Raw genomic sequence first — 69928 nt, forward strand, 5'->3', positions numbered from 1 at the left:
GATCAAAAATCAGAGATTGGTAGGGTGGATAAACTGTCATATCCAATTATATTTGGTCCACAGAAGACAGATTTTCTATTAAAAAATGCAAATTTGGGGCACCTGGGTGGTTCAGTGGGTTAAGCCTCTGCCTTCGGTCTTGATCTCAGGGTCCTGGGATGGAGCCCCGCATCAGGCTCTCTGCTCAGCGGGGAGCCTGCTTTACCCTCTCTCTCTGCCTGCCTCTCTGCCTGCTTGTGATTTTTTTCTTTCTCTCTCTGTCAAATAAATAAATAAAATCTTAAAATGCAAACTGGTTGAGCGTAAAAGCATGGAAAAAGAGACACTATGTAAACTAACTGAAAGAGAGCCAGAGTGACTATACTAATGTTAGATGAAACAGACTGATACAAATTGTTACCAGATACAAAAATACATTTTATAATGCTAAAGGGTCAGTTCTTTAGGATAACAATTAGAAACCTATATGCCCCTAACAGCAGAGACTCAAAATACATGAAGCAAAAACTGATGGAATTGAAGGGAGAAATAGACAATTCAACTATAACAGTTGGAGATTTCAGCTCCCCACTTTTAATAGTGCGTAGACAAACTAAACATATCTGTGAGGGAATAAGAGTTGAACAACAGTACAAACCGTGATATCTAATGGATAGCTATAAAACACTCCACTACCAACATCAGAATACACAGTCCTCTCAAGGGCACATAGAATATTCTCCAGGATAAAACATACATTAAGGCATAAAACAAGTCTGAAATAAGTTTATAAGGCTTGATATCATAAAAATTATGTTCTCTCACCATAAGGGAATGAAAGTAGAAATCAGTAACAGCAGGAAATTTGAAAAATTCACAAATATGTGAAAATTAAATAATGTGTTCTAAATCACCAGTGGATAAAAAAGGAAATCACAAAGGAAGTTAGAACAAAATTGGAATTAAGACAAATTGACCCAAGAGCTTTACAGATACGACCCTTGGAGACCATAGTCCCCAGGAAACCCTGCTGGTAGAGTCAAAGAGCAGGAGCCTTGTTGACGGGAATAACACTTACCTTTTCAACTCCAGACCTGAGTCTGACAAGGAGGTTTCCTCTTCTCATTTTGATCATGAGATTTTCTAGGCAGGACTCCAATGTTGGGGCCACACACCGCAGTACGTGCCCGCGGCTCACCCCTGTCAACCAGCTAAGTGGAGGTTGATTTCCTCTTTCGCTGTTCATGAATCTCACCCACCCTGGCTCATTTGCCAAATGTAAATGGTGTATCGACTCCATCTTCCAGAGGCCCTGCCTATTGTGCAGGGTGGAAATGGGACTGGGAAGCACACCCAGAAGTCACTGAGCTCTGGGAAGAAAGGGGGCTGGACTAGGTGTCCAGTGTTTTTTCTCGGCTGCAGTGCAGACTGAGTGTCTCTGAAATCCTAACTGCAAATATCCCATGTTCATGGTTCCTTTGATGATGATGGTGGTGGTGGTGGTTTGTATGTGTTTCACATGAGCTTTCTCAGCTCTAGAAATGAAAGAATTTCAAGATTTTTCTTTATTTAGGTATTAAAAAAATACAGTACATCCCATGCACCAGTGTGGCCTACATATAATCATTATTACTACAGTAAGTACTACAATGATAAGAAAAAGAAGGTTACAGGAATTTGTTCATCCAACTAAAAAACCTGAATTAAAGTTGTTAACCTACATAGCAACCCGCTTATTATGCAAAAACCCTTATTCTATATGTTTGTGAGAGCTAGAAATATGTAAGTATTATTAGTAAACAAAAAAGTACAAAAGCTAGATATTGGTTTTAAAAAAAAAAAGTCAGTGTTCTCTATAATCTCCTGAATTGTTAGGGCCCTTGTCCAGAGGGGAACTTCAGTTCATGACCAAGGGTGAGCTGGAATTTCCCTCCTGCCCTGCCCCCTCCTGTTGAGTGATGCCATTTCCCCAGGACATGTTTGCAATCGAATGGTCTATATTTGGCTGAAAGTGGGAGATGCACAGATGACCACAGGACGTGGGCAGGGCAGGGCAGGGTGCCTTCTGCAGGGTGTGCCTGAGAGATGGGACCCTGCAGGGGTTTCCTGAGATGTGACAACAATGAGGTGTGTAAAATCAAATGGCACAGTTTTGTAGTGCAGTCATGTTTGGGTTTGGACTTCAGCCAGAACTGTTGAGGGTCAGATCTGGAGGGCCTTCAAGTCAAGAGATTAAAAAGGAGATAGAAAAAGAGAAAGAGCATGAATGAGTGACTAGGCAAGGCGTATACAGGGAGAGGTCTTCTGTTCTGGGAACGTCTGCTCCACTTCCCAGGAAAAACTGGAGGGGTTGTCGATGAGTCTCAAAATGGGGTCACAGCTATTGCAGGCTCTTTCCAAAGGGTGTGGGTGTGGAGGTGTCCCTCACCATATGATCTGTCACACTTGGTCTTCACTGTCCCTCCAGGATGGATTCACAGTTGCTTCAGAATTCAACAAGCCATTTTCCTGACTTTGGTTGAATTTTCAGTGCTTAGTACAGCAGTTAGGGGCGTGGCAGGCCAGTGAGGTCCCTTTAGGACCCACCTTCCATAGCTGTCAAGGGGCCCTCTCCTCCTTCTTGACAGACCTGGGAAGAGGCTGGGAGTGGAGAGGAACTTGGGAGAGTGGAGGAAGTTGAAGCAGGGTAGGCTGATGGATGGTTCTAGTCTCCCACAGGACTGGGCTGCAAAGAGTTTTGCCCCACAGGCCATGCTGTGCAGCCCTTTGCGTCCAGGCAGAGAGGCACCAGGACCTCCCTGACCTCACCACCCTCACCAGGGGTTTCAACGATTTCAAGGGAAGATCTCCCCCCTGGCAGTTGAACATAAGCTGCTTTGAGGAGCCACAGAAAGGCTTTGAGTTGGACCCGTGGTTCCAGGCAACAGGGTTATGGGTATCCGAGTCCAGACAGAACCCCAGTCTGGATCTTCCAGCATTTAGGGCGTAGCTGTCACTGAAATATGTTCCTGGACCTTTCAGGGACCTGGAGTTTGCTACCCAAGGTGGTGAAGTCTCTGGGACCCACGAGGAAGGGCTGCTGGACTGGGGTGTCCGTGCTACAGTTTGCGGGCTCAGTGGCTGGTGGCCGGCTGGCCCGAACTGCAGTGGTTTGTGTCCCCAGACCTAGAGGCCCACGGCCCCCTTAGTACATCAGCTCCTCCTGGGGGTCTGAGCGGTACAGCTCGGCCAGCATCTTGAACCTGGGCCCCCAGTCGTTGAGGAAGTCATAATCGATGTCCGAGTCGGATGAATCGGTGCCCAGGGAGCTGAGGGACTCGGCGATGGACTCGGCGCCCTCGTAGCCGTAGATGTGCAGCGTGTCGTAGGGCGGGCCGCCGCCGTCATGGTCCGCCTCGTCCTTCTTGACCTCGATCATGGCGGCCATCTCCCCGGGTCCGCCGTGCACCGCGGGCGCGTGGCGCGGCGGCTTCTGCACCTGCACGTACACGGACGGCCGCGCGTCCAGCGCGGGGCGCGGGGGCTTGGCGCCGCCGTGCCGCACGGAGTTGAGCACCGACACGTCGTAGCTGGTGGTGTCCATCTCGCCGCCGCCCTCCTCGTCGTAGGTGACCAGCTGCTCGTGGATCTCGGGCACGCTCTTGCCGTGTGCGCGGGCCTGCTTCCGGAGCCGCCGCCGCAGGAAGATGAGGAGGGTGATCACTGCGGCCGGGCAGAGCCAGTCAGACCCGGCCCTGGCCAGGTGCGCCCCGTCTCGGCGGCTCCCCGGCGCCCTCCCCTCCCCTCCTCCCAGGAGATTCCCGGGCCCCCCAGCCTTGCAGCTGCACCTGGGCCAACGGGCCAACGCAGAGGCTGGTTCTGTCCAGACACCTGGTGGGTACGCGCGTGCCCCCTCCTCCACCCTCCGTGGGTCAAGGCCAGCCGCCCTCCCCCCACCTCCGTGGGACAGACCCAGGATGACTTCAGTGCTTCGTTTATATTGGGTAAGGTAGTTGGGAGGTTAAGTGTAATTGTGGTGGTGATGTCATTGTCATTGTTATCACTAATTATTATTAAAAAGGGGGTCTGAGTCTGGACTCTCCACCAGGGAAACGCCAGGATGGTGGCACACCCGGGGGGTGTCTCAGGGGGGAGCCACTGGCAGGAAAAAGCCTGGAGCAGATAATGCAGGTGCTCCCATAGTATCCCTCAGGGCTGGTCATTTCAGTCCCCAGGGCAATCTTTAACCTTCCTCTGAGGGCGGGTCCCTGCTCCATTTCAGGGCTGGTGAAGTGCAGGAGAATTTATTGCCCTGGGAGAAGCCCTCACAGGTCAGCTGAGGGGAGCTCATGTTTGGATAAACATCTGCTGTGAGTGCCCCACTGCTTCCCTGTCCCAGGAGGCAGAAGGCTCCCCTGGCCCACACTGACAACTTGTATTGACAACTCTCCCCTCGTCAGCTGCCTCCCTTCCCCGTTTCACTCCCCTCTTCCTTCTAGAGCTTTCTGGGAGCACTTCTAACGTAAATCACTGGTACCCCAATCCTTGTCCCAGGGTCTGCTCCCTGGGTAACTCAAAACAAGGCAAGGACTAAAATACTCCTAAAATTTTTGAGGCCCTCCCAAAAAAAGAAAAAAAAAAAAAAGAAAAAAGAAATCAAGGTTGGAGGGATTCAGAAAAGGAAAGCAAGCCACTGGAGGTGAGGTAAGCTAGAATTTTAAAAACTTTCCTTTTTCTTGTTCCCCCAAAAGAAATATATATACGTATTTTTTTTCAGAATGGGTTTCATGTCAATAAATGCCTAGAATGGTGTCTGGAATGTAGTTAAGTGCTCAAAATCTATAAACTGAATGAAGGAATGTCATAAATGTTGAGTATTTTAAAGTCGGGGAAGGGCCTTGAACTCTCCCTTTCCCCACATCTACCCCCACCCTTAGGCATCCCAGCGGGGCAGAGCTTCTATCCCTGTGTTCTACTATGGAACCCTGAGACCCAGGGTAGGATATGGGCAGGAGGCAGGGTTGGTTCTTGGATCCCTGGTCTCTTCCTCCTCCTCTGAATCCCAGCTCCCCTTCCCCACCGGTCCCTTCCCCATTCTCCTGGGCACTGACCTGTGATGGTGAGGATGCAGAGGAAGATGGCTACCAGCGCCTGGATGCTGACGCCGGCCTGGCCTGCCATCTCCTCACAGTAGGTGAACTCGCCGTGCTCATTGCACTTGCAAATGGTCACGACCAGCGTGTTGGTGCCTGTAAGGCTTGGCCTCCCGTTGTCTGAGATGAGCACAGGCAGGTGGTGGACCTTGGCACGCTCCCGGTCAAACTGTCCATACTTGACTGTGATGTTGGCCGTGTTATCTGGAAACACCAGGGCTGCAGAGTCAGGCTCAATTCTCCAGAGTGCCTGTTTGCTCATTCACACTCACGTGTGGCCTGCCTCCTCCAGGGAGGCCTCCATGACCATACCAGTCCGGATGCAGTCTGGGGGGCTTCTCTGTTCTTCGCATCCCTGCCTCATGTTTCAGCCATTTGAGTATGGGTCTGTTTCTCCAGAGAGGGGACATTTGGGGCAGCTGTTTCGACCTAGCCCCTAAGAATGGTTTGGCCAAAACATAAAATCCTCACTTTCTGTTTCTGTGAGCAACCCGTACGTCTGGCTCCCACCTCCTCTTCCTTAACCCCATTGTAATAACAGGTGTTTCTCTTTTGGCTCAATTAATGCATTATTTCAAGCTTTGATGATGGGGGAAAAGAAAGTGTTTAAATGTTTTTTAGCACTGGGCTAACTTTGATGGCAGTTTCTGCTATTCCTAAAAGTCCACCAGAAAGTGAAAACAATGCACATGTTCCCTGAGGCACTGAGGGAGTGAGGAAATGTGTAACTGAGGATTTCCTGGGCAGGTTGGAACTGGGAATGTGCTTTGGCCTAAATTTTGGCTCTTTCTCCCAGCTTCAATGAGTGGTTCCACATACAGAAGAATCCCCTGTAGAGCTATTTAAACATGCTGATTTTCAGAACCCTACTCTCCCTTCCCCTCCAGATCCCTTTCCTCTCCTCACCCGCGCCCTCCCCCCCCATTTCAGATTTACTGGCTCTGGGCAGAGGCCAGATAGTGTCTACGTTTGCAGGCTCCTGGGGAGTTACAGTGCCTGTGGTCAGAGGGTTGAGGGATCCCTGCTCCAGGATTTATCTAGCCCTGCAGGATCAGCTCATTCGGGAAGCTGGCCAAAAGCACAGGAGCCCATCATTTACATTTCAAATGAAAGCTAATTACATTTTGTTATTAAGCAACCATGTCTATTATAATAAAAAATAATAGCTATCTGGCCATTGATATTTTATGAGAGAAATGAGAGTTTTCTCACTATACTCATTTACTTTCATAATAGAACATTCAGGTTGTAAGTGAATGTGGCACCCACAGGCTTGCCTCCTGGTTGTACAAGGGGTGCCTCTGAGGTGGCTCGTAAGCATTCTGTCCCAGTGCAGACCCCCTCTGAGGTGGGACTGAGGTGAACGTGGGGCATGGGGTGACAGGTATTTTGCCACATAGTTCACTGCGAAAAGACAGCTGAGCATTTGAATGGTCTGTCATTGACTGCCGGCACATCATGGCCACCTTTCCAGTTCCACAGAAGGCTCCTTAAGGATGGGTCTGTGGCTTATCCCCTGGGTTCGCCTCACACTCTCAGGGCCCTGACTCTCCTCACAGGTGACAATGGCTTTTCAGCACTGGGATCCTCATGCACCACAGTTTGGCCCACCAGAGATAGGCAGCTAGCTCTACCTCGTGCTGGGGGAAGGATGACTCTCTTGAGACCCAGGAGGGATTTTTCTCTGTTTTTCTCAGGAAGCAGCTGAAGCCATGGTAGCCTGTCTACTTTTCGGAACTCAGCCACCTCAGCATCATTGCTTCTGTAAGCACATCCTCATCAGAAGCTCTCCTCAGCCACTACTGGCATCACAGACCCTGGGCTGCGAGGTGTGGACCAGATGCTGTCCTGGGGCCACCTGGTGGTAAGTAGTCATTGTGGCTGAATCAAGACAAAGTTCACTGTATTCTTGGCATTTGGGATTTCACATTTCTAATTTAGATTCTTTGGTAGTGACCTCAGAGCTCATAGAGAATTTGCATTTGTGCTGAGCATAGAGATCCACTGTGGGAAGGAATCTGTTGGGTCGTTAGTGAATCGAGCAAGTGTCTGCACTCTGTATCTGTCCTATGTTCCTTGCTGACCTGAACGTCTTCTGGGGAGTATGGACTTGGCAATTAGGCCTGGGTAGCTCTGACTGTAGCACAGACCAGTAAGGAGTTGTGCAAAATATCCCGTAACTGCCCCCTCCCCACTGCCGATTTTTGGCTTGGTCTTTGGCACTGGTGCTTCCAGACTGGAATCAACCTGCCTCTGCCCCAGCCAGTAGCCAAGGCTGACTACCTTGATGCCTACCGTGATTATCTATGAGGGTGAAGTTGCTGTCCTCGGTGCTCAGGGAGAATTTGAACTTCACGTCTCGTGGTGTAATGTCCTTGTCTATTGCCGAGATTTGCACGACCAGCTGGAGTATGGAAAATGGGGGGTAGTCAGTGGTGGTGTTAGGGTGGTCAGGAGTTTAGTGGTGGTGACTGTGGGTTTAGACCTGATCATGGCTGCATCTCGCCTGTAACATTAAGCTAAATGGTCTCCACAAAGCCACTCTTTGGACCACCCTCCTCTTCAGTCTATTTTCCACACAGCCCCTGTGAGCCTCAGTTTCTCTGTCTGTAAAGTGGGGCTGTGGGAATCATGACACCTTTCCTCAAGGCTGTTGTGCCTTTTACATTAAGCTCAGTGAAATGCCGGCTGGCCGTGGGTGGAAGAAGGTGCTGCCCCTCAGCCTGTCCTCATGGGGTATGCGCTGCCCTCCCACCTGAGCCAGACTCACCTTGCCCTGGGGAGCATTCTCACACACTCTGGGCTCGTAGGGCTGGGCGAACTCTGGAGAGTTGTCGTTCTCATCCAAAATTTCAATGTGGACTTGCACAATGGATTCTTTGCCTGTGGAGTACCCTACAGGGAGGAAAGAGCTCATGAAGCCAACTGCAAAGATAGAAGGTATGTGGGTGGGGAATCCTGGAGGGGTGCCCTTTTTACACAAAGAGGGGCCTCTGGAAGAGAGTCTGGGGAATGACATTCTGGATGAAAAGGGTGAAAGAGGAAGGGGGTGGACATCAAGATTCATGTAGAGGGATGTTTACTAAACAGTTACTTGTAAGAATAAAAAAAGTAAACAAAGCAAGCCAGTTAAAGAAGGTTTTAATTAATTTGACAAATTATCAAATTGATCCAATAGTTTAAGTAATTATCAATAAAATTCATTAATCACAAAATAATTAAAAGGTAAACAACCTAAGTGAGATGGGGTTAACAAATTAAACCACTTTAAAAGAATGGAATGTGTGGCCATTTACAATGCCAGAGGAAATCACATTTTAAAAATGTAATAAAGAAAAGATATTTTAGCACCATGAGAAAATGGTTCTGGAATAAGGTTAAGTAAAAATGCAGGGTATGATTTTTATATAAATATTATGATCTCAGTTATATAAAAATATGTATAGGAAAAAAGACCAGAAAAAGTACACTGTTGTTAACAGTAATTATCTGTGTGGTGGGATTATGAGGGGATGATTTTCTTCTCTTTTTCCATATTTTCTCTCATATTTTAAAATGAACAACAAACTATTACTTTTAAAGTTTAAAAATTGTGTGAATGAGATTAGACGAGCAAGAAAGTGGCAAAGACGATTTGGAAACCACACGGGAGTGCATCACAGTCAGGGCTTGGCTGCCATGCGAGGGGGTTGATAAGTCTCAGAGACTCAGCAGGAGGCAGGGCCCCTCTAGGGTAGCACCAGTAGGGCCTTGGTCAAGTCATCCACCCACCCTGGGCCCTGGTGGCCTCCTGGGTAAGGGAGGAATATTAATCTGTCTCCTGGATGGCAGCTGCGATTTTTCTCATGTCAAGTTTTGTAAGGATGCAAAAGTCCAATACTTGCCTTTCCCTCTGGCAAAAGTTATACTAAGCTGGAGAACCTAATGATCTTGAAGCTGGAAAGTGCTTCAGATTTTGAATTCAACCCACTGACCATCATATAAATCATCACCTCCCTTCCCAGCAAACAGTCTTTTCCAAATATCCATGATAATGAGAACCACATAGTACTTGAGTGATGCCCACTCCTTGTCCCCATTTCTGGAACACTGGGCCAGAACCTCCAGGGAAGGCTTTATGTTTAAAAGGTGCCTTAGGTGATTCTTATCACAGAAATGTCTAGCAGGCTGTTTTATGATGGTGCTTCTTAAACTGGAATGTGCATGAGATTCCGATTCGGTCTGGGAGTGACCCAAGATTCTACCCTCTCCACAAAGTCTCAGGTGACGTGAATGCTGCTGGCCCATGCCCAGTGTAGGGATGGAGGCTCTATAGTATTGCAGCCAAGTAGGGCTTCAGCGGGCGCTTATAATACCTCTAGAGATTGAGATGACACATTGTGCCTATTTTGAAGGAATTAGGAAAAGTTAGAAGAATGAGAAGAAGAAAAGCCCAGGGCTCCTGGCATATGGGGCTACTCACCACTAGAGTCCAGTTCCTTGGCCTCCACTGTCAGGTTATACCAGGGGTAGATTTCTCTGTCCAGTTCTTTCTCATTGTAAATGTTCCCTTGCTTGGTTATTCGGAAGAACTGGCCCTTGTCACTGGTCTTGCGGATGGAATATCTGCCAGAGGAGAGAAATCAGGGTTTTCCATTGTTCTTTGCTGAGTGCAAATTTCTTAGCATGACTGATGAGGCTCTTCCGCATCTATCCTTTGCAGCCCCTCCATCCTCCTCTCCCCACTCATTGTGTTCTGCCTCCCAGAGGGATTCAGAGTTGGGGGATAATCCCTTTGATTTTAGCAGGGCTACTCTGGCTGAGCTGAAGGTGGGGCCTTGAGACTCTGTCAGAGCACTTTGAAAGCTGAGGCAGGAGGCTCTGTAATCCAGTGCGCCAGAGCTGGGTTTGGTTTTTGTGATTGATGGAAAATAGCAGTAGGTAATATATGTAACTAATGAATCATTGAACACTATATCAAAAACTAATAATGTATTATATGTTGGCTAATTGAACATAGTAAAAAAAAGAAAAAAGTAAAAAAAAGAAAGAAAGAAAGAAAGAAAGAAAAGAAAAGATAGCTAGAAGGGAGCCAGGAAGAAATAAAAAAGGAGCTGGAATAGATAGGAAATAATAGAAAATAAATTTATGAAGTAAAAATTTGAGAAGTTCTTCCAAAACTCAAGAAAAAGGTGTAAAGAAATGAGACATGAATATGTAAGAGATATAGAACATGTAATAAATATCATACATATTTGCTGCTAATGAGGAAAATCCCAGAACCAATAGAACAGAAGAAATAACAAAAGATACACTAAAAGAAAACTTTCTTAAGAAAGGCTCAACTGTACAGATTAAGAGAGATCATTAATATAAGGTGTAATTTTCAAAAGAGATCAACGTTTACATATATCCTGATGACACTTTTGAATTTCAAGGTTGTGTGAGGCAATGAACAGAGTCCAGATAGAAAAATATGTTCTTGTGAAGAAAATTAGATTCACCCCAGATGTCCCCACAATATTAAATGCTAGAAACATTGATAGTATTTTTGAAGTGAAGTGCCTCTGCTCTGAGGGTTATAGGAGCACATGTGGTGTTACTAACATAAGAAGGCAAAGGAACTAAGGTATTTGTAAACATACCAGAACTCAGGAAGTATGTCACCGATAGAGATGGGTTCTGATTTTTATGAAAACTTAACTTCATCCAACTAAGAAATGTAGAGATATAAAGAAAAAGCCTTCCTTGGGAGGCATTAATGTAAAATGAGTTATTTCCTTATCATACATAGGAAAGCAATTGTGTTTGTGTGTGTGTATGTTATTTTAAAGTAGAAAATGTCCAAGAAAACATTTTTAATTTTACAGGTAGAAGTAAGTCTCATTAGTAGAAGTAAAAATCAAGGTATTCCTTTCAAACATCCAGGAGAAAAAAAATGGAAAAAAGATAGACTCTATGGCAAACATGGGGGAAAAGAAAAAAAATCATTAAGTTTGAGAAATGAGAAATGTATAACAAGATAAAAAAAAGCAAGATCAAATGTATCATTTATGATGATAAATGTGAATAGGTTAGACCCAAAGCATCTCAGTTTAGATTAAAAAGCAAAACCAACTGCCTTCTTTTCTTTGAGAGACAACTTAATGCCAGGTGAAAAGCAGAAGTTAAGAAAGTTCAAAGTAAAGATTGGAAAACTTCTTTTTTTTTAAAAAAGATTTATTTATTTATTTAACAGACAGAGATCACAAGTAGGCAGAGAGGCAGGCAGAGAAAGAGGTGGAAGCAGGCTCCCCGCTGAGCAGAGAGCCAGATGTGGGGCTCAATCCCAGGATCCTGAAATCATGACCTGAGCTGAAGGCAGAGGCTTCAACCCACTGAGCCACCCAGGCGCCCCAAGATTGGAAAACTTCTATCATGCAAAGACAAATAATATGAAAACAGGACCAGCAGACTTAACATCAGGCAGTATTGAGCTTAAGGCAAAATGTTTAACAGAGCAAATATAATTTCATAGGGATAAAAGTTACAAGTCATAATGAAGGTAAAATAGTTGTCAACCCTTGTGAATAGAAAAATTAAAATATATAATGCAAAATCTTAGGGATTCTGGAAAAAATGAATGCAAACGCAGTTGTATTATATCCCAGAACAGGTTAAAGCAAAAACAAAAAATACCCTACCACTGGTAAAGGAAAGTAAAAACATGAGTTTCTAAAATAAATTCTCGGATCAGTAAAGAAATAAAAATTATTGTTACAGTCTGTTTACAATAGAGTGGTCATGAGAACTGTAATAGTCCCAGAGCTCCTGTGATGTGGCCCAGCTCTCCATTTTTGGGGACACGTTTTTTGACTTTAATAAGAAAACATGATACCCTAGAAATATCAGTTCTCCCTGAACTGGTATAACATAATTCTCATTTTCATTAGAATTCTAATGTTAAAAAAAGAAAACAGAAGAATTTTATAGCTCGTATGAAGGGGTGAATGTTTGAGAATGCGTAAAAGCTATAGAAAGTAAAAAAACAGTGGGGGAGGGACTTGGCTTGTACCTACAAAGTTCTAGTATAAAGCCCCTGCAATGGAACAGAATGGCTTTGCCACACAACAGTGGACAGAACAGAGGATTCAGAAATAGATTCAGTATAGTATATAACAAAGGCGGGAAAATGAGGACTTATTTAATAAATGGTGCACAATTCCTCTGCAATAAAATGAGATTGGGTTAGAATCAACCGTTAGATGGCTCTAATGTATGAGGTGGAACTATATTTTTCATCCCTGAGGGCAGAGACGAGGAGTTTACTGGAGATAGAACAGGTGGTGAAGAAGTGGGCGTGGTGTGATCCACAAAACTGTGAAAGCATTTAAAACCCCCAAACAGAGACAGACAGACAGACAGACAGACAGACATCAAATCCACCATAAATGTACATCCGTGTTTGTGTGGTCATGAAGAAAAGGCAGGACAGGACCGCCTCAAATTGTGAACATGAGTTGCCTGGGAGTGGGGGTTACTGATGTTTTTCTTTGTAGTTCTTTGTGTAGTTTCACTGTGAAATGAACACCTTTTTCTTTTGCGGTTTTGGGAAGGCCAGCTTATAAAACATGCTTAGTGAAGGGCTTTCCCGTGTATCCTCAGTTGCTTTCTCTCTTGGCCATCAGCTCTCCCTAGATGGACCCGTGGAGACCATTGCCGCTGGAGCAGCTATGGGGAGCTCTTAGGGCCAGGGCCACGCTGGCTGGGGTTGCCTGGGCAGTACAGGATCCCACCCGAGCTCTAGTCCTGCCTCTGCCACGTCCCGTGTATGTGCCAGGAGAAGCCCTTTGCCGCATTTGGGTCATGGTGTCAGTGCAGCCGGTGTGGAGGACCTCATGCAGGGGTCGTCATGGTCATCGTCACCCTTACGCCCTCTACGCCCTTACCCAATGCTCCGCCGAGCTGCGTCAGGGTCTATGGCCAGCACAGAGCCGATCAGAGGTTTCTTCTGGTTCTCCCGCAGCTGGAAGTGGTAGAAGGGCTGCTTGAAGGCGGGGGGCTCGTCCACATCTGTGACGTTGATGATGACGCGGGCGGTTTTTCGGACGGAGATGCTGCTCAGGTAGTGGAGGTTGATGGTGGGGTCTGTTGCCTCGATGGTGAAGACGTACTGCTGAATGTCCTCGTAGTTCAGAGGCTACAGAAGGGATGAATATGGCGAGTACCTGCTCTGAGCCAAGCCCGTGTGATGTGATCATCACAGCAACCCTGCACGTTTGCCCTAGGATGACACCCATTTTACAGCCATTTTACATTTTACCCATTTATAGCTTGTGGCCTGGACAAGAGATATTTCTAGGGTCGTCAAGAGAATGTCAGGGGCTGGCTGACTGTCTTCGGCTGCCCCCCAACCTTACTCTGTGACTGGCCCTGTGCTGAGTATTGAGGACACACAGTGGGTGAGCCACAGTCCTCTCTAGGGATCATAGCTGGTAGTTCAGTCCACAGCTCCTTAAGCATGGGCCCTTTCCTTATGTCTTTGCTCAAGATGCTTCTCCTGCCTTTGCCCGCTTAGCACACTCCTACTCACCTCCCAAGAAGGCAGATCTGAAGGTCATCACATCTTCTCAGATCCCATCCTGCCCCCCGACACAGGCAGCTGCTCCCCACTTGGGTAGCTGGAGCACTTACTCAAGGCTGCCCTGTTTGTCTCTGTGCATCTCCCCACTCGCTGCGAGAGCTTCGGTGCTGGGGAGGCTGTGTGACCCCCCTGGGGGCCTCCAGGTCCCAGTGCAGGGCTGGACCAGGGACAGCCTCAGGAGAGTGCTCCTGGGGGAATGGCCTTACTCAGGCTCTCAGGGGTTCTGGAATGTCCCATTTGAGTTGGGTCGTCCCTGGCCCAGGTAGCCCAGTACTTGGCATGGGTATTCTAGAGGCATTTTGTGTCCCTTGCTTCCTCTTCCAGATTCAGTTGCTCTGACTGCTCTGTCTGTCTGCAGTAGCCACTGCCAGTGACCACCCGCATCCTCCCGCACTCTCTGCTGCAAGTGACCGTAACACTACTAGGGCTGGGCGGGAGTCAGGGCAGGCCAGAAAGTGCAAGAGTGGACACCCCCTGGAGCCCTCAGCTGACCCTGCAGCTCCCCCCAAGCCCAGCTCCTGCAGCTCTGAGGCTTCTTCCACACTGTTCGGCAGATGTCCCCAGTGGGACTGTGTCCCCCTTGCCCGCAGTGACAACCTGATAGTTAAAGAACCTGTGTTCTTCCTTTTATGTGGCCCTGCCCCTAGGCCTTCCTGGCGTCACTTCTCAAGTAAATTATTTACATCCCAAATCCTTGCCTTAAGGTCTGCTGCTGGGGTAACCCGGCCTAAGGGCTTCTGTCTTGGCTCCCCTTTCCCAGCTCTAGGGTCATGAGCTCTAAGAGCACATGGCCAGTTCTGAGCTGACCCAGAATGTACATCTTTGATGGCCTCCAAACTTGGAGCAGCCCCTGGGTGAGTCCTGGGAATGCAGGGAGCCCCAAACCCCACATCTGATGTCACAGCTGCATGCACACAAACCTTCATGGGTTTGATGATGCCCTCGTTGTGGTTGGGGTCCGTCTCAATGGTGAAGGTGTCCCTGTATTCACCCTGTACGATGCTGTACTTGGTCATCCGGTTCTGGGGCTCGTCTGGGTCCTCAACGAACAGAGAGCCCAAGGAGCTGCCTACGCGGATGTCTTCAGGCACGGCAAATGTGTACTTGGCTGATGTGAATAGGGCGCCCCCAAGGGCATTGAGTTAATGAGATAGACAAGGTAAATGTCCCTTATACTCTCCTAATACATTTTATACAAGAATTGTACACGATAAAATAATAATAATAGTAATTATTATTTTACATATAAAATAATTTGTGCTAAAAATAGCACCTCTGGAATTTGGGGTCCCAGGGCAGAGAGGTTCAGTTCTATCTGTCCAGCAATTTAACAAATAGTAATTGAGCACCTACTGTATGCTAGGTACTCTACTAGGGGCGTGTCATTTTTTTTTTAATTTTTAAAAAAGATTTTATTTATTTGACAGAGAGATCACAAGTAGGCAGAGAGGCAGGCAGAGAGAGAGTGGGAAGCATGCTTCCTGCTGAGCAGAGAGCCCGACACAAGGTTCGATCCCAGGACCCTGAGATCATGACCTGAGCCAAAGGCAGAGGCTCTAACCCACTGAGCCACCCAGGTGCCCCAGGGCCTGTCATTTGACAAGAGAGACAAGTCATATCGTTAGCAAGCATTTCTCGTGTACACTGAGGCCACTTCAGGCTATCCTTGGGATGGCTGAGCCCCTGAATTACACCTCAGCATTGCAGGGTATAAGTGATGAACCGTCTGACTTTCCTCCCCAGCCCTAACCAGGACATTGGAAAAGCTCTTGTCAGGCTCTTTTTGGGGGGGAGAGAATCAGTCTGTGGGTGGGCTCAGGGCTCAGCCTCAGCTCTGGATATGGAACTTTGCTGTACCCCTGTTCACCAGCTCCCAGGGATTCTCTAGCTAGGGCCTGGACTTTTCTAAGCCCATAGAAACTGGGTGAAACAGTTTCACTCTCGTAGTGGGGCTCAGCGCACGGCTTGGGGGGGCACAGCAGAGAGTGTGATTTCCCTGGGGCCTGTGAGGGCACTGTGGCAGATGGCATTTGGATAGCCTTGGGAATGTGCACAGGGGTACAGAGCAGAGCCTCTCCCAGCACCAAAGTCACTTGACTGGGCTTGGGCATGCCCTGGGGTCAAGGGAGAGGTAGATGGACTCTGGGCTTCTCCACAAGACACCGTGGTCACTGAGTCTGGATTCTCCCAGCCCTCATCCTCCCTAGGGTCCCTGGGGGAAGAGCTCACCCTGGGTGAAGATGGGGAAATTGTCATTGATGTCCTGCAGAGTGACCAGTACCGTAGCTGTGCCTGACTCCCCACGGAGGCCCTGGGCATCTCGCGCTTCGACCACGATCTCGTACTTGGCCTGCATCTCTCGGTCCAGGGTTTTGGTTGTTGTGAAAATGAGTCCTGCAAAAAGTGTCCCAGCAGGAGCCATGTTACTTGGAAGGTTTTTAGAAACTACTGGTGCGTGGGCCCTCTCCGGAGAGCACCCCTGACTTAAAATCTCCCAGGTGATTCCACTGTGCAGCCAGGGCTGCGAACCACTGGCTGACCCCCCACCCCAACCCTTCACACCCGGCACTGCTGGACCAAAGCTGCCCAAGGAGTCCGAGCTATGTGGACCGTGGTGTTGAGAAAGTGTGAGGGCACGGCTGGGCTTCGAGGGGGAGGAGTGCCGTGATGGACTAGTGGGGCCTGCCGTGATCATCGGTTGTGGTGTTCTCTGTGCTGTGTTGTACTGGCCGTCCTTCCGAAAGATAGTGTGCCCCGGCCTGACCACCTGGACTTAAGTCTTGCCCCCCAAATTCAGTCCTCACGGTTTTTAAGTTACCCTGAGTGGATACTTACTATGGGCCATGTGTTCTCTATACTTTATTTCATTCAAACTTCACAGCTGCTGTGCAAAATGGATATACATTTCCTGTCTTCAGGATGAGGGAACTAAGGCTCATGGAGGTTAGTTGACTTGCCGAGGTTTCCTTAGAGGGTGTGAGCTGCAGTAGCAGGACTGGGTTGGGAAACTGGATTGGTCCTTCCCTACACACAGAGCTGCTAACTAGCATTCTCTCTGCTTCTTGTGTCATGTCTGGGTCCTGGGTTTGCTTCCTGGCCAGGAGTCCGTGTTTGGGCAGTGGTCTGCTTCCTTCTGCCCTCACCAGCCACCTTGTCTAAATGGGTATAAGCAACCGTTTCCGTAGGATAGTGTGCTTGGGTGGTAGGTGACACCTCTGTGACTAGATCCCTCAGCGGCTGCACCCGGAGTATCCACCCCTACCCCGCCCCAAGCCAGTGCCCGCCCCGGAGGGTTAGTAACACAGACCAGAACCATCGATAGCAAAATGTTCTTCTCCCTTCAGGATTTGGTACATGACAGAGGCATGGTCTGCCACAGTGGGGTCATCTGCGTCAACGGCTGTCACACGGATGACAGAGGTCCCTGAGGAAAGAGCATCCAGGGGTTATTGCCTTGGGACTGCTAGCCCCTCGCCCCCCTGTTCCCAGATGAAGACAGTTAGTGGCCCAGGCTGTTCCCTGAACCCACCTCCCCCAGAGTCCTGGCTGGGAGAAAAGGCTGCTTTGTGTTCTTAGGAGCCTGCATGGGCACTGAGTGCTTGATAGTGCTGGAGGTCCAGCTTGGTCGTCTTTGAAGGAGGCAGAGAGCAGGTGGATTTTAGTCATGGGAGAAATGAGGGAGGGGACAGACAGGTGGGTTCATGAGGAGAAGTAGAGGAGAGTGGCGGTGGAGAACAAAGGAATGGGAGGGTGTCCCTCAGGGGTGAGTGCCATGTCTCTGTTTCTCTTGAACTCCAAGATCCCCGTACTTTACCAGAAGATCTGTTAAGATCTCCCAGGTTCTTGGCTGGGAACCTTGGACCAAGCAGTGGGGAAGGGAGCCCTTTTCTGGTACCTACTAGAGGCTGAGAGTAGAATTGAGGACGTAGTAACTTGGAGAGGCCTGGGGTACAGGCTGGTGCTGCACTTGGGGTGAGGGCTGCAGTCCCCCCCCCACTCCTGTGTGGCTCCTAGAGGTGACTTCTTACTGTGGTGGCCAAGTTGGTATTCTTCCTGGGTGAAGTCTGTGCTTTTAGAGTGCTAGTCCTGAGCCAGAGCAGTGGGTGGGCTTTTCTCCGAAGAGTAGTGAAACATGTGTCTCTGATGGTCAAGGCTCAGTCATGATCAGGATCAGGACTCAGTCCATGATCTGGACTCAGTCCATGATCAGGATCAGGACTCAGTCCATGATCAGGATCAGGGCTCAGTCCATGACTAGGGGCCAGGCCAGTGTTTCTTTCAAGCCACATAAAATAGCAGCTTCACTGAACTCACTAAATCCTGACTCCAGGCAGTGAAGTTGCGGATGGGAGAAGTGCCTTCAGGCCGCGGATGAGCGGGAGAGGAGGGGACAGTAAAAACAGGGCACATACCCACAGCGGACATCTCCGGCACAGACGCGTTGAATAGCCGGTGCGTGAATACAGGCCAGTTGTCATTCACGTCGTGAACTTTGATGGTGAAGCTGGAAGGAGACTCGAGGTTCTTGTTGGTGTTCTTGTCTACCACCAGGGCAGTGAGGTGGTACTCAGGGATCTTCTCCCTGTCCAGCCTCTCGAAGGCATACACGTCCCCTGTGTCCTCCCTGACCCGGAAGACCTTGCCCACAGACTCTCCTTTGAGCACATACTTGGCATTCTTGCGGTTAACACTCGATTTGATCTAGGAAAAAAAGAGTTGCCATGAGCGGAGGATGGGCGGGGTGGCTATGCGCACGCGTCGATGCACGTAGGTACGTCGGTGTGTACACGCGCACCTGCATGGTTGTGCCTGTGCGTGTACACGTGTGTGGTGCTGTCCAGGGAGCCTAAGTGTGGAACCTGCAGCTTTCACAAGTGTCTCCAACTGGTCTTTAGTGCGTGTTCTCAGCCAGGTCCCTGCAAACACTACACCCGCGGGTCTTGTCCAGCCTGCTGCCCTCCTACGCCCAGAACAGCACTCGGAACGTCGTAGGCGCTTACAAAAAGATTTTCGAGGGAAAGAGTGTTGCCAGTGGAAGGCCAGGGATATGCTGCCCCTTACTAGTCACTTAAGCTCTCTGAGTCATGGTAACCTCATTGTAAAGTGGAGATAATATCGCGTCTATATGTTGAGCTCCTCTGTTGAGCAGAACGGTGCTTTCAGAAGTGAATTCCAGGAAGCACTGATGTCTTTTGCTGTTCCACACAAAAATTCCGTTCCAGTGAGCTGGGAGATGGCTGGCATCGACTAGCCAACTTACACCTCTCGGAAGGTTTGTGAGCTAGTGTTAAACACAGCCGTTCTTAAAAGTTCAGTTATATAAACTTATCAATTAAATGAATCCTATTAAAAGCAAAGACAGCCTACTCAAAATTCATTGCTTTCTCATGATTGTACTACATTTTACTATGGTCTTGAGGTTATGTCTGTGTTGAATGATGGAAATACCACACAGTGCGGTGTTAATACGTATCTTTTCACAACTCTGTCTTTGGTGCCATTAAGTTAGGACCTTGAAACAGACAGAGTGAAAGTATTTACACATGGAAATGAGCAAATGCTGTGAATCAGGACTTTTTTTTTTTCCCTGGAGAACCAGTTGTCAGACATTTATCAGCAAACCACCGATTCCAGTCAATTTAGTTTTGGAACGGTACATCAAGTGTTCTCTTCTTGGAGATTTACAATGCATAGTCCTATAGAAGAAAACTAATGAGCTTTAACTCAGGATTTCCCATTGCAATAAGAACATTTGTCCTTTGTAACACGTAGTATTAGTGCCCTAGGGACTAAAATTTATTTTTTAAAATAATTTTTTGAAGATTTTATTTGTTTATTTGAGAGAGAGAGAGAGAGAGAGCAAGCGCACAAGATAGGGGAGGGTCAGAGGGGGAAGCAGACTTCCCACTGAACATGGAGCCCAGCATGGGGTTTGATTTCAGGACCCTGAGAACATGACCTGAGCTAAAGGCAGACGCTTAACTGACTGGAGCCCCCCAGACGCCCCAAGAACAAGATTTTGAAAAAGATTTGGAAGCTAATGTACGTAAAGCCATTTGCACAGGCTCTCAATAAATACATGTTATTATTTATGGTATATCCATATGTTAAAAGATATTAGGGTAGAAGTGTGAAACATGTCATTTATAGAATCTAAGAAACAGAGACTTTAAGGAACATAAGAGAATCATATTTCATGCATGTAAAGTGGTACTCTCATAGATGGTTAGAATATTTAAGAAAATGCAGTTCAATTCAATTAAAAATGTATAAATCAGTTGCCTAAAAGTTGCTAGGCAGGACGCTGGAAGCACAGGGGTAATCCAGACCCCGTTCCTGCTCCCAGGGCTGAGACTCCGAGACAGGGCCTTATGGGTCCAGGGAGCAAGAGCCTTGAGTAAGGTGTCTGATGAGGAGAACCAAGAAAGAGTGGGTGTCAAGAAGGGTGTGGTCAAATCCCATGAGCCTAGAAGGCATCCCTAGGATTGAGCAGCAGTGTAACCCTGGAGCCCTGGTTGAGAGCAGCATCAGGGCGGGGGGTGGGGGGGGGAGCCAGAGGACAGCTTGGAAAAGAGTCTGCAAGGTTGGGAAGTGGAGACAGGTGTAAGGGCCTCCACCTTGGGTGGAGCAGGGCCTGGAGTGCCTTGGTGTACTGGGTGGTGGGTTCATGGGGGGGTCCCAAGACCCAGGGGCCAGGATGTATGATGAACAGTGGGTCAGGAGGCAAGAAGAAAACACCCCAGCTCTGCAGCCTGTGGCTCAGGGGAACAGCGGGGATTCAAGGAGAAGGGATAGTCTGGGACTCTGTGTGAGTTGTTTAGGGTTAGCTGGTAGTTCCAAACTTGGTTCGGGGCGGGGGGTGCGTTAGGACCCACATGGGCAGGGTTAGTGGTGGGGAGAGATTGAGCTTTGACCTATTTTATTGGAATTCTGCACAAGATTCCTTTGGAATATAAGCTCCTTCCCTCCAACACTTTATTTTTTAGAACAGTTTTAGATTTATAAGAAAACTGAGAAGATAAGACAGAGAGTTCTCATGCATCCTGCTCCCAGTTTCCATGATTATCAACGTTTTATGGTGATGTTATGTTAGTATGGTGCCTTTGTTCTCATTAGTGGACCAGGACCAATACATTTGTAGTGACTGGGGTCCATCATTCATACAGATGCCCTCAGTTTTTGCTTCATGTCCTTTCTCCGCTCTAGGAATCTATCCAGGACACCTCATTACATCTAGTCATCATGTTTCTTTGGGTTCCTCTTGGCTATGACAGTTTCTCAGTCTTCCAGTGTTTTTGATGACCTTGACAGTTCTGACGGGTACTGGTCAGGTATTTTGTGGGATGCTTCTCTACTGGAATTTATCTGATATTTTCCTCATAGTCAGACTGAGAGTATGGGTTTCTGGGAGTGGTCTCTCTCTCGCTCTCACTTTTTAAATTATCAGTATATTTGGATATAACGTCTTAATGCTGAAAGCCATGCTGACCCATATTTATGGATTCAGAAAGCTGCTCAGGGCTCACTCCCATTGTCCAACCAGTCTGTAAACAAAGGCTCCGGACTGTGGCCTTGATAAACAGGGATTTCCTTCCCTCAGATTACGTCTTTGGGAGCCAGGAGACGATCCTTGGAAACTTGTCCTTGCCTCTCCCAGGCACCCTGTTCCTTCCCAGGGTGGGGACTGCTTGTGGCTTCTCTGTCCCCTGGCCCAATGCCAGGTGCCAAGTGAACGCTCTTGGCAGATGATGGCAGGCCTGACGCTCTTCCTGCTGCTCGAAGACCCTTGGGAGAGGAGAGCCTTCTGAAGGCTTCCAAGTCAGGGCTATGCATGAGCCAGGTGGCTTCCGCTTTCTGCGGGCTCTCCCTTCCTCGCGCCGCAGATTTTCCTCGGGGCTGGCCGTCCTCATCAGTGGCTGATTCATGGCACAGTTATCCCATTGGGAAAGATGTAGGTGGGTTGATGACATTTTCCTCTGTGACGCAGAGTTCACGTTTGTGTTGGAAGTCAGGAACCCTGCGCTTTCCTGGGGTTTGTTCTCCTTGGGCTCTGTCCGAGTCTTCTCATGTGACCCTGATCAAGCATCTTTCTCTCTGAGAGGCCATCCTGAGGCATTGTCATTTCCCAGCCATTCTAGGGAGCCCGAGGAGCCCGTGGGCACAGTCAGCCTGCTGGTCTGGGCAGGCTGTGCGTGGAGCTTCCCTGACTGGCCCCGCCCCCAGCTGCTGGGGCACCACCTTCCCTTCCCTGTCACCACCACCACCTTTCCCTTCAGTGTCATGACCCCTTCCACCAGCTCTGTCTGCTCTACCACCATTACCTTCACAGCCACCGGCCGCCCCCTGGCAGCCAGGACAGTGTGTCACCAGCTGTCCCGCTGCCACCATCATTGCGGGCCACCTGCTGCTGATGCCGCACCTGCTCTGGGGCCCGAGCCTTACCTTGCCCACATAATGGGGCAGTGAGGTGTTTTTCTCTTCATCGATGTGCATCTGGTTCCAAATCCAGTCTCTCTTCTGGCGCTGGTGGGTGCGCAGCATGCCGGGGGAGTCTGGTCGGACAGGGCCGGGGCCTGTTGCCGCCACCACCAGCGGGTCCAGGCAGGTGCCCACCGAGGCGAGCAGCAGCACGAGCGTCTGCATCTTCCCGAGAGGCGCCGAGCTGGGGAAAGAGGGGGGACGCCACCAAGGCGTGGCGGTCATACTCCGGCGTGTGAGCAGCTGCCTGCTGCCGAGGGAACTTCCCTTATGTTCACTCTGCGGTCCTTTCCTCTCTGCTCCTACCCGCACAACCAGACGCTGTTCCTGCCCCGCCCCCACTCGCTCCCGGTCTCGAGGAGGGAGGCAGACGCAGAAACCCCTTCTCCTGAAGTTCATGTGCGCTCATCTGGAGGCGAGTGCCGGTGACCGAGGGACCCCCGGGAAGGGCTGGACGGAAGGTTTCTCTGGAGGAGAGGGTGATGTGGTTGCTGATGGGAGCTTCCAAAGCCCTGTGCTGTGACACCCCATAACCCTCCTTTTACACACAAGACGTTAAGATTCCCCCCACCCCCCGGAGCGAATGGTGGGGCTGGGGATGGAGCCTTGGTGTCTGACCTCAACAGCTACCACTTATCAAGTACTTATTACAAGCCCGACACTGTGCAGCAGCGCTTTACGTGTGTCATCTCATTTAATTTTCCTGGTTACTCTCGAAGTGGATTAATTATAATCCTCACGTGACCAACAAGCTGAGGAGCAGAGGGGTTTAGTTAACATTCCTGAGATCCCAGACTGTGAGCCGCAGAGCGAGATTCGAACCAAGTCTGCCTGGCCCCAAAGGTCGTGTTTTCTCCCACTGCCCTCTCTTGTCCACACAGCTGCTGTGGGGTGGGACTTCAAGACGCCTCTGAGCAAACATGCCCTCCCCACCCCCGCCAGCAGGAGAGCCCCTGTGGCACTCTTGCTTTGATGCTGTATTCAGAAAGTCCTTAGGAGACCCCAGTGTCTTAACCTGGAGGGTCAGGCCCTCACCAGGCCCGGAACTCACAGTTGGTGATCAGTTTAGTAACTATTACAAGAACAGGAGTGGGGAAAGGCGGGGGATTGAGAGGCTGGGCTCACAGGACCGGCTTCATAGTTTGTGGGGCCCAGTGTAAAATGGAAGTGTGGGGCCCTTTGTTCAAAAAGTATTAAGAATTTCAAGATAGAGACAGAAGAACACGAAAACAGGCCTTAAGCACAGGGCCCAGTGTGCTTGCAGACCCTAAATGGCACCTCTTGGGACAGGAAATCAGCCTGGACCAGAATCTTGGGTCACCCAGAAATCACAGCCTGGTTTCATCCTGAATTCCAGGAAAGGGGGTTTTTCCCCACTCCCCTATGGTAGGTGAAGGCTGTGATTCTGGTTATCATTGTGCTCTCTCAACCCTGACCCCATTAGTCTACTCATGCTGGGTCCCTGCATCACTCATCTGTGGCTCCTGGGTAAGTTCAGGGTCAGAGGACATATGGGTGGGAGTGGGAACCAGGGTTCCTGCTTGGAGAGAGACAAGGACCACAGGATCCTGGATAGGAGGCTGCCACCTGGCTTGTCCCCCATCTTGGCCTGAGGGAGAGCCTGGATTTTGCACATTACAGGAGTTTTGTAAACTCTAGTAACATTTCCTCTAAGACGCTGGCGCCAGGCTGTCCTCAGTGAGAGCCCGGGATGTCTGCGCTGCGCTAGCCTCGCCTCTGGGTCTGCTGATCTTAGCATCTGAGGCCCCCACCCTGTGGTCCCTGCTGCTGGCCCAGGAGAAAGCGGGCTCCCAGGCTTGGGTGGGACAGAACACTGGAGCTTGTCAGTGAACGAATGTGCCATGTGCCTGGGGAGAGGTTCTGGGTCTCATGTTCCTCAGTTATGAGGTGGTGGAACTGAAGGAGGCTTGGTGTCTTTTGAGGGTAGGACATGGAGAGGGTAGTCCCTCTAGGTGGGAGGAAGGCAGTGAATAAGGATTTGGGGATGTTGGGAGTGCTGGCCAGGAAGCTGGTCCGGACTCAGGGGATGTGGCCGGCATGCCCCTGCCCCAACATTGCCAGACTCAGGCCTAGCGGGTCATTTCCTTTTCTGCCTACAAAGGGACTTCGAGTCTTGGATCTTCCTCCCCAGTGAGAAGTGACTCAAATATGAAAAAGTAAAACAAACAGAAGTGAAACTGAGAAACGGAGAGAGAATCCTCAGGCCTTTAGATAAGGTGGAGTGCAAACCGATGCACTGAGCCACGTGGGTACTGGGTACCTACTATACGTGGGTTCCATAATGGGCACTGGGGTACAGCAGTAAGAAAGGCACATGGGATTGACCTCAGGGAGTGCACGCTGTAGTGGGAACACCAGGAAAATAAGCAAGTTAAGAAAACGCCAGCTAGTGTTACACTGGGGGGTGCAACTCAGAGAGAGGGTGGCTGGCTGAGGTCAGGGGAGGCCTCTCAGAGAGATGACACTTAAGCCAGCACCTTAGTGTTAGTCTTAGGAGTACCAGGGGAAGGAAAGTCTTTCTAGGCAGGACTAACATGTGCAAAGGCCCTGAGGTAGAAAAATGGGTGGGGGGTGCTTGAAGAACCAAAAGAAGCCCTGGGTCAGATAGAAATGAGCAACAAGGGGTGAGACATAGGAAGAGGTGAGGAGATCAGTGTGGTAGGCTGAGGGAAAGCCCCCCAAAGAGGTCCATGTCTGAATCCCTTGGAATCTGTGAATATGTTACTTTCTATGGCAAAAGGACTTTGAGCAGATATGATGAAGTGTATATGTGCTGCCGAAGCGAGCACCAGATATGATGAAGTGAAGGATCTTGAGAGAGGGTGGTGGTCCTGGATTATGTGCATCATGTTATGCATAATATAATTAGAGTGTCTTTAAAAGATGAAGGCAAGAAGGTCAGAACCAGGTAAAAGGAGATGTGACAGTGGAGACAGAAATTGGTGTGATATGTGGCCACGGGCCAAGGAATGTGAGCGGCCTCTTGAAGCCAGAAGAGGCGAGGAAACAGATTCTCCCCTAGATCTCCAGAGGAACGCAGCCCCGATTTTTAGCCCACTGAACCCCGTGTCAGACCTGGCCCCTCCAGAACTGTAAGAGGAAAAGGAAATAACTTGTGTTGTTTTAAGTCACCCATGTTTGGGGTAGTTTGTTGGCTCAGCCATTGGAAATGGGTACCATCAGGTTGTGTGGGGGCAGCCTGGGGAGAGAGCTCTTCCTTAAGAGGGTGGGAGAGTGACATGGTCTGATTTGCAGAGGTCGTAGCTGCGGTGAGGAGGCAGGCTGGGAGAGGGGAGACCCAGAGGAGGCGGTCACTGTCACCCAGACTGGGGTGAGGAGGGGAGGGCCCTGGAGTATGCTTCTGAGGTGGAATAACTGGGACCTGCTGGAGCACGGGATAGAGGGGGGAGAGATGAAAAGGGTCCCTGGGCTGGTCCCCCATCCTGGCCTCTCCCAGCGCACCCCCATTGCAGCACAAGCTTGGGCCTGGTCCCAGTGTTGATGGCCAGCCCCGCTGCAGTCTCGAATCACAGCTCCCTCTCTTTCCTGGAGAACATCGAGCCCCCTCTCTGTCTTCCCTCCTCCCCAAGGCCAGCCACAAGTCACACATGGATCTTTCCTCTTCAGGCTCAGGCAGCGCAGGGTGGTGGTCGCGGGCTCAGTGGGCTTCCTGCACCTCAGGTGCCCTGTCTCACCACTGCATGACTGTGCACAAGACGCTCTACTGCCCGGAGCCTTGCTTTCACCACCTGTACAATGGGAGCACAGCATCTACCTGTCAGGGTGGCTTTCAGGCCTGAATTCCGAAGTAGTTGCAAAAAACACTCGCTAACAGTGAACCCAAACGTGGACGAATGCTCTGTGACAGGAGTCTGCTTCACCGAGTTGTCGAGTTACCACTTTTATTCCTTAACACCCAGTCATCCCAGCTCATAGGGCGGTGAGAGATGGAGCCAGGACGTGAACGGAGGCTGCCTTTCACCCCAAATACTGCTCCCCTGCATTGTGCCGCCTCCCTCTCGCTGGGGACACTCACGTGTAATGATGATAAGCAGCTGTCCATGCTTAGCTTTCGGAGATGCTGTCTCATTTGGTTTTCATATTATTCCCAGGACGTAGGAATTACTGCCCCCATTTCCCAGAGGGAGAAACTGAGGCACAGAGACAAACAACTCAGAAGTGGTAGGTCTAGAACTCTTACCCAGCTCTCTTTCTGAATCCTGGGCTCCTTCCTCACCCAAACTCAGAGGGGCCTGAGGGATTTTTCTATCTGAAAAGCCACATTTATTTGGTCTTTCATCTTTTGTGTTAGAAATTTGGCCTCCAAGTTGCAGGCCAAGAGGAAGGGTTTCTGTCGATGATTGTTTCTCCCCCTACTGCTATTGGAGAGGCAGTCAGCCGCGCCCACAGCTGGAAGCAGAATTGCCCTTGGCCACACCCTCTGGAGGTGGGGTCTGAGCTGCAGCCGGGGTCAGGCTTCCTTGAGCTCTTCACCTTGCTATAAGCTGTTTATCTTCACCAAGTTTTCGGAGGGATCAGAATGCTGCCAGGTGGATTTGGGGTATGACTGATGAGCAGAGGGTCCAAGGAGTTTGGAAGTGACTTCTCTGATCAGAAAGTCCCAGCTGAGGAGCCCCGGGAACCAGCCTTCAGGAGCAAGGGGACCTGCTTGGCAGCTCCACGCAGAGGCCCGATGCCCGGCCTGGTCCCTGTCATGCAGGGTTTGTGATGCGGCCCCACCCCTGGAGCCCTGCTAGAGGCTTTTGAGGGCAGCTCCGAATGCATTCCTGGAGGAGGATGGACCCTCTGTGCCCTCAGTCAATCTGGGAAGGTCTGGGGGGCCCAGAATGAGAGGACGGGGTGTGTGGTCCAGAGTGAGCAGGCGTGGAACCCAGGAGAAGGGGCCGAGGAGCCTCAGAGAGTCTGGGGGAGAGCGGGGCTCACCTATGCCCAGATGGGAGGTCGGGGCCGGGGAAAGCTCTGGCTCCACATTTTTGCCCACAGCGGGTGGGGCCCTTCATCCAGATGCCCGGGCTGAGCCTGAGGACTGAGGGGTGCTCCGAAGGTTGAGCCAAGTGTGGGGACCTGTGCCTCGTCTGCTCCTCTCACTTGTCTCCTCTGTGGGTCTGGGGGTGCTTGGTGGGCTTCTGGCAGCAGCCCAGCCTGCAGGACGTTAACACCCACCAGGCTTGGTCACTGCCTCCTGGCCTCTGCACTTGGCATTCTCTCTCTTCGGCCTGGACTTTGGTCCCATGTTCCCACTTTTTGGAAGCCTTCTCTAGCGCTCTGGGCTTACATAGGCACTCAACAAACATTCATTGAGCACCTGCTATGGGCCCCACACCAAACTACATGTGGGGAGCCAATGCAGTCTGTACCCCCATGGGGAAGGATACTAACCGTTTGATAAAAAATACCCCGTTTTAAGTTGTGTGGTGTGCTGATGGAGGAGAGTGAGAAACTGGAGGTGGGGGCCGGCAGACCCTAGACTGTTCTGAGGGTCTCAGTCCAAGTGGGAGTCTTACTTTTCTCTGACCTGCTGTGGGACATCAGGCAAACATCCCTTTGGTCCCTTTCTATTTGTGGCCTCCATCTGTCACTGAGGTTTGGTCTCGAAGGCGCTGTGAAGTCTACTCAGCTCTGTGAGTTTAAAAAAGACTCGGGGGACACAGAGGGAGACAAAGGGAGGGGAAAGAGCCGCAAGAGCTGCTCCTTTTGTAGCTACAAAGACCCTAGGAAGTCTGGACCCCGCTGGGAGCCTCTCAGTGGGATGGCCTGGCAGGTGACCCTGGGCTAGCCCTGTCCCCAGTACCAGCAGCCCCCTGCTCCTTGACCTGACCAGAGCAATGCTCAAGCCTGAGGCTTTAGGGGCTGAGTCTAGGCCTGAAGGGGTTATCAGGCAGGGTGGAGGGCCCTTTGGGGTGGGGCAGAGAAGGCTTGCGGGTCAGGGATACACACATGACAGGGATACCACACGGACGCACAACACCATCAACAGAGTCTTCGTAAATACACACCCCTGTCCCCACTCACCCACGCTCCCCGAAGAGTGGCCCCTCTGCTCTCATGCAGTACACCCCCTCCAGCCGGGACAAGATCGGGCTGAACCCAGCCCCAGGCAAAGCATCAGAGGGCGGACAGGACGATCATTCCTAGCCCAACCTCCCACAGGCTCTGGACTCTAGCCCAGAGGCCCTGGGTCAGGGATTTGGGGCTAGGCTCTGGGAGGAAAGGCCCAGAACATGTGGGGGCTGTGCCTATGGGAAGGGCAAGTGCTGGAGCCCCTGCTCCCTGTGTGGCCCTGCATGGCTCTCCTCACTGCTTTCCACGCCACCACCTTGAGCCTCAGTCTGGGACAGAGATTGGGGCCAGTGATCCCCGGATTCCCATATTGTCCACTGGATGCCCAGCATTTACAGCTGGGCCTTGGCAGCTGTTAGGTACTGGGAGCATGAAGGGTGAAGCCCTAGGAGCCTCGGGATGGGGTGTGTTGGGGGACAGGATTGAGCAGCTGTGAACTGACCCCTTTGGGCTTTCTCCTTGTTTGTGGCTTAATTCAGGCTAGGGACCTGCTCCTGTGGGTCCCAGACCTAATCTCCTTCCTCTAGGGTTTTGCTGACAGCTTCCCTCTCTTGACTCCCCTTCATGCTGACTGTGCCATTCCCCTGCTGACCACTCCTCCCTGGCTCCCCCACCCCACACCTTGCAGGATGAAGCCTAGGTCCTGAGCCTGGTTTCAGGGCTCAGGCATAGCCCCTGCCCATCCTGCTGGCTCTCCTCTCCCCTGTCTCCCTGCCCCTTCCAGCCACGGGGAGAGCTAGACATTTCTGGAACACATGTGGCTCTTCCTCTCTCCAGCAGGCCCTTTGCACAGGCTGTTCCCTCTGTATGGAATGCTCTTTGCTGTGTCCCCTGGGTGAATGCTCTACTTCTTTCCAAGCCCCAGGCTGCCTCTTTGATGAGGTCTCTTTGACTCCTGCCCCTAACACAGCCTCTGCCTCCTGGCCTGAGTGTCTCCGACCCCGTGGGTTCTGGACTGGTCTCCACTTTGACCCAGCATCATGCTACATGAACTCGAGGCCCTGGACGTTGAGGTGTCAGTGTCCCCACTGCTCCCTGTCAGCCTGCCTCGGTCTCCAGTTCTGGTCTTGTCACTGCTTCCCTCCTCACTTACAGGATTTAAAACACAAATCCGCATACTTAAAGGCAAGACCTTGGGTGGTCAGAGCAAGTGCAACCCTTGGTATAGCTCAAAAGAATCTCCTCCCCAAATAGCATTGCTAGTGGCCCATCCTATTAGACATACCACCAGTAGGATTCTGATTCTTTGAGGACAAGTTTCTTGGTGTCCTCTGATGAACATACTCCTGTCCCTATGCAAGAAACCTTTTATGTAGACCTGGCCAGACAGAGCTCACAGGCTGTCACCCCTTTCCATACCCATGGCACACATCACTGATTACAGTATTACAGTATGTATTCTTACTGAACTTGAACTCAGTCCCTGAATCTTCGGTACAATCTTATAAGTAGATACTAGCAATTCACCAGACTTAGTTTGTGATTTCAAACAATTTTGTGCTGGGTTTCTGGGCTCTAGGATTATCCAGTCTCTCCCCGTCTTCTAATGGGGGCAGCTCCAAGTTTCAAGGAGACAACACCCCTCACCCCCCAGCAGGGAGGTTTTTCCAGTCATCTTTGGGCTTCCTGACTTTGACTGAGGCTCTGAGACAATCATTGGGAGCAACAGAATGAGCCCCACATGCTTGCCTATTTGTACTGGCCAAGCTGCCCAAGAGCTGTGTAACCTTAGGCCCATTCCTTGCCTCTCTGAGCCCCAGATCTCTCATCTGTAAAGGAGGCACAGTAGCTGCCTCCTTGGTCAGGAGGATTAAATGAGATCATCGGTGTGAAACCTGGTATACAGTAGGTGCTAGGTAGGTATGCAGTTGTCTTGACTCTTTCCTACCCACCCACTCCAGCCTGATGGCAGTGGGCCTGGCTGGCCAACTCACACTGACTTCACTTCCTGGTTCTTCCCTGGGCCCACCTCCCATACCCCTCTGTTCCTCTCCAGAAGGAAATCTCATTCACTGCCTGCCTGGCCCTGGGGTCCACGTTTCCCCTCCTCCCAATATCTGTGCCTGCCAGGATCTGACGGTTACTGTGACCCAAGACAGATAATCTGGAAGTCCCTGAATGAGTTTAGGGACCATTTAGTCCATCCCCTGCCCTAGAGAGAATAGAAGACTGAAGGTCAGAGAGCAGACCTAAGACATCTCAGTATTCTTCCTCTAGGAAGCCTTCTGGGATTTTTCCACCCAGTCTCTGTTTGGACTTGGGTTAGGATGGACTTTTTAGAATCTCTAGCCAGAACCCAAGCTCCCCAGGGCAGGACCTGGCTCCTAGAACATTCCTTCCAGCATCCTTTGGCTCCTGACTTATTCTCATGGCCTCTTCTGTGGCTTAAACGGTCAGGTTCAACCCTCCCTGACTTTTCCCCTCTCCGAGCTTCACTATGGAGTGTGGTGAGGCTACAAGGTCAGAAAGAGGTGGCCTCACTCCTAGTTTGCTTCCGTCTCATGCTCACTGTGTAACCTGGGACTGCCTGCTTGGTCTCTTTCGGCATCCGCGGTCCCCTCTGTCAAACGGGAATTCTTTTCGTAGCTTCAGGAATGGTGGGGAGGGGGCTGGTGGGGAGAGGTGCTGGGAGTAACTGGGATGGATCCCCGTAGGCAAGAAGCCCAAGATTTTTCTAGAGTGGCCGCCGTGTTCACCTTATGTCCCCAAGGCAGCAGCAGAGCTGTGAGTCAGCCAGCTTTGGAAGAAAATACATGTGGCCCCTCTGGTTTCCTGCCCCCACGTCCGGCCCTTGTTTCGCAGCACAATTGGTCAGGTTGAAACTGCAGGGTGGGCAGCTTAACCCCTGCCAGGCCAGCAGATGCCTCCTCTACTGCCTTACCATGGTAAGCAGCAATCGGCAGGGCTGCCTGGGCCCCTTGGAGATCACCGGCTGCCCCCCAGACTGGGGCCCAAAGATGGCAGGTCTCTGCTACTCCCCACCACCTGAAGGGGAGCCAGAGTCCCTGGTCCTGGCATTCATGGCCATCACTGTCGCCAGCCCTCCTGGCACTTCCTGCTCTAAAAAACCCTATGGCCACGGCAGCCTTCCTAAACCCGCTGAGTTGCCCAGGCTTCCTGCCTCCCCCAGAGTGCCCTTCTTCTCTTGTGGGGTCCTGTCTGTCCCCTTCACACAGCAGCATCGTCCACAGGCTGGGGCACAAGCTCGGCCGGAGAGCTTGCCAGGGGAAGAGCGGAGCCCACAGCCTCTCATGTGCACTGAAGCCTCACCCCCCCACCTGCTGGGGACTGACTGACCTCAGGGATCAAAAACTCCATGACATTCACAGCTCTGGGGTAACGGCTACATTCAGCTGTGATTTCCTGATGACCCCCTTCCGTGAGCCATTCCTGGGTGTGGACATGTCCTCCTATAATTGACTCATGAAAAGGCTGCTTTCCTCTGGTTTATAGATGAGAAACCTGAGACATGGAAGAAATCCTTGGTGCTAGAAAGAGTCTGGGCTTTGGGGTGCCGGTCCTGGTTCAGATCCTAACTCCCGATCTTACTTTGCCCTGAGTGGCCTCCCCTAGGAGCAGAGAAAGGATGCATCTAAACTTATGGGTTCGTTGGCAGTGGTAGAATCACGAGTTCCGTCTTTAGAACCTTTTAACCTTACCACCTCCAGTTCCCGTAATGGCTGGCGCAATGAGTCCGTCTCCATTGTTCCAACGAGAACATGGAGGTTTAGAGGTGCTGAGTAATTTTCCCAAAGCAACATGGGAAGGAAGGGTAGATCTGGGGATCTCACCTTAAACTGCCTGCCTTTAAGTCTTTTGGGGGGCTTCCCTGAAATATGAGGGCTGTGGGATCCCAACCTTGGGGCATATGACTGAGGCTCCCATGGCTCTAACCTGGCCCCCGCGGTGTCCAAGGCAGGGAGGGGAGGGGAGGGATCCATAGGCAGGGCCTCAGGTGCTGAGGGCCGGTCCTCAGCATGCCTATTCTAAAAATGGGGGCAGGGGCTGACAGAGCCCTGGGCTCAGGGCTCCCCTTCTGGGGCTCCTCTCCTAAGGCCAGCACAGAACTTGGGCAGGAGGGACGATGTCAGGCCTTGGTAAGCCCTCTCCCATGGCGGAGGGCCTCACAAGGGGAGGCTAGGCCTGGTGCCCGTCCTCTGCCTCTGATGGCAACTCAGACAGACTCCCGCCCTCTCCGATCATGGCGCCGTGGAAGCCAGTGGGCCTTCAAGTCACACGGAGTTGGAGAGTCTCCCTGTGGGAGAGCGCGTCCTTCTCCCCAGCCCTGAGAAGGCCCATTTGTGCCTGTGCCGCCAACACGAGGCGCACTCTCCCGGCCCTGCTCTGAGCCTGGAGGAGACCTGGTCTGTCCCGAGGGAATGGCTCTCCCCTGGGACCCCGACAATAGCCGCACTATACACGGGGAAGCCGAGCACCCTCTCTCAGTTTGGTTTAGGGTGAAGTGGGGTACGGGCTTCCGTCACTCACCGCGCTCGTGGGCTGAGAGGTGTCCTCGTTCCGTCCGACCGTCCTTCTGGGGCTGAGCTGCTGTGGAGTGTGTGAAGCTCTGCCGATAGCCTTTGGAGGAGAGCCACACCCCGCCGACTAGGGAGGCCTGGCTGCCGCCCCTTCAGGTTTTCCAGCTGGCCCTGGCCCACTTCCCCCTGGGATGGTTTCCTGTTATTGTTCCTTTGTGAGGGCCGGGCTGGCTGCAGATAGGCAGGCTCTGTGGTGGGCGGTTGCCTCGGCCCGGCCCGGCTCTCCCCACAGAGGACTAGGCCTGGATCTGGCCCGGGATGCTCACCTCAGACCCTGGCCCCAGGCCTCAGCTCTGCGGCCGGAGGCAAGATCTTTAGTTCATCCTCCTCGTAACCCTCAGGGCAGGTGTCATCACCCCATTCTATAGCTCAGGGCACTGAGACTCTGAGTTTAAGGGGCTTATCTCCCCAGCTGGGGTGTCCAGAGCCAAAAATCCAGCCTGGGTCAGCTCGGGCTTAGACCCAGATCGTCCCAAGTGGCCCCCTGACTTGCTGAGAGGGGTCGACTTGCGGGCGATGGGGAGGCTTCAGGGGCCTCGGGGGTGGGCTGGGTGGGAGATGGGAAGCAGGCAGCAGCCCTTGGCTCTGGAGGGCCAGACTGCCTTTTCCCTGGAGGCGGCGGGCATGGGTTCTAGATCTAAGGTAGCAGCTGGGGTTTGTGGGGGGCATTTGGGCGTGGGAGTATCTAGTGCAGTCAGGTGCCCTAGCTCTGCTTCTGACGTGACTGTGGAGCCAGTGGTGTCCTCCGATGTTCCGTTTCCGCAGCCGGAGATGGCGATAATCAGAGCCTCAGCCTCGCGTGGCTGTTGAGAGAGCCACAGGAGCCAAGTGAGTCCGAACGTGGGATCCGTCCATCAGAACCAAGCAGCTGGGGGCGGGAGGGGCTCAGTTTCTGTGAACCCTCAGAGACACAGGAGGATCTTTCGTAACCTGCGGGTACCCGGGCCCCGCTCCAGCGCAGCGGATTGGGATTCTCCCCGGGTGAGCAGTGGGAGTCCGTCCTCTCAGTGGTTGCCTCTGTTTCCCATGGGTGAGTGGCTGGGATCCTTTATCGGACGGGGCAGACAGACACCTGAGAGGGGAGCGTCTTGCTCAGAAGGGCCCTGGGACAGTCTGCGGACGTGAGTAGGGAGGTGGGGAACGGGGTGAAAAAATGTTTTCTGGGAATGGGAGGTACATGTTTCTCTGTTTTGGGCACAGTGAGCTTGACATGGCTTTTAGACACCCGGGTGGGGAGGCCAGGCTGGCAGTTGGAAAGGGGTGGTTACGGGTGACCTAGCGATGAGGTTCGGAAGCCCCGAGCTGATTTGTGGCTTATTTACCTGAGGCCCTGGGAGTGGGTGGACCTACCAGGAGGGAGATCCCAGCCTCCGTAGATCTTCCAGGAGAGCCCATCCAGGGAGGGGGAAGGCTGGGAGAGAGCAGGGCTGTGGACAGTCGGCGAGGATGAGGAGAGGGTCTCGTCGGGTCAGCCTGGGTGAGGGGAGGGCAGATTAGGAAGCTGGACGTCATGGGCCATTGTGGGCAGAGCAGGTAAAATGGAACGGAGTATACAAGGCCGATTAGAGGGGCCAGCAGAGGGGGATGAAGGGGGGAGATGTGTGTGATCACAGCTCCTTCCTAAGACTTAGAGTGAACAGGAGCAAGAAATGGTGTGTGTGTGTGTGTTCAAAGCTATGTTTGTGCTGAGGGAACGTCCAGCAGATGGGGAGGACAAACGATGCTGGAGAGGGCAGAGCGACCTGTGGAAGGGGGACGGTCCTGAGGTGGGCCTCTGCACAGGATCCAGCACATTCCATCACTTTTGGCAGAATGAAAAAACAAAGGCGCAGCGTTTTCTTGTTTTCTTCTCCAACAGGCTTAACTCTGCCTTCCCCTCCTGGAGGGTGGGGGTGGCCCCAGAGGAGCCAGGATAGGCCAACACTCCATCTCTGGTCCCTCGGCCCGATTCTCCTGGCCCCGCACCCCTTCAGCCTGTGCCAACTGCCGGCTGTGTGGTCTACGTGCCCATGGGGCCGGGCGGGGCCATGCATCACTTCCTGCTGGGTCTCGGATTTGGCGCTGGTGGCAGATGGGGACAGGGTCTGTCTTGGCACCATCTGCTGGTTCCCTTTGTGGTCCCAGTCCACGGGGAAGTCAACCCTGCCCTGAAGGCTGCTGTTCCCGTCATCTGTGTATAAGGGGATGGCCATCCAGGCACGTGCCCCGGGGCCGGGGTGTGTCACTGTGCAGAGGTAGTCCAGGCCACAGGATGAGGACTAGTGCTACTTGGGGTCCCTGGGGATCTCATGCCCAATGTCTGCCACCACCCAGCCCCTGCTCCAACCACTCCGTAGGCAGGGGAGGTCCTGGGAGGGCACAAGGCCAGGAAGTGCCATTGGGAGCAAAGGAGACAGCCGGTGGTCCGGCAGGAAACGGGATGGTCTGTGAGACCTGATTAGCAGTGGAGGAGGAAGCGACAGTGGGGGTGATGGGGCAGACTGGGGAGTGTAGCAGGGAGGCCTCGGGACACCTACCTAGCGTCTGCCAGGACCAAAGATGATGGGCGGCTTGGCGCGTGATGCTCTGCTTGGAGAGTTACAGACCTGGTTCAGAACCGACCTTGGCTTCTCACTGGCTGCGTGACCTGGAGCAGCCGACATGCCTCTCTGAGCCTTTCCTCACCCATGGAAAAGGTTACCTGTCCACACTTTGCAGGGCTGTCCAAAGATAAGTGAAGACAGCACCATTGCATGAGCACAACAGCAGATCACCAGGGGAGGGTTTGCTAAGAATACAGATTCCTGGGCCTCAGCCTAGGTGGGTGGAGTCAAATGGCTGGCAGAGGCACCCGAAGGCCTGGAACACCCCCGCAGCCCTCCCGGTGCTCAGGTCTGGGGAGCACAGCCTGTGTGTGCGGGCAGTAGGTCGGCTGTCTCTCAGGAGCTCCTGTTTCAGTCCTCAGCGCCCCTGGGGGTGGGGCTGTCACCTCTCCACCGTCTCCACCTCCACTGTGGGCTGGGGGAACAGAGGCTGGGGATTGCGTGCTTTCCCACATCAGAGCTTGTCAGGGATACAGTGGCTCCCCTAGCCAGGCCTGCTTCTAGACGCTGCGTCCTTGCCCCTGACGCTCTCCTGCCCCGCTGGGGCTGGCACTCAGTAGGGGCTCCTCAGTAGGAGCACTGTGCCTTCCTCCCCTCAGTGCTGGAGGCCCAAGCCCTGCACAGAGATGCAGGCAGCCTCTCACCTCTGGGCCTTTGCTCATACTCTCCCACGTCTGGCGTTGCCTTCTTTCTGCCCTGTGGCCTGCTTACAGAGCCTCTATCATCGCCTTGTCCACCCAGACCTCTGGCCTCTCTGCCACCCCGCTATCTCCCTGGGCTCCTGGAGCACCCTCCAAGACCCCCTTCATGGCCCGCCGCCTTGCTCATCTGGCCTCCCAGCACCACGATCAGGATCGTGTCCCCTTTGTGTGTCCGTGGCGAGTTCCTGTCCCAGGGCCAGTGCTGCACACACGTGGATTTGAGACCGTGGCTTGCAGCCCCGGAAGCAGGGAACGCACGGGTGCGCAGGGCTCTTCAGCCCTGCACCGAGTGACCTGGGTGGTGTGCAGAGCCCTCGCGGGGTGCCGTGAGCACGCACATAGGGTCACGTGGGCAGGGGACACAGTGAGGATTTGCGGCGAGGACGCTCCTGGGTTGTACTGCATGGATTCTGTCGGTAGCCTGCTCTGGTTGCTGAAGTATTTCTCATTTCCTTCCTCTCTTCTCCAGATAATTGCTCCAGACACCCACAGCAGCTAAGGAGCGTGGGTACCCATGGGTCAGACTTTCCCTGGATGGGGGTGGGGTGGGGACAAAGGGGACAGTCAAGCGTGTTGGCCTCCCAGGCTGCCTCTGGGCTCCTGGCTGCAGGGGAGACAGGGCAGTGTGGCTCGTGAGCGATGAGCACAGAGGGCTCGCGGGCCAGCCCGCTTGGTGGCACGCAAAGGAAGAACCCTGTCACTTAGCAGGGGTTTGGGGAAGGCTCCCTGGCTGTGGCGGGGGGTGAAGGTGGACACAGCCTTCAGGGGAAATAGCATGGGGGTCAGTGTGGGGTAGGCTTCCGGAGCCCATGGGGGTAGCGGAGCAGGAAGCAGGAGCAGGGGAGTGGTCTTTCCCTCAGCCTGTGCCACAGGGAACAAGGAGAGCTCTTCGGGCAGGGACAGGGCTGAGTTCAACATTGGGTGCCCAGGGTGGGCACAGAGCAGGGCTCACTGAGTGAAAGAATGCATGAGTGAGGGACTAAATGGGTTGCCAGCCACTGGCATGTGGCAGACCCGTGGCGGGGGGCCGGGTGTGCCCCTGGGTTCTGCAGTGTATTCCTGCGCATAGTGGGCCCTGTTCCCAAAGGCTTCAGGGAGGCACCAAATCGGTCAATCCGTCCATCTCTCAGCCCTGCTGAGTGCCCAGCTATGTGCCAGGCTCAGGATGGGCACCCAGGGAAGTAAGAGACCACCCCTTGATAAGCTCTGAGTCTGGGGTGGACTTTGGCAGTCACCAGCGCTGCCGTGAACTCAGAACTGGCTGTGTGCCACCTCTGCCCAGGCCCTGTACTTTCTCGTCAGTATGCACGGTGGCCGTGTGAGGACAGTCTGCCCATTTGATGCTCTTTGCCTCCTACCTCTGCCAGCCCAAACCGTCCTAGCCCTTCAGTGCCCAGCTCAGACACACCCCTCTCCATTCAGCCTTCCCAGGTTCCCGTTCTGGGAAGCATCATGCCCCCTGGGAAGCTTCCACTCCACCTATACCCCCGTTGTTTGGTTTCAAAGCCTAGTGGGTCCTTCCCCTATTTTTTTGTGTAGTGATTCCTCACTACAGCCCTGGAAGGGTCAGTACTATTCATATTTCCTTTTTTCTTGTGAGGGAGCCAAGGCTCAGAGAGGCTGAGTAGCTTGCCCAAGGTCACCCAGCTTCCAAGTAGCAGAGCCAGGATTCTTGTCCTTGTCTTCTGTTCCTAGTTTAATACTCACTTTACAGCATCCTACTCCTGACGGTCTGTCATGGTGTAATAATTTCGTGCTCATTTATTATTCAGATGTACTGTTAATGGTGCCCAGGCTTTGCCTAGCTTTGTGCTGGGCCTGGAGGTTGCAGAAGTGACCCAGGCTGGGTCGATACCCTTCATGTGCCAGATCAATGTTGGTGGCACTGGGTGGAGCCAGGTTGGTGAGCTCTCTCATGTGTCCTGTGCTGGGGGTGCTTAGAGGTGGCCTTGGGGAGCTGCCAGAGGATAGGGTCCCCAAGATGTTGAAAGGATGGGCAGGAGCTTCCCAAGCACAGAGCCGGAGAAAGGTCCCGCCAGGCAGAGGGAACTGCAAAGTCAAAGGCACGGAGGTCTGCTTGCGAAAAAAAATGCCATCCCATAGGGGGCAGCACCGAGCTTCTGCCAGGAAGCATTGCAGCAGGGTGGGGTGAGGCGGGTGGTGGAGAGCTGCTCAGGGAGGGCACACCTGGAGCCTCATGCTGGGCAGGGATCCCAGGAGCCCTGAGTTTTAGGGAAATTGCCCAGCCCAGGCTCAGGGCCTGTGGTCAGGCCAGGGAGAGGCTGCAGACTAGGGAACCTCAAGCCATTGCTGCCATGCAGGTGCAGTCCTTGGAGCTGGACTAAGGCCTCCCCTTGACCAGGAAAGGCCTGGCTGAACAGGAATTGAATTCCCGACAGGGAGAACAATACCTTATCTGCCGAGCACTTTCGCAGATGTGTCTCACTTTTCTCCCACAACATCCGGGCCAGTTTGGTAGGAAACAGTGCTCCCGTGCTGTGGGGCTGAGGGGACTGCGGAGTGGCCAGGAAGGGCTCTGAAGGGGGCCTGTGCTTATGTCCTGGGCATGCCTGCCTCTTACCGTCCACCGATCCTGGACAAGCCTGGTGCCTCAGTTTCCCCATCTGTAAAACGAGAACGATTGTATGCCTTCCTCAGGGGGTTGTCGGAAGGAGTGATTGAAAAGCTTCAAGTAAAGTGCATGGAGCAGTCACTGGCATACAGTAAGTGCTCAGTAAACATTAGTCATGAGAATGACGTCCGCCGAGGTGGATGGTGGGGTGCACGTGAGTGTGTGAGGAGGGCACCTGGATACACGTGAGGGTGTGGCTACCTGTGTATGTGCCAGCGCTTGTAGAGCATGGAAGCTGCCCACGGGGACTGACTGTGCGTGTTTATGGGAGTGTTATGGATTGAGGGGTCCAGCTGGGCCAAGGGAGGCCCGCCTCGGGGCAGCACCTTCCTCCTCCATCACCTGGAGCTGTCTGCCCCTGTTACTCCACTGACCAAGCCTTCCATACCCTTGTCTCCTACAGAGGCCCAGAGAAGTCTGAGCCTCGCTCCAGGGTGGCCCAGCGAGCTGGGGCAGGATGAGACTGAAACTTCTGCTTCCCTGTCTGGAGGGCAGGCCCGAGTCTGGCAGAGAAATCGCCCCTTGAAATCCAGGACTTCCTGTCTCCAGGCCCCATGTTCCTTGTGTCCTCCGTCAAAGTGTCTCGGAGAACAATGGGTGGGAGCCTTTGCCATCTGCAGGGCAGGAAGGTGGGTCAGGCGCGGGTCAGTCCTGGCTCTTGATGGGGCAAACAGACAGGGCTCTGGCCCCAGCCCTCGGCATGGCTGTGTGACCGCAGGGCCAGAACCTGGCAAGCCTGGGTCGTCTGCTTCCTGCCTGAGCCGGTCCATCCCTTCTTCATCCCTCAGCACACTCTGTCCCCTGTTCCCCCGCCTGCCCCTATGACCTGAGTCAGGTCTTCGGGCAGAGTCCAGCTTGGGGAGAGAAGTCTGAGCTGGTCCTGGGGAAGGAAGCTGCCATGGAGAACTCAAAGCAGATGGAATGGGACCAGTCACTCAGGCTGTCAGAGATGTTGGGGATCCCCCACTTCACCCACCTGTCATGCCACTGAGAGCCAGGAGGGAAACGAGAGACTCTGACCAGTCAAAAGAAGTCCTCCCCCGTCCTGTGCTGCAGCTCATGCTTGCAGGAGGTCTCCGAGCTTGTTACCACTCAGTTTATGCACAGGTCTAACAAGCCCGGGGACAGGAAAAGGCCAGGGTGGCGCTGGGGCACTCCTGAGCTGCGCCTGTCTGCAGGGGGAGGGCGGCCAAACCAGTGGAGAGGGAGAACCTGGGGATCTTTGTCTGCGTGGACAGCTCTTCAGAGCCTCAGGCTGCTTTTGCATCTCTGTGGGTCTGGGGAATCTGGCAGCCATCCGGGGTTCCTCGGCCTTGGGCTGAGGGACCATCCTGAGAACAGCTCAGGACTTCTGGGCTTGTTTGTGCTTCTGGGAAAGTTTCCTTCCACCTCCGAGTCCTGGCTGAGGCCACTTGCAGGAAACATATGGTGGTCCTTGGCTGGGGGGAGGGAGGCCTGGGGTCAGGGCAGTGGGGTTTGTGGTGTGGGGGTGGGCAGAGTCTGGAGTCCTGGGACTAAGAAGGCTGGATGGGGGTTGGTTTGCCCCTCCTCCTGTCTCATAGGCCAGCCCTGCAGGGCCTTCATAGTGGGGACCCCTACTATGGCCCTCCCTCACCCTATCTCATCCCCTCCTGCTTCTGCTCCCAACAACCTGCTGTTTGGTACCAGATCCTGCATGGCAGCTGCCGTCTTTTTACTCCTTGAAACCAAGTCCAAGCTCCGCAGCCTGACATTCAGCACCCCGATGCCCCCTGCAGCCCTACTCCCCAGCCCTCTGCTCCAGCCATAAGGGAGAATTGAGTTCCCTACAGGCACAGTGCTCTGCCGGGCCACAGGGCCTTTTCATGGGTCATCTCCACTGCCTGGATTCCACCTCCCCAAGAATCTCTAGCCCCTCCAGCTCTCTGAAATTGAATCAAAAAGTCATTTTGTCCATGACAAACAGTATTAGTAAAGAATATAGATATTTCTATTTTTAAAATAAGAGCTTTATCAAGATATAATTAAATATCATAAAACTCACTAAAGCATGCAGTTCATTTTTTTTCCCCTTCATTTTCGTATATTCACAAGGTTGTATTTCAGTCACCACTGTCTAATTCTAAAACGTTCGCATCACTTCAGAAGGAACCCAGTACACATTAGCAGGGACTGCCTGTTCCCCTTCCCCCCAGCCCTTGGCAATCACTGCTCTCCTCTTCTGTCTCTGCGGACTCACCTGTTCTGCACGTTTCATACAGATGGGATCGTCCGCCGTATGACCTTTCGTGGCTGACTGCTTTCACCCAGCGCCGTGTTGTCAAGGTTCATCTGTGTCGTAATACGTATTAGGACTTCATTTCTTTTTATGGCTGAATATTGTTCTTGTGTATAGATATACCACATGTGTTTATCCATTCAGCAGTTGGTGGACATCTGGGTCGTTTCCACTTTTTTGGCTGTTGCGAATGAGACTGCTGTGAACACTTGTGTACAGGTTTTTGTGTGAAGATGTCTTGAATTTTCTTGGAGTATATAGTTCAGAGTGAAATTGCTGGATCATATGGTAACTTGGGATTCAACCTTTGAGGTATTGTTGAATTGTTTCCCCAAACAGCTGGGCCGTCTCACCTTTGCATCAGCAATGTGGAGGAGCTCCGATTTCTCCACATCCTCCCCAACACCTGTTAATAGCTGTCTTTCTAGTGACAGCCGTCCTGGTGGGTGTGAGGTGGTACCTCAGTGTGGTTTTGATTTGCATTTCCCAAAGCCTAATCCTGTTAAGCATCATATCATGCTTATTGCTATTTGTGTATCTTCTTTGGGAAAATGTCTGTTCAGATCACTTGCCCATTTTTAATTGGGTTACTTGTCTTTTTGCTGTTGTGTTGGAAATTTTACTTATGTGTCCCAGATCCAAGTTCTTCAGCAAACATATGGTTTGTGAATGTTTCCTCCCATTCTCTGGGTTCTCATTGCTTTCTTGATTTTGTCCTTTGAAATACAAAAGCTTTTAGTTTTAACGACATCCAGTTTATGTCTATTTTTTCTTCTGTCTGTTGGACCTTTGGCATCAAAGCCAAGAAATGATTCCCTCATCCAAGGTCAGGAAGATTAGCTACCACTTCTTGAGATCTACCCTGTGTCAGGTCCCAAACATAGATCATCTCACATCATACCCTGGCAAGAAAGTTTTCACTCCCATTTTACAGATGTGAAATTGAGGCTCAGAGTTTAATCCCTGTGTATATAGCTAGTAGACGGCGGCATGTGTGGCATCAGAGCTGGGCTCAGGAAGGTGCCAGCGTCACCCACATATAGCCTGGAAACCCAGCAGTGGGTTAGGGAAAAGAGTAAGGAGTACTCGTTGGAGGGCTTCCTCTGGCCAGGGGTAGTGCTCAGAGCTTGGTGTGTGTTAGCTCACTTTTCCCCTCCATGGCAGTGGCTCTCAGCCCTGACCAGCAGCGTCGGCCAATTCTTGCGCCTCTCCTAGATCTGCTAAATCAGAGAACTACTGCCCTAAAGTGCTCCCCCTCCCCTCATTCTCCAACTGCAGTTTCCCAAGGAGCTTTTTTTGGGTTTGTTTTCTGTTTTCTAAGTACTACCTGGGGGAAGGGCACACCTAGATGTCATTTAAATGGTCTCAGTAGGGGTTGGACTTCACAGTTTTGAAAAGCTCTCCAGCAGGTCCTAACTGTGCACCCTGGGCTTTAATTGCTGCCTGGGGAGTACGTCCCCCCACAAGCTCATTGTATTGGTGCAGAAGCTCTGGGAAGTTAAAGGACACGTCCTAGGTTATATAGTCACGTAGAAGGAGGAGGAGCTGGAATCCAAAGTCCCTGCTCTCCACTTCCCCTCCTTCCTCCCATTCATTCCTTTTCTCCTGCTGCCTTAGAACTTGAGTGCTGGTTCTCAGAGCGGCCGCCCTCTTTGGAAAATTTTAACTGATGCGGGATGTCGCCATCTAGTGGCCATTAGTGAGAACTAAAGAGCATCTTCAGGGTTTCCAGTGACTTCATTCTCAGGGGACACATACGGAAAGAGGAAAGGCCACTGTTTACAGTTACTTAAAACAGGTGTTTTGGGGAGACTTGGACTGCCAATTTGTCCAAAAGGTGTCTTTTGACAAATGGGGGAGTGGAACGATGGCAGGTCTCGTGCTTAAGCACCGTTGTCGAGAGTCCCTCTGAGAGAGGCTTGGGAAGAGGACTGTCTTCTTGGTCAGACTTTGGGCAAGTTCTGTAACTTTCTCGGAGGCCCATCTGTGCACTTCTTCATCAAATCTTCATCAAATCTAGTTTTAGCAAGAACCCTCCTAAGTCAGCTTAACCAGAGCCGCCACCCCCCCTCCCCCGCCATCCTCAGGAAATGTCTCATTTCCCGGGCCTGCCTCCAGCAGGAATCCTGGTAGGTCAGTTTAGGTAGAATCCCCCTTATCCCCCTTACCCCGCACGTTTCTCTGAGTCAGTTTCCATCCACTGCCCCCACTCACCTTGCTCCTTGGCTAAGTTCCCTCTTGCCCACGGCATGTTTGGGGTTGAAACTTCTCTCCCGCCTTGAGCTCCAGTGCAGTGGTCCCTGTAGCTATGATCCCGAATAGAGTCTGCCCTACCATCCTTAGCAAGCATCAGAAATGTATCTGTAACCCTGGGAGGGCTGGCTCCCAGGCAGGACCTGAAGGGGAAGCAGAGAGGAATCTGAAATGGTGGACGTTCACTGGGGTAAGAGAGCGGAGCCCACCCAGCCTTGGGGCTGTGAGACCTCTGTTTGGGCACGGGTTCAGTCAACAGATGGCCACTGTGGGTTAGGTCTGAGGGGGGTGCTGGTCTCAGCCATCAGGGGGAGAAGCATGGAATATTTGAGGTGCTCCATTTCTTGTGGTGCAAGCAGTTTTGTTCTTGGTCCTGGGAAGGGCTCTGGCAGAGGCAGGTGGGGTGGGGGTGGTGCCCCCAGATGGGGGACCTGAAGTGGCTATGGTGGGGGGCAGCTTCTAGAAGCTGGTGGCCAGGGTCTGAAGAGGAGCCCACAGAAATGAGTTAAAATTGATGACTGCTGGGAGGGGCATTGAGAGAAATAAAGCGTCTGGGAAGGGTGAGCCTGAGTGGCTACACAGGGCTTCCATAGGATGGCCACACAACAGAGGGCTGTTGTAGTTCAGTGACACCAAGTACATTCACACTGATGGACAACCTTCACCACCTCCCATTTCCAGAACACTTTCCATCTTGCAAAATGGAAAATCCATAGCAATTAAACAATAACTTGCCTTTTTTTCCTCCTCCCAGCCCCTGGCAACCACCATTCTGCTCTCTCTATGTACCTGGCTACTCTAGGCACCTTCTAGGAATGGAATCATACAGTGTTTGTGTGATCACGACGCCCTCGGGTTTCATTCATAATGTAGCATGAGTCAGAATTTCTCACCTTTTGAAGTCTGAATAATGCTCCATTGTATGTATACACCATGATTTGCTTGCCCATCTCTCTGTCCATGGACACTTGGGGGTTGCTTCTGCCTTTTGGCTGTTGTGAATAACGTTGCTGTACCACTGTAAACATAGCCGTACACATATCCGCTGAGTCTCTACTCTCAGTTCTTGCAGGTATATACTTAGAAGTGGAGTTGCTGGATCCCATGGTAATTATATGTTTCCTTTTTTTTTAAAGAAATTTTTAAAAAAAGATGTTATTTATTTATTTGAGAGAGAATGAGTGAGAGAGAACACGAGAGAGGAGAAGGTCAGAGGGAGAAGCAGACTCCCCAAGGAGCTGGGAGCCTGATGTGGGACTCGATCCTGGAAGTCTGGGATCATGACCTGAGCCGAAGGCAGTTGCTCAACCAACTGAGCCACCCAGGCGCCCATATTTTTACCTTTTTTTTTTTTTAAAGATTTTATTTATTTATTTGACAGATAGAGATCACAAGTAGGCAGAGAAGCAGGCAGAGAGAGAGAGAGGAAGGGAAGCAGTCTCCCCTGGGATCATGACCTGAGCCGAAGGCAGAGGCTTAACCCTTTGAGCCACCCAGGCGTCCCTATTTTTACTTTTTTAAGGAACCATCATACTATTTTCCATTTTCCATCTCTGCCGACAGAGCATGTGGCTTCTCATTTCTCCCATGTCTTCACCAACATTTGTTATTGTCTGTGTTTTTTTTTAATTTAAATTTAAAATTTTTAGTAGTGAAGATCCTGCTGAGTATGAAATGAGATTTTGTTGTGGTTTTGATTTACGTATTTGTAATGATTAGAGATGCTGAGTATCTTTTCTTGCAGCTTGAAATTCTTATATAAAATTGAATCTCGGTGGACAGGGACACCTGGGTGGCTCAGTCAGCTAAGTCTGCCTTCGGTTCTGGTCATGAAACCATAGTCCTGGGATCGAGCCCCATCCCTGCTCCATGAGGAGTCTGCTTCTCCCTCTCCCTCTGCCCCTCCCCCCTGCTTGTACACAAACCCATACTCTCCCTTTCTGTCTCTCAAGTAAATAAATAAAATCTTTAAAGAAGAATCTTGGTGGACAAAACAGACCTAAGGGTTCATGCTGCTGTAAGGGAAACCATCTAGCCTGGAAGCTTACCAGTAGATGTTGTGTCTTTGCCTTACGTGCGAGCGATGTTTTAACATCTGTTGTGTGTCAGCCTCATCTGATCACAGGCTCTCTTATTCCCAAACACATATTTGTATCTCAGGGAAAGTATAAAGATTCTGTGGGACACGGTTTTGGAAACACTGACCCAGAGGCAGCTCTTCAGTGGTGAGCCAGAGGGTTCCATCCCAGGCCCATCTAGATCAGCATTTTTCATCAGTGACTTAAAGGAAGACCTTGATTTTCTGCTAATCCACACCATGAGCTGTTCCGGCTCTGGTGGACCGGGGAATGCATTGGGTGACAGGGTCAGGCTGTCTTGACGAGACAGAGAAATGATTCAGAATAACCACAGTAACATCATAAGGATGAGTGAAGGCCTTGCACTGACGCTTAAACAACAAATCAGGAAACGGCGCCCAAAGATAGGGCGACATGTATGAGAGACGCTGAGGACGCTTGGTCAATGGTTGGGATAATAATAATATTAACAGTAGTGTTTGCTAACATGGAGATAGATACTATCAGTGCCCATTCAACAGGTGGAGAAATTGAGGCTCATGGGGGTGAAGTACCTTGCCTAGGGTCACATAGCTAGCTAGCTGGCGACAGAGGTTTAATCAGTGACAGGACCTCCCCTGAGGCCTGCTGGCTCCACGCTGGCCAGACCCTGAGGGGAGTGCTGTGTCCCTTCCTTTCACGCCACCGCCACTGTTGGATCCATGGGGAACAGCCACAGGGAGGTTTGGCCTAAAGCAGACCAGGGAGCCCTGTTGATAGTGAGCTCCCTGCGCCTGGGATGTGCAAGTAGAGGCCAGAGACCCTGGTGGGGCCGTTGGCGGTGAGGATCCTGGCATGAGATGGAGACTAGGGTAAATACAATTTATGGTCTCTCCTTCCTCTGCAATTCTATAATTCTGCCGTGGCAAGTTATTATTTGATAGTCGAGCGTGTGATATGGGAGAACTCTATTTTTTACGTGCCGCGTGTGTTATTTATAATACTTCGGGGTTTCTCCTGTGACAGACGGGTACACTGTATTTATTCCCAGGTTTTAGGACGTGTGACAAATTTTACCTGACCATTTAGGCTTTACATTTCAGCTGATTATTGAGACATTTGTGGTTATTGTATGCTTGTATTTATGATACAGGGTTCGTCGTATTTATGAGGTACGGGGTGCCCAGTCTTTGATCAGAAACCCAAGCTGAATATCTTACATCATTCCTGTGGGGAAACCTGTCCTGCTTTATGACAGTTCATTTTATCATGTGGTTTCAGAAACTCAGAGAATTTACTTGGGGGGAAGTTCTCTCACTTGCCAGGTTCAGAAAAGTCCCGGATCTTCAGGCGTAATGCCGGGTGGCGTGGGTGGGTTTCTCAGCATTTCTGTGTCTCAGCTTCCTCATTCACGGCGAGGGGGAGGCAGGCTCTCCCCCCTCTCCTGGCCTGCTGAGGGGGGGTCCCCCCCCCACACCGGGTGTTGATGGCACCGCCCTGGGAGCCACCAGCCTTGAAGGCTTGTCTGGGGGTGCTCCAGCTTTTGGGGGTTCTTCCCAGGAATCCTCTTGCCAGGCAGCTTCTTTTCAGCAAATTTAGGATTTTGCTCGGGGCCTCCAAACTGAACTGGTTTCACCTTAAATAAAAGAAATCAATCTTTGCAGCTGAGCTGTTGCTACGACATTGATTTGGCATAAATTTTAAGACAGCTTGGCTAATAAATAAGGGGAAGGCAGTAAACATCAGAGAAAATGATCTGTGAGGGGTTCGGGGCAGGCAGCCAGGGAGGGGGGACATTCCTGCCTCTCTCCTCTGCCTTCCTTCTGCTCCTAGCCCGGGCCCCTTGCTGGTGGGAGGGCGGCAGCAGCCACAAGACGGGGCTGTGCTGCCTGATGTATGTGGTGAATTGGGAGAAGTGGGGAGGCTGAGGGGCCTCCTTGAGACTCTTGGGTGCTCAGACCCGCCGGGCAGAGCAAGGAGAGCACCTGTCTCTCTTGTCCTGTGTGCCCGCCCCCGTAAGGATGAGTCTCAGCCCCCCCGAGCTGTGAGCATGGGCCAGTGAACTAATTGGTTTTCCACCTGGGGAACTGGGGGTACTTCTGGCAGGCATCGTGTGAGACCCAGGGACAGTGCCACCCATACTCAGCATACCAGTACCGGTCAGCTACGGCGATCACACTGCGGGGGGTTCAGACGTGCTGTCTGCCAGGTACCCAGCACACAGTAGGTGCTCTGTGAACACGTGTTACTATTCTGGGGGGCACACTAATGAGCCACAAGTCCTGGGCCTGTCCTCTTCTTCACCACGCTTGGGTCCTGCTTCTAGCCCGACTGCGGCGCCAGGAGGATCCCTTGTCCCCTTCTCTGGTGTCCCTTGAATTCACCAATTCCCAGTCTCGAGTGCAGGGTCCTTGACTTTGCTGATCAGCCCGTTACCCGCTGCTGGCCTCCCTGGGTTTGCTGGGTCACCGTCCCCAGGTGGCAGGGGTGGGGCATGGTCTCCACCCAGTTCGACCGCCTGATTTGTCTGCCCTGAAGAGGGTGCTCTCACCTGCGTAACTGTGTTTTTCATAGTGCGTTCGCAATGAAATTACTGACTAACAGGAACCTCGAATAAATAACTCTTACCCACATCTGCTTACTGGTAGGTGATGAGGAATAAACAAAATGTGTTTTTGAAAAGTAATACATTTCCCCCAACATGATTTCTGTCTCTGGTCATAAATGTCAGAGATAAATGAATCTGTTTTATTAAGAACCAGCACGTTGGCACAGGGAGTCATCTGCTGGGCCATGAATCATGGAACCCCGGCACCCCCTGCCCCCCACACTGTCGGTGCCTGCAAGCATCGCCTTCCTGCCTGAGTACTGGGAACTTTGAAGAGCTGGGTCAGCCTTCAGTCCTTTCTGAAGCCAGGCCCTTCCAGAAGCTGTTGGTGCAGATGGCTCTTGTGCCCCAGCATGACCTTCCCCCAGATTCTGACGCCAGCTGTGCACCTCATTCTAGAACTCCGAGGCAGGCAAGGCTGAGCTGCCATCCCAGCTCCATGCTGTGTGACTGCTGGGGAATTGCTTGCATTCTCTGAGCCTCCATTTTATCAACTATAAGGTGGGAACACATGCTCAAGGCTGATTTTCCCATTAGGCTCAGCAGGGACAGTGCAGGGCCCAAGATACTAAAACAGGGGCTTGTGGTCGGCAGAATAATGGCCTTCCAAAGATGCTCATTCTTCATCCCTGGAAACTGAATATGTTCTATGAGGCAAAGGGAAACTAAGGTTGCAGAGGAGTTAGGGTTGCTGGTGAGCTGAACTTGAAGTAGAGCGCTTAGTCTGGATTATCCTGGGGGTGTGTGTGTCCAGTGTCATCCCCCGGGGCCTTAGATGGGCAGGAGAGTAGGTGGGCTTTGGAGCTGGGCGTGGGGCCATAGCAGGAAATGTGGGTGCCTCTGGAGGCTGGGAAAGGCAAGGGACGGTATTCTCCCTGGGCAGCCCCTGGAGAGGATTGCAGCCCTGCCACACCTTGATTTAAGCCCATGGAGACCCATTTCGGACGTCTGACCCCCAGGACCATAAAATACTACGTTTGTATTGTTTGAAGCTACTAAATTTATGGCAGCTGGTTATAGCAACAATAGAAGATGACTAGCGGGGCCAAAAAAAATATTCTGATTTCTTTTCAAATCAGAAGAAAAGTAAATGTAATCCAGACCAGATTATATTCATCTTTATACCAATGGAGTTGTAAGATAAAATTTTTAACAGCTTGTTTTCTGGAGGAAGGTGCCCACAAAGGCAGAAGTACTGAGGGCCCGTGAGAATCAGAAGGCATCTCTGACCCTTGTTGCCTCGCAGCCTGCAACAGACTTAGATCAGGGGGTGTTAGTTGGCAGGACACTTCTTAGAGCCTGTAGGTCGCCTGAGGGGGGGGTCAGAACTGTTGGGGGTGGTTTTTCCGGTTAGGGGCAGTTTCCTTTTGTAGCATGCAGGATCCCCTTTGGGGGGCTGCACTGTCCTCAAGCTTTGTACCCCACTGCTGGGACCCTTCATCTCCTGTCTGGCACCTCACTGACCTAAGAGGCCTGGCTTGCTGTACAGCTAACTGGGGGCCCTTCCTCCTGGTCCCGTAGTGCCTAGATCCATTGCTGGGTCTCCAGCAGTTGACCGAGCATCTGCTCTGTGCTTGGCCTTGAGGTTAGGGGTCTGAAAGTTCGCTAGCACATGCCCGAGAATAGTAACATCTTTGAGTCCTTGAAAGAACCAGATAAGAAAGGTACAGCCATCCCAATCCAGTATCCCACCCAGAGCCTGGTGACTCTGTCTTGCCCAGCAGAGTTGCCCTGATGCCTCCGATGTGGGAGTCCCTAGGGAACTTGTGAAAACACAGTGCCCCAGCCCCACTGAGCCCCAGTCTTTTGGGAGGGCCTGGGAGGATGATGCATGGTTAATAAGGGCGCATGATTCTTTCCTCAGTCCAAGAGGCCCTGCCACACTAGTCAGTTTGCAGGGGTAGGGGCCAGACCGAAGGGGACAGACATGTGGACTTGGGCACATTCTCTATGCCAGGTGCCAGGCTAGGCATGGCCACACTGTGTCCTCACAGCCATTTGTCAAGGGGGTAACGCCCTTTATTTTAGAGGTGGGAAAAGCTGAGAGGCCCCAGGAGGCAGCAGCAGAACTGAAGCCATGGAGGTTGAGGCAGGGGCAGGTAGAGTCCAGGGTCGTGGAGCCGAGAGCCCTACCGGAAAGTGGGGCCACACCACAGGCGGCATGCCTTGAGGAGGAGGCGGAGGCAGAGAGGCTGGGTTTCTCTTCCTGACCCTGATGCACTGAAGCTCGGTGTGACGGAGCCCATCCTCTCCCTCCTCAAGACCAAACGCACGCCCTGCAGTTCAGCCCCAGCCAGGCTGTGTGTGCATGTGCAGCGCAAGCAACTGAGGGTCCCCTCTGCGCTGGGGTGGGGTCCCTCCTCCCTTGGAATGGTTCCTACAGGATCCCATTTGTGAGTTCCGCTGGGGCTCAGGGTCGCCCCACCCACAGGGATGCAGGCATGACAGGACTAAATTGGTGGGAGGAGCGCCCCCTGCCCGGGTCCGGAGGTGTAACACCAGCCTTTATGGGTAGGGAGGGCCCCCCACCCCCACCGTCCTGGGCTCTGACAGACTCAGCTGCTGGCCCTCATGTCCCCTCTCCCGTCAAACAGTTGTTGGAGTATAACACGTATACTGAAAGCCACACAGCTGAAATGCACAGCTCAGTGAGAAAAGAAAGAACTGAGTACTATTCCATCGCATTCCACGTGGAATACGCCATCTGTTCTTCGGTGGGTGGACATTCTGGGTTCTTTCCTGTTTGGGACTCTAGTAGGAAGTCAGAACATTTGACATTTGTTTGCCCAGGGCATTTTTGCAAATGTTCGTGAGCTTCGGGAACTTCCCGTTTCATACCCAGCCTGATCATCTGCCCCCCCTCTTCCCCCTGCAGAACCCAGGGAGGCCTAGAGGGATGCTGGGATCTGCTTTGTGGCCAGGGTGCTGGACAGGCCATGTGTTTGCTTCCCTGTGTCCTGTCATTGCCGTTCCCCACCCAGACCGGCACCTTTGGGTCCCCTGTTAGCACCTGGGTGTTCCTGCCCCGTCACTGTCCCCATACCCTGCGTTTCTGACTTGCAGTCTGTCCTTATGGCCCTCTGTATGCTTCCAAACAGCATCTGTGGAGGCTTGTGTCTGGAGCTTGGAGATTTATCCAAGAAAAAACTGGAAGGCCACTGCTTCGGAGAAGCAGCTCTGTGTTAAATTGGGGCACACTTTCTCATCTGTGTTTCTGAAGTGCTTCAGGTGTGGACCCTGCAATCTATATGAAGAAGCTCCCGCGAGCTTGAATGTTCTCAACCGTGTGTGTGTGTGTGTGTGTGTGTGTGTGTGCATCTGTATTCATCAGCATGTGTGCTCCTGTGTGTGAACATGTGTTCACGTGGGCTGCCATCAGGGAATGTCTTCCACGCTATTTTCTTGCCTTAAAAGAATCCTTCCTGCCCCTGCTCTGTCCACTCTGGGCTCTTGGCCAATAAAAGCCAGCCACTAGGGCAAATCTCCTCCTGTTGGTGAAGAAGAGCCTAGGCCACCTCCTGGGTATTCTGATTTTGACCTGGTCATGGTCATGGGCAGAAGGGCATCTCTACTTCTGCCATGTAGCGGCTGTCAGAACAGAAGCCTGAAGGTGGTCAAGCTGGGCTTGGAAGAGCAGGATGAGGGGCTGTTCCTTTTTGTCATGGGGGTAAAAGGAACCTGAGAGATGGTGAAGGCTTATGGGCCAGACATGGGTTCAAGTTCAGGCTTCAGCATTTGTTAGCTGTGCTGATTTTCTGAAAACGACTGTACCTCTGTGAGCCTCAGTTTCTCATCTGCCAGATGGGGATAATGAGACCTGCATGAGGAGGCAGAGACTGGCCCAGGATGAAGCTGGAGAGGAAGGAACCTGTAGGCCCTTGTGGGAGCAGGAGTTCCATCCCAAGTCCAACACTGGGGACTGCTGGAGCAGCACTACCCCTACAGAACTTGCCGTGATGATGGAAGCATTCTGTGTCTGAGCTGTGCAATAGAGCACCCCTTCTCTCTGTGTTTTCTGAGCACTTAGAGTGTGGTTAGTTTTGTTTCATTTAAATTATTTTAAATTCAGATAGCTTCCTGGGACTACTGGTTCCTCTATCGGTTCCACCACCAGAGGGCAGCACTAGAGGATTTCTGGCAGGAGAACGAGCACAACCCCATTTCTTAAAACCAGTAGTGCCTGGGCTGCTCTTATTCCTTGCCCTGCCCACGCCAACCCCACCCCCCCCCATTTTTAATTTTCTCTTTTGGCCAATGAATGCCAAGCCTGGGAGCTACTAACCTTCTTCTCAAGGACATTAGAGGGCAGCAGTGGGTAGAGAATGCCCACACTTCCTCAGTGCCCAGTGCAGGGTGGCTCCCTGAATCCCCTGACAAAGTCCTGCTTTGGCCCCTCGGGAGCAGGGCCAGAAGAACCAGCTCTGCTGAGCCATGTCGTCTTTGCCTGAGCGGAGGGGAAGCGGGGCACACAGCTGCACTGTAAGCACATCCAAGTTCAGGATGAAAAAACCTTGTTTGTTGGTCTCTGCAGGAGCTGGGTTCTGGGTTGTCCCGCCTGCTTTGTTCTGGAACCAAGTTCAGCAAGAAACAGAGGGAGAAGGAATAACCTGGAATGCGGAGTCAGGAGACTCAGGTCTGAAGCCCTGCTCAGCTGCCTGCTTTGGTATCTTAGGAGAGTTGCTTGGCAGCTCTGGGCCTCAGTTTCTTTGTCCATGATTCACCGTCACAGCGGTGAGGACAAAATGCTGCCTCTCCCGTCCTGGCAAGGAGCCTTGTCTGAGCAGCCACATCTCCTTTCAGCATCCTGATGGGGCCAGGACGACAGGAGCCCAGTTTGCAGCCGAGACAGTGGAGTCCCTGGCTGATGCAGCAAGTCACCCAGCTCACAGTGTTAGTGAGTCAGAGTCAGGATTCGAACACGGGTCTAACTCCAAAGTCTGTGCTCTTTCCCCTTAGCACGCCAGCCCGCAGGGGCCCTTTCCCTGTCAGACGGTGGGGATAGAGACGCTGGCGTCAGTGAGGAGGAGTGCACAGCCTGAGTCTCCCTCAGCCACAGAGGAGGCTTGCTGTCTCTGTCCTGGGTCTCGGTGTCCTCATCTGAAAAGTGGGGCTAATGCTACAGTCAGCCTCAAAAGCTTGTTAGGAAGATTGAAACAGGATTTTCAGGGACACCTCAGTGGCTCAGTGGTTAGGTGTCTGACGTGGGCTGAGGTCATGATCTTGGGGTTGTGTCAAGCTGCCTGTCCCGCTCTCCCCGCCCCCGCCCACACTCAGCATGGAGTCTTTGTCCCTTGCCCTCTCCCTCTGTCGCTCCCCCACACGTGCTCTTTCTGTCTCTCTCTCAAATAAGTAAAATCTTAAAAAACAAAACAAAACAAAACCAACCTCCAAATCCCCAGGATTTTCACTGTGTACATGTCTTACAAAGTGGGGAATCGGTCAGTGGGGTCGTGGCACGGGGGAGAGGGTACTGCAGCCTCTGGAAGGTGCGAAGGCTGAAGGTAGGGGCGGGTCGCAGAGAGGTCAGTGGAGGGGACTCTGAGGCCAGGCAGCAGTCTCAGGAGGACAGCAGAGGACCCTTGTTGTGGAATCTGGCTGGGGCTGCCCATGGGAAGTGCTCAGTAAATATTTTGGTTTATGTTCTCTGGGCCTTGTCTCTTACTCTGGAAGGGAGGGCGGGGCCCAGCACACCAAAAATGGCAGAGAAAGAACATCATTTTTTTCCATTCCTGTTTCATGGGACACCACCCACTGATCACACACGCTGCTGGTGTGACTTCTCGGATCCCTTCAGCATCTCCCAGACTCTGCGTTCGGGTGTGGGGCGTCTTTCCCCTTCTCCTGAGTGCGGCACCATGTGTCTGGCCTCTCCTGTCCCTTCATCATGTTGTCCTCTCTGCCCCCCCACCTTAAGGTGCCCCTTGCTCCTGACTCGAGCCCCAGGTGGAGTTTCCTGTTGTTGCCGTGCTGGATGGCAGTGGGGGCCCGGATTGTGAATGTGGAGGCGGGGCACGGGGGCAGGGGGTTTCTCACAGATTGTGTTGTGTGGAGGAGGGGCTGCTCTCCCCTCCCCTTGACTTCTAGGAGAACGTGTTCTGCCTGCTGGTAAGGGAGGCTTGCAGGTGGAGGGCAGGTGGGCAGTGCCAGGCTGCGGGAAGGGGAACAGAGACAATTCCTTCCACCATCCTCGACTGTCAATGACCTAATGGAGGAAGGGGTGGAGACCTTGTCTGTCTGCCTGTGGAAAAAGGGGTCCCTCCAGGCCTCCTAGGAGCCCAGGGCCCTTTCCAGCAGAGGCAGCCACAGCTCTGCGTGCTCTCCTGGGCTGCAGACATCTGGCACTCACAGAGATCTTGCCATCTGTGTGGCCTAGCTGGGAGCTCAGGGGAATTTGCCTTCACCCCTCCTTTGGGGCGCGTGGAGCCCGTGAGTCAGGGAGCCACAGAGCTGCACACCTGAGCCCGGACACAGCCAGGGCTCTTGTCTGCTGTCCCTGGACCCAGTCCCCTGCCCTGCCATCAGTGCATCTGTGGAATCTAGTGACTTCTGCCAGGGCACCTTGAGTGCTGAAGTAACTTCCCTGGGGAGCAGGGAGAGCCCAGAGAGGTTGTGCTGACTTGCCCTGCGCCACACAGCCTAGAGCATATCTGCTCTGGGCTTGGCGTTGAGATCCAGGGGCAGTGCTCCACGCCATCCCCTGTCCTAGCCCCAGGTAGCATCTGTTCCCTCCTGGCTGGGGGACCACCCCTGTCCCTGTGTCTCTGCAGTTTCACGCTCCCTGCTGCTGGAGACTGTGCTTGTCCACACTCTGCCCTCTCTTCCCTTTGTACACAGAAGAAGCGAATTGTGTAGGGGACATGGAGGCTGGGTTTTATGCTTTTTATCTTTCTCTCTCTCTGAATCTGAAGAGGGAACACAGCCACAGAAAGGTTTGTTTTGTTTTTTGTTTTTTTTTTTCCTTTTTTCCAAGAAACGATACTTGTCTTTGCTCTCCTCTTTTTCATGTAGGAGTGTGGGAGCGAGGAATGAATTTGTACTCTGAGAAGGTGAGAAAAAGACTCCACTGTCTGCTTGACCTTGAACTAGGGAACAGAATACCAGAGTTAAAATGGAGGGATCATTCGGTTCATTCAAGTATTTATTCAGTGTCACCCACGTACTAGGCAGCACGAGGATGTAATGGGGAACAAGGTGCAGTCAGAGCCTCTGACGCGGCATCTTCTGTGTAAAAGCCTTTTCCTTTCTTTCTTTCTTTCTTTCTTTCTTTCTTTTTTTTTAAGATTTTATTTACTTATTTGAGAGAGAGAAAGGAAGAGAGCGAGCACAGGCAGGGAAAGCAGCAGGCTGAGAGAGAAGCAGGCTCCCTACTGAGCAGAGAGCCTGCCGGGGAACTCAGTCCCAGGACCCCAGGATCATGACCTGAGCGGAAGGCAGGTGCCTCACCAACTGAGCCGCCCAGGCGCCCCCAGACTTGTCTTTCTCTAGCCACTCTTCACCCTGTTGCCAGAGGGCTTGTCCTAAAACACAAATCCAATGACATCATGTGCTTCAGCCCTCCAGGGCCTCCCTATTCACTTAGGTCAGGGGAAACACAAACTCCTCATGGGAGCCTGTCCCACCCTGTGACCCACCCTCCCGTCCCCCTCCTCATGCTGTCTCCTTACCTACCGCTCCCTCCCCCATATCCAGCATGGTCTGATTCAGCCCGGAGCTGTCCTTGCTGACAAAGTCAGGGTGGTCCCTTCTGTCCAACCGAGGACCATCTGTGCTAGGGAATCCAAGATGTTCTACGCCAGCTCTGTCCAACAGAAATCTAGTGTGTGCTACAGACTCAAAGTTTTCTAGTAGCCACATTCAAAAAGGTGAAAAGAAACAGGTGGAATCCATTTTAATAATATTTACTTAACTGAATGAATAAAAAAAATTGTCAACTTATAATTAATATAAAATTATCAATGAGATAACCTTACCTTTTTGTGTGTTATGTCTTTGAAATTCGGTGTGTATTTCATATTTATAGCACATCTCAGTTCAGGTGTTAATATTTCATCGGGAAGACTTGATTAGTGTTGAGATTTCATAAAATGTAAATTGAGGGGCGCCTGGGTGGCTCAGTGGGTTAAGCCGCTGCCTTCGGCTCAGGTCATGATCTCAGGGTCCTGGGATCGAGTCCCGCATCGGGCTCTCTGCTCAGCGGGGAGCCTGCTTCCCTCTCTCTCTCTCTGCCTGCCTCTCCATCTACTTGTGATTTCTCTCTGTCAAATAAATAAATAAAATCTTTAAAAAAATGTAAATTGAATTAAAATAAAGTGAACATTCGGTTCCTTCGTTTCACTAGCCACATTGCAAATGTTCAAATGTATGTGACTAGTGGCTGTCATTTCTACCCAGCACTGCCCATTCGTGCACCCGTGATGGTCTGCATGTCTGTTCTGTTTCTCAGTGGTAGCACTACTGACTTCCGGGATGGATCGTTCTCTGTTGGAGCTGGGGGTGGCTGGCTCTTCTGTACAGCTCAGGAAATACAGCAGCATCCCTGGCCTCTCTCCACTGGATGCTAGTCTGCCCCTCACCACCAAGTTGTGATGCTAAAAATGTCTCCAGACATTAACAGTGTCCCCCAATGGTAAAATTACCCCCAGTTGAGAACCATTGGTTGATACCGTCCAACCTAGGACTCTCCATGCTGTCAAATCCAGGATAGTCTATGCTTTCCAACCCAGCACTACCCCTGTTTTCACACTCACTGGTCTATGCAACTTAATCCAGAAGTACACTTGTTGTCAAATCCAGGACAGCTACTCTGCCTAGCTCACGACTGTCCGTCCTGGTCATCGCAGTTGGTCTATACTGTTCTATATGGATTCCTTACCCTGCTTAATCTACACCAGAAGTCATGGATTGGTGCCCCAAGAATAGATCTGCAGATTGGTTTTATGTAACTTACAAAATGTTTAAGAACATTTGAATTAATTACCAACATTTTAAAAGTCAGATTTCACATAAACATCTGGCTTTTTTGCTTCTCTAGAAAGCTGGGGCCCCAGTGGGACCCTGTTCCCATTTAGCAACTATCGGTTGGAACGGAGCCCTGATTGCCCCTTCTGTGGGGGCTCTTTCCACGTTGTGTTTGTGATGCCTTCTTCACCTCGTTTCATATAGTAAGGCTGTCTTATTATAAGAAGAGGCCTCGTTATAAGGCCCCTCTGGGGGCCTTTTGAGTCTGACTCCAGGTGGACCCAGGTCTGTTCGCTGGTTGGTCCAGGCTGGTCTAGGAGAAAGGTCTCAAAGAGGCCTACACGTTGGAATCCGCCAAGCAGCTTCTGTGATAGATGGGTTCCCAGGCTCAGATGTTCAGAAGCAGGAACTGAGTGCAGGTGGAGGGTGCATTTTAAAAAAAGTTTTCATTTTAAGGAAGTCTGGTGATACTCTCATAGACACATCATCCGTATCAAAAACTTGGTGACATTTGTCTAGGCGGACCACCCCCCGTGTGGATTACCGACAGCAGAGTCAGCTGTCTGCAGTCATCCTGGGTGTCTACCTGGGCTCTATGGTTGTTCATAGGTTCCCGGGATAAGTGTCCAGCAAGGCAGCCCCAGAGCTTGGAGGTCGCTTTGCTGACCCAGAGGTCTGCGGAGGCCATAGCATGTGCATTGAATTGGGCAGAGGGTCCCCTCCTTTGAATGTGGCTTGTTCCTGAATTAGCTCTAAGTATACAGTCTGTCGTTTGGGGGCTTATGCACTAGGAGGCTGACTTGGATCCCCGCTGTGGAGGACACGAGTGCTCAGCCCAGTTCCCCACTTCAGGGCTTACCCCCCCACCCCTCAGCTGCTGAGCATCTCATTTCACAGGGGTAGCATTCACTGCAAGTCCCCTCGAGTGGTGGCAACTTCCTTAACATTCTGCTCCTCATTGATAAGCCTGTGGCCACTGACCTTGAGGCCTGCCTCCTTGCCTCAGACTGGGGCCTTCGCAGCCTTGGCTGGGGCCTCACTGGCTGCTGTACCACGGGCGGGCCTCTCCCTCTGCTCAGCCTGGTCTCCCTCTCTTCCTGATGGGGCTGTCTCCCTGAAACACTTCCCAGTAAACCTCCTGTATGCGAGTATCCACCTGAGAATTTGTTTCCAGGGAACCCACTGTAAGATACCCATCTCCTTGACAGTTCTTTGCTAAGACCTGGCATTTTTTCAGTACCAAGAAAATCATCTTAGAACATCTGGGTCTTTTTATGGCTGAAAATTCCATAGCAAAAGGGGCTTTCCAGCTGTGGCTCATGGCTGAGTGTCTGCTGTGTGCTGAGCAAGTCCCTGGATCATTTGGATACTGTCATGGCCACCTCAGATGTTGACATAAAACAAGGAGAGGCAGTGAGAAGTACATTTCATTTAAATAATCAAGCCAAATCCAAATACTTGTACACCACAGCTGTTTAGAAAGAAACTGCTCCAGCTCTCTGGTTTTTTTCCCCAACTTTGGGCCTTCTGACTTTTCCAGACCTGTGGTTGTCTTCTGGCTTTCACTTAGAAGTGCAGCCCCCAGGTTGCTGCCTCTTGCTTGAGCAGAGCAACCTGGAAAGTTGTGCCTTTTGGCCAGGGGAGCCTTTCATCTCATGCTCCCATGCTCACGGCGAGAACCCTATTTCCAAAAACCATGCCTGGCCTGGCCAGCCCCCTGCTCAGAAGCCCCTGTGGGTGCCCCACCATATTCAGAATAAAACCCAAGTTCTTCGATCTGGGATTCTGAGCCAGCCACGATCAGGTTCCTCTGTGATTGCTCAGTCTCCACTCCAGCCTGTTCTCAAGCATGCCAAGTTCCAGCCAAACCAAATCCCCTAAACAGTTCTTGAACATTCTCTGCTTGTTTGTATCTAGGTATTAGTGGATATGCTGTATCCTCTACCTAGAACCGCCCCCTCCCACTTTGTGTGATTGGAGAACTTCTATTCGTCTCTCAAAAGCCATTTTGAACATCACCTCCTCCATGAAGCCTACCTTCGCTGCTCCAGACTGAGTTAATCTCTCCCCCTCACTGGACTTCCACTGCACGTAAAGCCCTTTCTTAGAATAGCACCAGTTTCATGCCCTTGATACCTGCTTTTGACTTATGATAATGGACACTTGTCCAGGTCAACCAGTGGCAAGAGTCTACATGGCTGTCCTTTTATCTCTTGGCTGGGAGTGGGCCCTATATCACAGGGGAGAGAGACACTCCTTTCAAAGCTGGGCATTTGTAAGTTTTAAATAAAAAATTCACATCGTTCCAGGCAGCTTTGGCTAATGGCTGTCCTAGATGTCTATTCCACTCTGGTCGGAATTCTACCTCTCTGGTTGTCCTAGATGTTCTTGCTCTTGGACAGTGCCAAGCTACAATAGTAGAAAGCGTACAGAGATCTTATATTAACATAGAATATGAGAAATTCGGGAAGAAAGTTCCATATCTCCTTCCTTTCTGCTGGTCTCTGGCAGGCAGTGTCAGGGCAGGGAGGCGTAGAGCAGCCCCAAGTCTTCCTTCTCTCCTTTCCCAGGACGTCCCGTGAGAAACTCCCCTGGCCCAGAGGCACGCAGTCCAATGACGCACCCCTGTCCCTGACCCAAAGCTCGGCTTCTAAGGCAGGTTTGGAACAGATATTTCTTGACTTCTGAGGCACGGAGGACACCTTGTGGTCACTATGTTCTTCTGGCTTTTTATTGGACAGGCACTTAGATCTGGCTTACTGCATGCTCAGGAAGTTTCTGAGCACTTCACATATTGTCATGTACTGTTTTCGTTGGGGAAGCAGACTCCGAGTCAGACAATAGCTCAGGACGGTGATGGAGGAGGGGAGAGGGCGTTGGGATCAATACCTGGGAAGGGAAGGGACAGAGTAGGATTGGGCAGGGGTCAGGCAGCCCCATGGGGAACTCTGGGGCTGGGAGGGTCCTTCGCAGATGCCTGAGTGGACACACAGACACCAGGCCTTTACACCCCTGCACTGATCAGTTATTAACGCAGGCCGCCCCTGGAAGGACGCTTGACCTTGAGCGGTTCTCTGTAGCTGAGGGAATCCCCCAAGAGGGCTGAGAGCTGAGGGCTGTGTCTCCTGGCAGTACGGCCTGCAGCTGGGGGGTGGGCTTGCATCTCTGAGCGGGGGCATCCCGCAGCAGCCACCACCCATATATGACTTCACTGAATTGTCACCCTGATCTCATGAAATGGGTATTATTCTCCTCCTCATTTTACAAATGGAAATTGAGGCTCCGAGAAGTTACCGCCTTGCTCAAGGCCATGTGGCTGGTGCATGGCGGAGCTGGAAGCCCAGCCCAGGCAGGCCAGCCCCAAAGTCGTCACTCACGAACCAGGTTTTGTTTCCTTAAGTCACCCCAAGACTGCCCGAAGGCCCTGACTTCTAAAGAAGGGACCCTGGGAATGCGTCCTGGGAGCTATATAGAATTAAAAATTATAAACTGCAAACACTTTAAAATCAGACTTGATTAAAATTAAGTGGAGGCCAGAGGCTTCAAGCTTCAGGAGCAGGTGTCCTGAGAGGGCAGAGCACTTTCAAGAACACCAAACTCTGGATTAAGCGTTAGTCTTTATTGAGGTAGAGAAGTGCAGAAAATATTTACATACAGTTACCATGAGATTCAAGTGAAGTCTGTATTTATCCTGTATCTTTTCAGCATGATGTTGATTCTGTCCAAGTGTGCTTCCTAAGGGGACAGAGGGTATTCCTGAAATACTGAAAAGTTTATTTTAATAGCTCCAAGGGGCTGTGAACTTCACCATTTGAGACTGAATATTTGTGATAGGGAACTAAATTTGTTAAAGCGTTCGTAGAAAACTGTGTTTATTTACTTATTTACTTAAAGTTGTAATCCAGAGCTGTGAGACAACCCACTTCTTCTTTTTTTTTAAGACTTTATTTCATTTGAGAGAGAGCCTACGAGCAGTGGGGAGCACAGGAGGAGAGGGGAAGGCAGGCTCCCCGCTGAGCAGGTAGCCCCACGCAGGACTCGATCTCAGGACCCTGGGATCATGATCTGAGCGGAAGGCAACGCTTAACTGACTGAGCCACCCAGGGGCTCTGAGCCAATCCCCTTCTGTTAGTTAAGCCAGCCAGTTTGGGGTGCTTCGGTATCATAGCTCTAGAACGCTAATACTTTATTGGGGTACTGTTTGCTCTGATTTTAGTGCTCTGAGTTTTGGCAAGCCATGTCATTCTTTTCATACTACCTGTGCTGCCACAAAGGAGCAGAACTCACTTCTTGATTTGAATTCAAGCTGCCATGCTACGGTCTGGAAAACTGTTCAACATCCCAAGCCCGCCTCCCGCCGTCTTATGTTGTTCAGATTCGGCACCACCTGTGTGGCTGTGGCTGTGCTCATGGCACGTGGCCTTGGGCTTGTTCATGGGCTTTCCCGCCACCCTCTCCCCGCTGTCCCTCTGCTTCCCCCCACCTGCTGGCACGGCACCTGCCCCGTGCCCGACTCCTGTAGGGCCTTTAACCCTCACACACGGAGGCCTGGCCTCAGAAGCAGGTCAGTGTGCCCGTTCAGTCGCCTTGGCCCGTGTGCTTCTGAAGACGGGCTGTTACAGCATCCCCCGCGTTGCAGGGAAGCCAGCACCTGTCGGGCTCAGATTCATTTCCCTTTCGAGGCTCTTGGTCCTTCTTGGGTGTCATTTCATAAATGGAAATTGGCACCACGTTGAGGCTTGAAAATCTGGAAAGTGAGAAAAATTTATTTTCCACTAGAGAGCCAGGGAGATGCTTTAAATATGTGCTGTGGGTGCGATTGTGAAGTCGGTCATGGTGTGAGAGCTCCGTGTGTGTGTGTAAATCTGTAGATTCGAACCCATAGCTTCCCGTGTATGGTAGTGGGCTGGGCTGTGCAAGCACACGGGCCTGCATCTGTCTGTGGCAGGGGTGTGTGTACCTCCTTGTGGGCCTGTGTGTCTCTGTGTGTGAGCAGATAGGTGGGACTGAGTACATGAGTGTGCGTGCATATGTGGGTATGTGGACCATGCATGACGCTGGGTCTGAGGCGGGCAAGGGAAGGAGCCAGAATCGGCCTGGTTGGATGGAGACCCAGGAGGAGAGATGCTGCAGGATGAACCATCAGCATCATCTTCTACGAGCTGCCAGGTCCGCACTAAGAGGCAGAAGTGCCAACTTCCTGCGTCTGTCCTGCTTGCCTGGTCTCAAGCAAGGTGTCTCAGTGTCTCCACTGAGAGCTTGGAAGCCCAGGCAGTGCCCCTCTGCCAGGAGCCTAGCTGCAAAGGCCCCCTCCGCTCTGCACATTCCATGCTGAGAGGATGGCCCCACCCCTCCAGCCCACGCACACCAGTCAGGCCACGCCCACCTGTCTCGTGAGTCTGTTCTGGATCTGGCCCAAGACCCGCCCTTAGCACTGAGATAATTGTCATTTAATTTAGCAAAGCAATATTCTGGGCACCCCTACCTCTCCTAACTCTTCCAGCTTAGAGAGAGAATGCAAGCTCAGAGTTATCCTGGCATCCGCTTAGTGGGTCCTCAGTAAAGGTTGTTGGTGCTGGAGGTCAGTGAGCTGACTCTAGCTGACTCTGTGTTCCCTTCTGACTTTCACATCTTCATTTTGGGCCCACAGCTCTGCTCTTTCCCATGTTCAGTTTCACCTTTCCTTAGATGAGCAATTTCAGTCCCTGAGCCCCAAGACCTCTACCAGGGAGGTCAGCGGTCCCCTAACCCAGAGTGGGGAGGTTAAGACAGGTTTTAATCAACTCGTGTCACGTGTTGAGTCTTGCCTTGCTGAGATGCATCCGTCCTCCGGGGAGGGATCCGGGTATGTCTCCTCTGCTGTCTGCCAGTCCTCAGTCCTCAACAGGGACCCACAGGCGAGGCCTCGGAAGGTGGCAGCCTAATGAGTGTGGCTCACAGACCCTGCCCCGCTGGATTTGAGGACCATGTGGGACTGAGGACCTCTGGCTGTGTTTGCCAGGACAGGCGCTGCAGTAAGAAAGGCACAGGCTGAGGAACAGGGCTCAGGGGTGCTCTGTCAGGGCAGAGTTGAGGGTCTAAGGGGTTAATGACACTGATGCCAGGACGGGAGATGTTCTGTCCAAGCATGTGCTCAGGTCCCAGGCCCGTGCAGTGCCAGGAGCACCCTTCTGATCCTGCTTCTGGCCATGTGAGATCCAGGGTGCACCCCCCCACCCCCCATCCCCCCACCTCCCAGCTCCTCCGTCAGAGTCTGTCCTGAGCGTCCAGCACAGACCTGGGGCATGGAGAGGCATGGGTATCTGCCCGCCCCTTCCACCTCATTCTCCTCTCTCTGTCATTTTTAAGTGCTTTTGGACACTAACCTTTTGTTCATAAATAGTTCATTTTTATCCCCATTCCTCTCTCTTTTATAGTAGTTTGCTTTCTAGAGGGCAGAACCAGGACCAGGTTGTGGGACCTGGGGCAAGATCATATGACTTGGGTATAAGGCTGCCAGATTAAATAACAGGAGGCTCTGTTATATTTGAATTTCAGATAAATTATAGAACATTTCTGGTTGGTACAGTAGACTGAGTGTTTATGTCTCCCCCCACCCCCAATTTTTATGTTGAAATCTGAACCTCTAAGGTGATAGTATTTGGAGGTGGGTCCTTTGGGAGGTGATTTAAGTTGTGAGGGTGGCTCTCTCATGAATGGAAGTAGTACTCTTATAAAAGGGATCTCAGGAGATGATCTTCTGCCACTTCTGCCATGTGAGGACACAGCGAGAACCATCTGTGAACCGGGAAGTGGGCTCTCACCAGACCCCAGATCTGCTGAGCCTTGGCCTTGGACTTCCCAGCTCCCAGAGCTGCAAGAAAGAAACATTTGTAGTTTAAGCCCCCCAGTCTATGGTATTTTGTTAGGGCAGCCCAGATGGGCTATGACAGAAGTAAGTCTGTTCCATGCAATACTGGGACAAACCTATTGTAGGTTGAAGCTTATTGGCATGGGTCTCCCAAAAAGATAGACTGTAGTCTTAACCTTATTTGGAAATAGGATCTTTGCAGAAGTAAGGAAGTGAGGAGGAGATCTGCTGGAGTAGAGTGGGTCCTCAGTCCGATATGATGATGTCCTTGTAAGAAGAGGTGAAGAGATGCAGAGGGGGGAGATGGCCACCGGGAGACAGGGGGACACACAATGACAGAGACAGAGATTGGAGTGATGTGTCTATAAGCCCATGATCGATGGCAACACCAGAAGCTACAAGAAAGTAAAAGAAAAGATTCTCCCCTAGACCCCTCCCTAGGGGTCTCCAACACCCGACCCCCAGATCCTGGACTCGCCAGTAATCAGTGGAACCTGCCCCAGTGGAACCTGGTGAGTGAGGCACGCCCTCGCTCACCCGTGCTGGGATGATTCAGACCTGCTCTGTGCCTGACCCTCGTCCTGCCAAGGGGGCCTCCTGTCTCCTTCAGAGCAGACAGAGCCCAGGGACAGTCCACATCTCCTGGCGGACTGAAGGCTGTTATCCCTGTGTGAGGTCTCAGAATGACCACTTGGTGGCTTTCTGGCAGAAGAAATGGCCTCCCGGCCAGTCAGTGCCTTTGCTCATGGGACGGCATCTGGTGGAGGTCTGGGGCTGTGGGGTTGACGTTTGGGTGAGGGGTGACAAGGTGACGGAAGGGAAGGGTTGGTCACTGTGGAATCTGAGCAGGTTGGGAAGAAAAGCTTGCCCAGGTGAGGCTAGTTTCTGATGGTTAGTTTAGAAAGGGACTGCGCCTCTATATGAAAGGGACGGAGGCTGTTCTCTGCTGAAACCTTAAATACAAAATGCCTAAATGAGCACTGCCTGAGTTAAGGCTTGACTCTGGTGGGAAGAGCCCTGAGGTGGGAGAAAGGGCAGCGGTCTGCTAGCCTGGGTGTGCTGCTTGCTCCTGGGGTGTCTAGGGGTGTCCTGGGGTGCTGCTTGCTCCTGGGGGATCCCAGAGTGTCCTGGGGGGTGCCTCGTGCCTGGGCTGTGTGTGTGGCCTCAGTGAGTCTCCCAGCCCCAGTGATCTCAGCTTTGCGGATAAAGCAGTCATGCGAGGACCTTGTCTCACGGCCAGTGAGGCATCCAGAGAGCTCCGCAAAGGTACAGCGCTCAGCCTGAAGCCTGCCACGCAGTCGGCGCCTTCTCCGCCTTCCTTCAGCAGAGACTTGGCTGGGCTTAGGTCTGGGGATGCAGAGGTGTGTGTGTTTGGGGGACATTCCTGCTTTTCAGACTGTCCTGGTCTAAGCAGCCCCGGGAGGAGCCACAGGTCAGGGCTGTGCCAGGAGGCCTGGGGCTGGTGCTGGGGTCCTGCAGGGGATGGCAGGGTCCTTAGGGCAGAGATAGGCCTCGATGGGGGTGGCCCCCTGACACCTTCAGCGATGGAGCTCAGCCTGTAGAATGGGGCCAAGAGGAGCCTTTTGGGTTTGTAAATGGGCTTGAAGGGCTCTGATGGTTTCCTTTGGAGCATGGCTTTCCCTCGAAGCCTTCCTGGGAGGCCTGGAGTGCAAACATCCTGCTGACCTGGAGTGGGGAGGAGAGGGGCAATCACCTCCCTGCCTTGCGGCTGCAGGCTTGCCCTTTAAAGCCTCGGGTAGGCCTCCTTCTATCCTGCTGGGCCCCAGACCCTTCCGCCACCTCCCCTGCAGTAGCCTGCCCCCCTTCCCTGTCTGTGTCCCCCCGGTTCTTCCCTGACAGCTGCCCCCAGCCCTGGCTGAGAGGTGTGGGGCTGGGGCTGAAGGATCTGTGGGCTCAGCAGGTGACTGTGCCCAGGGAGGGGCCAGTGCTAGCAGGGACAGCTGTGCCATCAGGTCAGCGTCCCTTGGCTGTCCCCCACTCCCAGCAGTCCCGGCCTCTGGCTGTGGAATGATTGGGCTTGACATGTTCATCTGCTGCCTGTTCGAAGTCCGTTTTCTGCTGGGGAGCAGGCGCCGGCGGGCGGGGCTCGAGCCTCACTGTGGGCCAGCTGCCCGGGCTGCTCAGCATGCGTTGCCCATCGCGGCTCTCCGAGAAAGAGGCGCAGCGGCAATTGTCTTTGGCTCACGGACGTGCCTGGGCTGTTTGCCCACATTCCTCTCTACCCCGCCTGGCTCTGCAGACCCTTCCAGAACCCTGCGAGGCTGGGTGTTGGCTGACCCCTGTCCAACTTGGGATTCAGTCCCCAGGACCCCTCTGGAGAAAAATTCTGCCCCCCAGGCAGAAGAGAGAGAAAGATCGTGTGTTTTGGGGGGCATGCCTGATGCTGCTGTGCTGGGAAGCCCTGGGGCCCTCATTCATCTTCTGATCAGGGTCCTCATCGGCATTCCAGGAACTGTGACCCTGCCCTGTCTTCATGCTTCTCACCCTGCTTCTTGACAGGCAGCACCACGAATGTCGTGCCTGGCGGCCTGCTGTGCCCCCACCTTCCTTGTTCCACCCATGACCTCGCCCTGGGCCACCGTCTCAGGATGCCTCTCATTCCACCTGGGTGTGAACCCTGACCTCTCTGCCTCTATCACTCAGTGCCAGTCGACTGGGCACTAGGCTTAGAGCTGGCTGCTGGGGTTGTAGTCAGAAACAGAATTGTCAGAGTCACTGTGGGCACAGACACACTGCCAAACAAAATAATTTCGAACAGTTTCAAGTGCTGTGGTCCAGTCCCGTGAGAGGGAATGACTGGGGGCTCTGCTACCCTGGGGGGCGGGGTGGCATCACAGCCTCTGGGAGGCAGTGACGCTTTGAGCTGAGAACTGAACTTTGGTGAGGGGCTTCGTTTCCTAACCTGTAAAATGGTGAGGAGGCCCTCCTCTATGCTGACGTGTGTAAATGTAAAGGGCTGGCACTTTGCAGGAGCTTGGCTAGCCCCAGGGCCTCTGGCACATCTCCTCTCAGCATCGACTGTTCTCACTGGTGACCCCGTGGCCTCTACCCATGTCCTCAGGTTAGGGCTTTCCAAATCTCTATGAGGATCAAAATCGTCTGGGGAACTTGTTAAAAATGCAGATTCTTGGGCCCTCCTGAGTGGTTCAGCAGGTCCTGACTCTGGAATCTGCCTGATTCCAGGCACCGTGGGTGGCACAGGGGGCTCATGGAAGACACTTTGAGAATCGTGGCTTAGATACCCCCAAGGGAGACCCCAATGTCTGAGGCTCAACTCTACTAACTGGGGGGAGGGGCAGCTTTGGGGGATGACTGGGCCCAGCCCAGCACACCGGGTGAAGCTGCTCTGATGCCCAGACCCGGCTGGTCTCAGCTCTGGGCAGGCTTTGCCCGCTGGACCATGTGTAGAGCTGTTTTGAAATAACCAGCTGCTCAGAATCCCAAAGTGTCCTGAATTTATTAACACGCAGAACGTCTTGCGACAGCTTGATGGAGAATATTAAGTGTCGTTGCCGGCCGTGGAATGATGCTCTGGGGAGAGGCGGATGTCGGTCTGCCAGGCTGAGGGGCAGCAGGGCGCGCCTCATCCGCAGGACAGGAAGATTGGCCCCCCAGAGTGGAGGGGCAGAGGATGTCCCAGCTGTGATTTGGCCACTGGGAGGGGCCCAGGGGCTGAGCCAGGGGGCCCTCCGCCCCGCCCCCATCTTCCACTGCCTTCTTGGCCTGAAGCCTCAGACAGGCTTCTCATCAGCATGTATCCCACACACTAATGTAATAACAGCCGCTAATTATTACCCCTGCTCCTGCTCTGCTTGCCAGTGGTGGGGACTGAAGCAGGAGGATTTGGGGGCCAGGAGAACTGCCACCTCCCCACCACGCCCCCCCCCCACAAATGTTATTTATTCACGGGGCTGCTTTCTTTTTTTAATTAATGCAAAATTCAGTCCTGTCTGACATTTGTTCTTACTTCCTGCCTGCCTCAGCCCAGCCTGTTCCCCCCAGCCAGGTGTGGTCTCTTGCTGCGGCCTGGCCACCCGGGCAGGCGACCCACTTGGTCGTGGTCTGGGGGGACTTCCGGTCATTCCCATGGGGAGGCTGATGCATAAGCAGGCGGGGACACCTGTCTGGCCTGCCTTCTTTGTCACAGGCTGGAGCCCTGTTTCCTCTAACTGCAGCCGCATACCAGTCACTTGCTGTGAATGGTCTGAGGTCACCCCCTGCACCCTCGCCCCCAGACAGGATCTGCTTAGACCGTGCTGGGCTGGGCGCAGAGCTCCTTGCTGGCCCTGCCCCCATCCCCGCCACCAGGCCACTTAACCCAGGGTGTTTGTCTCCCCCCAACCCCACTCTGCATCCCCTCCTCCCACTGCCACCTCTTCCCAAGACCTCAGTTTCTCTGTCCACATCGTGGAGACACCAACAACCCCCATCTCAAAGGGCCCTGGCCAGAATCAAGCCGGAGGTTTTCAATCCTGTTTGTCCATCTGGAATCACTAGGGGGATTAAAACAAGTACCAATGCCAGGGGTCACCCTGGGCCTCCCGTGGACTAGATTCGTCAGAGTTTCTAGGGACTGGGGTCTGGACAGCAGCATTTTAAAGAAGCTGCGGGGCTCTTACAGCATGCAGCGGAGGACGAGAGCCAGTCTTGTATGGGAAGCTTCTGCAGAGTGAGGCCCAAAGCAGACCTTCCACAAATGAGAGTCCTTCTTTCATTGTTTGTATTCTGTTAAGAGTATTAAATGGCATTACATTTTAAGCTACTTATTTGAAACCAGTGGTTTAAGAAGAGGTTCGTTAATAAAAAAATTCTTAATAAGAGAAAGAAATAGAAATATGCCCGTGTAAATGTTAAGTTGGTAAGGAAAAGTTAGCTAATTTCAGTGTCTCCTTCCTCCACCCCTATGTCTAGGAAAGAGGAGGAGGAGATGGAGGGAAGAATGTTCTGGCAGGTGGAAGTGAAGTAGGCTGATGCATCCCATGAGAGGAGATTTCCCAGACTGGGAAGGGCATCATGTTTTTGGTGCATGCTCATAGGATTTGGGAGAAGAGTTTGTGGGGTTTCGTGAGGCACCTGAGGAAGCACACCCCCCACCCCCGCAACTTACCCATGTTGTGCAACAGGCTGTGAACTCAAGGTAATGGGAACACGCTGAGAGCTGGAATGCTCTTGCCAACCAGCCTGCACACAAGGCGCTCCCATCTCCATCCCCCAGAAATGAAGATGGAATTTTCTATAACTGTGTGGGGGCAGGGCTCAGGATCTCATCTCATCCCTAGAGCAGGGCTTTCAGCATAAGGCACAGAGGGCTCTAGTTAGGGAACCCCAGGGGCCTTGGCAGTGGGCCCAGGGGACAGAAAAAAAGCAAACCACTCCTACTGGGAGGCAGGGCTGGAGTGTGCTTTCCAAAGCTGTATGGGTGTTTAGGATGACCTGGGGAGATGGACAGTGGGGAGGGTATCTGCTAGGGTGAGCGCCGTGAATTGTGTTAAGACTGATGAATCACAGATCTGTACCTCCGAAGCAAATAATTCATTATATGTTAATAAAACAAAAACAAAATCCGAAAATACGGATTCTCAGGGTACCTGGGTGGCTCAGCCTGTTAAGTGTCTGACTCTTGATTTCAGCTCAGGTCATGACCTTGAAGTCATGAGATGAAGCCTTACGTCAGGCTCCACGCTCCGCCGAAAATCTGAGTCTCTCTCCTTCTCCCTCTGCTCCCCAACCCCCACGCTGCTCACTCGCTCTTTCTCAAATAAATCTTAAAGATACAGATTCTCAGGGGAGGCCTGGGGACCTGGGAATCTGCATTGTCAACAAGCTGTCCAGGTGATTTCTGAAGGTCACTAAGGTTTGAGAGTCAAGGGGAGAAGGCAGGGGCGAGGCCGTCCCCAGGAAATGTGGCGAATCCCAGCCTCTCCCACTCCATCTTCTAACTGCCCCCTCCAGCCTCTGGCCACAGAACCCGCCTTGTTCCCCTGGAAGCACTTTCCGTGCCCCTTCCTACTGTCTGAGCCTCCAGTGGGCCCTGCTTGGAATCCGCCTCCCAGGGTGCGGCCCTGCACATGGGGGAGTGTGTGTGTGTGTGTGTGTGTGTGCGGCCTGGAGATGAGCTTTTTTTTTTTTTGAGTCAGTTTTATTCTTCTGATGCTCAAACGTGATATGCTGCTGGGCT

At 52.2% G+C, this 69928-nt stretch overlaps 1 protein-coding gene across 2 annotated transcripts; it reads right to left on the reverse strand.

The window, feature by feature from the left end:
- Positions 1 to 1526: 1526 nt before the first annotated feature.
- Positions 1527 to 32880, reverse strand: CDH5 (cadherin 5). Of its 2 annotated transcripts, none has more exons than XM_044256015.1 (12): positions 32782 to 32880; positions 22156 to 22375; positions 18126 to 18414; positions 17021 to 17137; positions 15943 to 16107; positions 14634 to 14821; positions 13019 to 13269; positions 9574 to 9716; positions 7882 to 8006; positions 7407 to 7515; positions 5070 to 5315; positions 1527 to 3681 (listed from the first exon to the last, which is right to left on the reverse strand). In XM_044256015.1, exons 2-12 carry the CDS (start codon positions 22354 to 22356, stop codon positions 3164 to 3166), a joined length of 2352 nt encoding a protein of 783 aa, XP_044111950.1. In that variant the 5' UTR covers positions 22357 to 22375; positions 32782 to 32880; the 3' UTR covers positions 1527 to 3163. The 2 variants fall into 2 exon arrangements, with proteins under 2 accessions (XP_044111950.1, XP_044111949.1); XM_044256014.1 differs by lacking the exon at positions 32782 to 32880 and adding an exon at positions 26249 to 26253.
- Between the last annotated feature and the right edge of the window lie 37048 nt (positions 32881 to 69928).

This window comes from Neovison vison, chromosome 7, assembly GCF_020171115.1.
Source record: "Neovison vison isolate M4711 chromosome 7, ASM_NN_V1, whole genome shotgun sequence".
Classification (NCBI taxonomy): Eukaryota; Metazoa; Chordata; class Mammalia; order Carnivora; family Mustelidae; genus Neogale; species Neogale vison.

Excerpts from the sequence above, each read along its gene's own strand:
- CDH5 (XM_044256015.1), bottom strand. The coding sequence starts at position 22,356 with ATGCAGACGCTCGTGCTGCTGCTCGCCTCGGTGGGCACCTGCCTGGAC. Across the intron at positions 16,108-17,020 it reads TTTTGCTATCGATGGTTCTG|GACTCATTTTCACAACAACC; the intron begins GTCTGTGTTACT and ends CACTTTTTGCAG. Across the intron at positions 13,270-14,633 it reads GCATCATCAAACCCATGAAG|CCTCTGAACTACGAGGACAT; the intron begins GTTTGTGTGCAT and ends TCCCTTCTGTAG.